Source organism: Myotis lucifugus, unplaced genomic scaffold (assembly GCF_000147115.1).
Source record: "Myotis lucifugus unplaced genomic scaffold, Myoluc2.0 scaffold_38, whole genome shotgun sequence".
Taxonomy (NCBI): Eukaryota; Metazoa; Chordata; class Mammalia; order Chiroptera; family Vespertilionidae; genus Myotis; species Myotis lucifugus.
The window spans coordinates 1,130,255-1,193,055 of record NW_005871086.1 but is presented as its reverse complement, the minus strand read 5'-3'; the positions used below and the strand labels follow the sequence as shown (position 1 = coordinate 1,193,055).

General features: G+C 42.1%; 2 protein-coding genes and 2 pseudogenes across 3 annotated transcripts; all 4 read left to right on the top strand.

Annotated features, from left to right (window-relative positions):
* Positions 1-10,805: 10,805 nt before the first annotated feature.
* Positions 10,806-59,531, top strand: LOC102417483 (ribonuclease 4-like). Of its 2 annotated transcripts, none has more exons than XM_014454714.2 (2): positions 10,806-10,897; positions 58,864-59,531. In XM_014454714.2, the coding sequence occupies exon 2, from the start codon at positions 58,881-58,883 to the stop codon at positions 59,319-59,321; it is 441 nt and encodes a 146-aa protein (XP_014310200.1). In that variant the 5' UTR covers positions 10,806-10,897; positions 58,864-58,880; the 3' UTR covers positions 59,322-59,531. The 2 variants fall into 2 exon arrangements, with proteins under 2 accessions (XP_014310200.1, XP_006087501.1); XM_006087439.3 differs by lacking the exon at positions 10,806-10,897 and adding an exon at positions 44,176-44,362.
* Positions 10,819-23,954, top strand: LOC102418126 (ribonuclease 4-like). The gene is made up of 2 exons (XM_006087440.3): positions 10,819-10,897; positions 22,876-23,954. Exon 2 carries the CDS (start codon positions 22,893-22,895, stop codon positions 23,331-23,333), a length of 441 nt encoding a protein of 146 aa, XP_006087502.1. The 5' UTR covers positions 10,819-10,897; positions 22,876-22,892; the 3' UTR covers positions 23,334-23,954.
* Positions 14,970-15,385, top strand: LOC106696953 (annotated as a pseudogene).
* Positions 31,706-34,904, top strand: LOC102417806 (annotated as a pseudogene).
* Positions 59,532-62,801: the final 3,270 nt, after the last annotated feature.

The window sequence follows — 62,801 nt, the reverse complement described above, 5'->3', positions numbered from 1 at the left end:
CCCCCCCCCCCCGGTTATTCTTGTGCTTCTGTTTTCCCTTGCCTCACTTGATATTATTGGTTGTTTGTAGTTTGCATTCATCTCCAGGGATCTGTTGCTGGAATTTGTTGGGATTAGTGGCGGTTCTATCAGAGTTTTCTCCTCATATAAATAGTCTCTTCCCTTCTTCTACTTCATTCTCTCTTTTCGCTCTTTTTTTTCCCCCTCCTTTTTCCCAATTTCATTTTTGCACTCTTTTTTTTTCTTTTTTTCTTTTCTTTTTTCTCTTTTATCTTTTTCTCTTCTTTCTTCCTTATCCCCTAATTCTCTTAACTCAGGTTGTCACCTTTATTTGGGGTTATTAATATCGTGAATACATTTGTGTTCAGTGCCTGGTGCATTGTGCCTTGTTGTGTTGTATTTTCTGCCTTTAAATCAACGCAGCAGATCCAAGCAACAGCAGCCTCCTGATCACCACACCCTCTGTCTGAAGAACAGCAGCTGTATGTGAAGTCTCCCCCCACCAGCCAGAAGAGCCACCACAGCTGTGAACAGCACCCACCAGAGGAGCTGCTACCAACTGAGGAGCAGCTGCTATCACAACCGCCAGAGGAGCAACCACAGCCTGAGGAGCCACTGCCACCCAGGGAGCAGCCACTGAACGACTCAACATCTAGATATGTCAGTGAGGATAATCTCCTTCAGTTAATTCCTTGTAGCTTAACAGAACAATAGAGTACTGATCTTGGAATGGACATAACAAATGCCCTAACCTTTGGAATAGAATGGATAGGATTAAAATCAACTGGTATAAATACAGATGTAACAGGAGAATAAAGACAGAACCTGGCTGGAGAACCTGGCTGGAGAACCTGGCTATGCTGATCATCTGAACGCTGCCTCCATGTCATTCATTCTTCGCCGACTCTGTCCACACCTTTGGGGACCCCTGGACCTGCTGGGGTTGGACCCCAACATCTGGCACCCGAACAGGGTTACCCTAGGTAAGCCCCCACACACTTGGGATGGATAGGACTGCACCGTAGGGTGCTGCAGACCCCCCTATAGAGGATAAGTAGGGAAAGAGGTTGGATAGTACAGAACTTAGATTGAGAAGATGGGTCATACTGAGTCTAAAGAAAAAAGACTCTGTATTAATCTTTTAATGCATCTGCTTGCTAGCAGAGGAGTTAAGGTTACTCCCAGTCAGATAGAAAGTTTTATAGAATATGCATGTCAATGGGTTCCTGAGGATGGAACTGTTAATTTAACAAATTGGAATAAAATAGGAGAGCAAGTTATGTATTATCACACCTTCCATCCGGAGGACGAGAAGGTCCCGGAAAATACCTTTTCCCTCTGGAATTCAATTCGTGACATCTTGGCACCAGAGGCAGAAACTATTGAACTTTCTCAAACTTTAAATAGTCCCTCGGATCCACCTAGAGAGGACACATCATTATTGTCTCCAGCTCAATCTAAGAGCAATTTAGCTATGCCTACTGATCGGAAGGTTAATAAATATCATAAACATGATCATTGTTCCTTTCCAGTCAGTAGAGAGGAGAGAGGCCCTCCCATTCAAAACAGGCTCCCTAAATTAGAAAGGAAGCCTAAACCAGGTCCTGCGGCTCCTAGGAGCTCCATGTCTAAATTTCAAAGGGCGATAAGAGAAGCTGAAGCTAATGGAGATCTTGAATTCTCACTCTGCTTCCCAGTTGCATATGAGAATGAGTTTGGTGAGGACGAAAACCCCACCTGGGAGTCTATACCTTACAAAATACTTAAAGAATTAAAATTGGCCTGTTCTGAATATGGACCTCTAGCTCCTTACACACTAACCTTGGTAGAAACCCTAGCCAATAAATGGATGACTCCTTATGATTGGTCACAGGTTTGTAAAGCCTGTCTCTCAGGAGGCGATTACTTATTATGGAAAACTGAATATGATGATCTTGCTAAGAGAGCTGTAGCCACTAGCAAAAATTCCAGAGGAGGAATAACCCTAGACATGATATTAGGAGAAGGTGATTTTATCACTGCTCAGGAGCAAATGTATATGCCCAAAGAGGCACTTATTAAAGTAACCAGTTGTGCAGTAAATGCCTGGAAATCCCTACCTTGTACAGCAGGAAAAACAGCTACCCTTACAGAGGTTAAACAGAAGATCAAGGAACCGTATCAGGATTTTCTTTCTCTCCTATTATAGGCAGTCAAACGAGTAATCACTAATGAAGAGGCAGCCTATATCCTAATCAAACAACTGGCTTTTGAAAATGCTAACAACACCTGTCAGGCTTTATTAAGGCCGATTCCCAGAACGGGAACTGTAAATGATTTTATAAAACAGTGTGCTGATGTAAGTCCAGCATTTATACAGGGTGTAGCTATAGCTGCAGCCCTCAAGGGGGAGACATACCCTCAATATGTACAGGGCATAGGACAAGCCAGCAATAATATAGGTAATAAAAGAAATATGAACTGCTACTCTTCTGGCCAATCTGGGCACTTTAGCAGAGAATGCCCAACTACAAATAATAATACTCAGGCCAGATGGCAAGCTCCTCAACAGCCTGGAAATACATCAGGGAATAATATTAATCCTCCAAAAACTGTTTGTCCCCGATGTCAGAAAGGATTCCATTGGGCAAAGGAATGTAGATCAAAATACCATAAAAATAGTGGGCCTTTAAATTCTACAAACCTCTCCCAAGGAGGTTCTATCCCATCACCTCAGTTGGGAAACGAGAGGGGGCCAGCCCCAGGCCCATGCAATAATAGGGGCATCAACCCTCAACCCCTCTACAAATTTTAATCAGTCAGTGACCTCTTCAGGGCAACCCCAGGCAGTGCAGGATTGCACCTCCATTCAACCACCCATGCAATACTAACCCCAGACTCGCCAGTAGCAGCCATTCCTACAGGTGTGTCCAGGCCACTGCCTGAGGGAACTGTAGGTTTAATATTAGATTTTACTTTCCTCACCCACCACAACTATACAGATTCAGCCCAACCAAAGAATTGCTCAATTACTCCTGTTACCAATACATAAGATAGGGACAGCTATTACCCAGGAAGCCAGAGGGGCCGGAGGCTTTGTATCTAGTGAATGCAGCATTTTGGATACAAGAAATCCATGCTGCTAGACCTACAAAAATTTTACAAATTCAGGGAAAACCAATTGAAGGTCTATTGGATACAGGAGCAGATGTTTCCTGCATAGCAGGGAAGGATTGGCCCTCTTCGTGGCCCACGCACACCACCTCCATTTCCCTAGTAGGACTAGGCAAGGCATCTAATGTAAAAAAGAGTTCTCAGATTTTACTTGGGCTGATGAAGATCAACATTCAGGAACATTCTGTCCCTATGTAATTACAACTATCCCCTTTACATTATGGGGAAGAGATATCTTGTCTCAAATGGGAGTTCTATTATATAGGCCCAGCGGTGTTTGATTTACTCCTGTTACAAAAAAATTACAAGAAAATGAGTTTAAATATTCCTCTCCTCATCATTTTCTACAACATACTCTATTTGTAATTAATATACTAAATGTAGATTCTGAGGGAAATTCCCTGATGTACAGACATTGGAACCCTGATCTAACTAAACCTAAAGCCCTCATCAAATGGAGAGACTTACTTACAGGAGCCTGGAAGGGACCTGATGTATTTTTAACCTGGGGGAGAGGATATGCTTGTATATTTCCACAGGACACAGACTCACCTGCGTAGATTCCAGACCATCTAGTCCGATCTTATGTCACACCACCCTCCATCTTTGCCTCATGCTCCTCCTCCCTGGTATCATCCTTATAAGCCGACCGAGAGGGCACAGCTGACTCCTTCCCGGACACTGACACCACCATCAAGCATGGCCCTGATGGACCCATGATCCAGCCCTTCAATGTGCTGACGCTTCAGGAAGCCCTTCGCCAATGATGCCACCCGCTAGCTAGATCAACAAGGACAACCAAACCACCAACTTGAGGACAGCTGAAACCCCTTGACTGAAGAGGCCAGCAACCTTCTACAGGAACAAGGCTCTGTGTGCACTCCATCCACTATGTTTATAGCTATGCTTGCTAACATTGCTTCTCAGTCTTCTTTCAAGTCTTAAACAAACCAATCCGAGAGGTGGCCGCTGATTTACACGTGCAATCATTTAAAAAACAAAAAAGGGGGAATTTGCCAGAAGCTGGTCCATCCTTGCTGCTTGACACAGTCGCTGCAGGGAAGAAACATCTGCACAGCATATGTTTCAAGGGACCTGGCGTATATGGCATACTGTTCTTCATATGTTTGCTCCCCTTCTTAGCACTATGTGTTTTAACCAAGGTCACCTCTCCGAGAAAGGTTGTTTCCTCAGGTGGGGATTTTTCCCTCGACAGGGATTAACAGGACTAAGGAAGGGAATAAATCAGTAAAACCCCTTAACTAAATGCCAGGCCGGTAGTTAATCATTTTAACTATGAAAAATCACGCTTAAGCTACATAATCTTTACTTAGGATAATCTCCTTCAGTTACTTCCTTGTAGCTTAACAGAACAAGAGAGTAGTGATCTTGGAATGGAGATAACAAATGCCCTAACCTTTGGAATAGAATGGATAGGATTAAAATCAACTGGTATAAATACAGATGTAACAGGACAATAAAGACAGAACCTTGCTGGAGAACCTGGCTAGAGAACCTGGCTATGCTGATCATCTGAACGCTGCCTCCGTGTTATTCATTCTTTGCCAACTCCGTCCACACCTTTGGGAACCCCTGGACCTGCTGGGGCTGGACCCCAACATTGAAATATTTGGGAAAGAGAGAATGAGCATAAAGCCCAGAGTTTGTTGAAAAGTGAGTGATTACTGATTGTCTGTTTGGAAATAGAGCCATGTCAGCAGGCATGTGCCCCATTCTCCCTCTATCAGAACTGTCTCCCCTTCCTGGAAGTGGAGGCATGATCCTTCTTTTCACATGAGCTTCATCTGCTTTTAACCATTACTTTTCTTCTTAAGTAAGTTTCATGCCTATAGACCAAAACTATGTAGGAATTATAAAGAAATGTGGAGATTAACCTCTTCCCTCCATCACACAATTTTACTATTAGTCTTAACAATAGAATTAAACATATGTACTCTGTATAAAGGGGGAAAATACACCAGCGCTAGAGTCCTTAGAATGAGAACCCAAACTTACTCTATTTTGCAGGGAAATTATTGGCTTGAAGAAGAGACATAGAAAAACATTTTAGTAAAAGAATAATTTTCAAGTTCAAGCTGTCAGAACATTTTTTAAATATATGAATATATTTTCAATTGGCAATTGTTTCACATCTATTGCAATCACTGGCAAAGATATTGTGCTTGAGGAGAACCAAGATGGCTGCATAAGTAAATACTTGTACTTGCTACCTCTCATAACTACATTAAAATTACAACCAAAAGACAGAAAAGCTTTCATCCAGAACCATGGGAAAGCTGGCTGAGTGGAAGTTCTACAACTAGAAGTAAAAAAAGAAAGCACATTGAGATTAGTAGGAGGTGTGGAGGCACGCGCAGAACGGGGTGGCAACCAGGTGTGCTGCTTTTTTTAATAGGGAGGGAGATACAAGCTCCTGATTACTCTAAACTCCAGTTCCGGGCGAGACTCTGGGGACCCAGACTCATACAGGGAGAATCTGGACTGTCTGGCATCAGGCCAGAACGTGAGGGTGGCTTTCTTTCAGATGGAGGTGCTGGCAGTGGTCATTGTTCCTGCACCAGGACCTCTCCAGTGCAGGACTGACTGGCAGCCATTGCTCTGCCTTGGTGATTCCCTGAGATTCTACCCCACCCAATTTACAACCCCACCCAAGCTGTGCACAGCAGTTTTTGCATATGAATGGCCTATCCTTTCTCAGCCTGAAACCTGTCAAACAGGCAGCAGCTGTGTCAGAGAGCCCCAAAGCTACCAAAGGAAGGCCCAAGGCTCAGCTGCAGCAGCCTTCCTTGCCTTACAGCTAGGCCTCATCTGAGCACTTCCAAACCCTATACAAAGAGGAGGAATATGCAGATCTCTCTGTAGCTCCTGCTAGGTGGGCCCAGGCAGGGGCTGACTTTACACCTCTTTGGAGATCCAAGAGCCAGTGTACCCAGTGGTCAGTGTGAGACCATACCAGACTACAACTCTTCACATCCATAAACGACACGCTCAAGGGGGAAGACTCAGTGAGCACCAAAGCCCCACTGAAGTGAGTCCTGCCCCATAAGGGTGTCTCCTGGACAGCAGCTCTTTCATTGTAGACACAGCTGGTCCTCACAGCCAATTGGCCTATAGGTCAATTCCTTCCAGTGATGCCAACAGCAATCAAGGCTTAACCTACAACAAGACTGTGTACAGAGCCCACAAAGGGGTGCACCAAGAGTGTCCACCACAGGTTATTGGGGAGGCTGAGCCACTGGGCCCTCTAGGACACATACCACACAAGGCCACTCTATCAACACAGGGAAGCAGCCAAAATGTGGAGACAAAGAAACATGTCACAAATAAAAGAAATGGAAGAGAGCAAAATACTGGATATAGAGTTCAAAACCACAGTTATAAGGTTAATCAAGAATATTCTAGAAACCTCTGAGGAGCTTAGTGAGACCTTCAGGGATCTTAGTGAGAATGTCAAAAAAATGGAAAAGGCACAGTCAGAAATTAAGCATACACTGACTTAAATAAAGAATAATATACAGAGATTCAGCAGTAGACTAGCACATCCCAAGAATGAAGTCAAAGATTTGAAATAAGAGAAAACAAAAAACACCCAACTGGAAGAGCAAAAAGAAAAAAAAATCCAAAAAATTAAGATAGTGTAAGGAGCCTCTGGGACAACTTCAACCATACCAACATCCGAATTATGGGGGTGCCAGAAGAAGAGAAAGAGAGAGCAAGATATTAAAAACTTATTTGAAGAAATAATGGCAGAAAACTTCCCCTACCTGATGAAAGAAATAGACTTACAAGTCCAGGAAGAGCAGAGAACCCCAAACAAGAAGAATCCAAAGAGGACCACACCAAGACACAACATAATTAAAATGCCAAGGGCAAAAGACAAAGAGAATTATAAAAGCAGCAACAGAAAAACAGTTAGATACCTACAAGGGAATACCCATACGACTGTCAGGTAATTTCTCAACAGAAACTATGCAAGCCTGAAGGGAATGGCAAGAAATATTCAAAGTGATGAATAGCAAGAACCTACAACTAAGATTATTCTACCCAGAAAAGCTATCATTCAGAATTAAAGGTCAGATAAAGAGCTTCACAGATAAGAAAAAGCTAAAGGAGTTCATCACCACCAAACCAGTATTATATGAAATGCTGAAGAGTATTCTTTAAGAAGAGGAAGAAGAAGAAAAATGTAAAGTTAAAAAATTATGAACAACAAAGTGACAACAAATACATATCTATCAACAAGTGAATCTAAAAATCAAATGAATAAAAAATCTGATGAACAGAATAAACTGGTGAATGTAATAAAATCAGGAGCATGGAAAGGAAGCAGCCTGACAATTCTAGGGAGGGAGGGGGATTTGGGGTGTCCGGGAAGAGATTGGACAAAAATCTTACACCTATGGATGTGGACATGGGGTGTGGTGGGAACCGGGTGGAGGGGAGCTATGGGAGGGGGCGGGGAAGAGGAACATATGTAATAATCTGAACAATAAAGATTTTTTAAAAGATATAGTGTTTATTAATCATAGACTATAATTTCCTGTTATATTTTGAAACACAAATGGATAAGACTTAGATGCACTTTAATAAAATTGTACAGCTTTTTTCTCAAAAAACATAATTTTCTGTTTTCTCATAACCTCATTCTGCCAAGCTGAAAATAAAAACAATTAGAATGAAAGCAACCATTCACCATTCACCTGACTCTGCATTGTCAATTGTGTAGGCAGGTTGTGGATTTCCCCAAGGTTGCTCAGTGAAATCCTAGAGTCAGAGAAGGGATGTGACTGTGTTCAGAGGCTGGAAGCTGCTCCCGCCATCACTGCCAAACTAATCCCACAGGCTGATCTGTTTGTGTGAGCTGGGCTGGAACTGGTGTTTCAGGCCATGGGACAATTTGTGTATGAATGTGATATTGGAGTGGAGTACCTTGTCTCTGTTGTTAGGCGAACAATCAGAGAAGGGTTGTGTTGATCAAGTCATCTTGTCCCCAAAGGATGTGGGAGGTGGCTGCTGCCTCAGTCTCCTGGGACTGCTGAGGTAATCAGGGTGTTGGAATGGGCCCGGCAGCCATCTTCCCTAACAAGTGACTGGTTGATAACTTTTGGAACTCACTTCTCAGTGTCTCTTGAAAAAGTGATATGTGATTAATATAAAGTAGGTCCCACTCCCAAATAGCTTGTCTGCCCACAAAAGGACAGTGAGGATTTGGGCACTCTGCTAGGTGCCAGTAGAAGCCCCACTCTAAGGACCTCATAACCTGTTACCTCTCTTTGCTCCTAAAAGACATTGAACTTTGGTGTTTGGAAGAACAAATGTTCTGGTCAGAGACATGCCTGTCCGTTCCTCTCCAGAGGCTTCATAACCTTGAGGCACCAAGTACTGAGGGAAAGCTGTTTATGGCAGTTTACTTGGTCCTCTTCTCACTACCCCCAACTTCTTTCCTTTTAGCTCAGGATTTGGTTGGGATGCAGGGAAGCAGGGAGAGGACAGGGGGAAAGTGAAGCTCAGGCAGCACTGTGTCCCAGCACAACTGAAAAGCAGGGGACATTTGTCCCGTTTGGGTTCTCCATGCTGCCCATGTCACCAGAAAGGGACAGCACTGGGCCAGCAGGACTGGGATGTGTGGGTTTTTGACTTCTGCAGGAAAGAATTCAAGTCACAAGCCCAGCTGATTTTGAGAGTATGTTTATTAAAGATTAGGACAGTCACACAAAGGAAGAGCTTTGGATAGAAGAAGCAAGATCACAGTAACAGAAGTGACCCCTACACTGTGCTGCGTAAAATCAGAAAAGGAAGTCACAGCAACAGATGTGAGTCTATACTTGGCTGCTAGATCAATGAAAAGTAAAAGTGTGAGAGACAAAAGTGAGCCAAGTGGGGATTGCTTTTGGCTCACTGAAAAGTTAGACAAGAGGAGGACCCTCGGAACTTAGGAGAAAGAAAGTAAAATAACACACCTGAGGAAAGGGAGGCATTGGTGTGCTCAGGAGAGACCATGTCTTGAGGATTTTATCTGTTCTCTGTAGAAGAAAATTTTGGGGGAGGTCTTCATCAGAATATTCATCAGCTGTTTAGGTGTGTATTTTAACATGCTTATGTATCAAATGAGCATATAGTGGGGTTTGGGATCAGTCTCTGGTCACCTTTAGCTCTATCTTGGATTCGTCTGGCTCTAATTGGGTTTTTCGTTATTTATTTCCCAGACTTCATTCATTCTTGTGTTTGGCACTAATGGCACCACTGGGTCTCTGTTATCTATCTCCCTGACTAGGGTGATTTTAGCTACTCACTCTCTGTTTGGGGAGCAGAGGTGTAAACCACCTGCTCCTAAGTGTCCTTGTTTAATATTTTGTCTTCATTTTCCTTGGAACTTGCCATGGTACTTACCTAGTTTTTTATTAACCTGCCTCATCCACTTTTCTTCCTCCTTAACTCCTCAGGCCCTTCCAGTCACCAACACTGTAACTAAGATAGGCTCCAGAGCAGGTGCCCAAGCATGTGTAACCCACTGACAGCTGTTTAAACAGTTAATCTCTCCTAGGAGAGAGTGCTTTGGAACAGGGACCAATACCTCCAAAACAAAGGTATATCCGTGGGTTTTAAGGGTTTATCAGTAAGCTAGAAGCAGAGCTTTCCTGGGACTCTTGGAAGCCTTTCTACTCTACCTGCCTTGTTTGGTAACCACTACCAAACCCAGTTGCGCTGGTGAGCCCTGAGAGAAGCCAGAAGAGTTTGCATGGTTGGGGTCCCCAAAGTGAGATCAGAGAATGCATTTTTAGACCATGAAGATAATAAAAATACCTTGGGGCCTAGGAGTCATTCACTGTTTTAGAAACTAAGACTGTAGAGATGATAAGACAGTTATTCTTCTCTCAATGGGTTCTATCAATTGGAGAAACAATGAGATCAATTAACCATCTAAGGAGTGGTATTTATCAGTGGAGATAATCAGTTTTGCAGCTGTGCTACAAGGAACAGAATATTGGGGGCTCCTGGTTAGTCTCTTGTGAACAGCTGAGGATGAAGTAAGAAGCCCAGGAAATATGGCAAGGATAGTTCTGAGGGTTAGTAGCTGGGAGGTTGAGGTCAAGGGCAGTGGGTACTAATAGCTGTCACATGACCTTCTCTACAAGTGCTTTCCTGGTTCTGTGAAACCTATGAATAACCTACTTATTAGCATGGCATCCCTTCATGAAATCAAATTATGTGGGTACATAGAAAGTGCAGGGGAACAGTATTCTGCTGGGAGACCACATTTACTCTGTGGGGTTCTTCCAAGGCAGTTTTTGGAGTTGGCCCATAGATCAGAAGCAACGTCATCTGGGTCCTGATCATATATGTGAACAATGAAACCTTGGTCCTGTCATGGGCAAGAGTGAGAACCATCAACATCAGAAAAAGGGCAGCTTTGGGACAAAGGGCCATGCTTACCAATATAAAAAAAATGCCTCCCAGAACAAATCTTTAAACCACTCTAGTGGGTAAATATTTGATCTAGTCATTTTCAAGAAAATGTGAATTTCCTTGTTTTTCAAGGGGATTGGCCTTTGTTTGCAAAAATCTGCCAGGATTAGGGTTCTTTGGAACTAGTTTCCCCACCCAGTTCATTTTATCGCTATATAATCAGAACCAGAGGGATCCAGTGCACACAGCTGGAACCCATCTCCAGGAACAAAGAGCTGGAAACCATCTTCAGTTGGAGGGACTCTTCCAGATTTTAGTAAGATTCTTACCCCTGAATAACCTATTTCTCTGTTTGTTTACTTGTACCTATTATTTCTAGCCATTTAGCTATTTCAATGAAACATTTTTCCCCTTTTAAAACCTCTGGGGCCAACTTATGAATTAAGAAGAAAGTGAACCAGATTCTAAAGTTTAAAATGAAAGCAGATTTCTTTTGGGATTGTCTATATGTGTGTGGATGCAGGGAGATTTCTGAGACTGGGAGCAAGTGGAGGTTTCTGAGGGATTCCTGAATTGTGATAAAATCCCCTAAGTCCTGGGGAAGCTATTTGCTGAAGGGCATCTGGATGCCCCCAGGGAACAGGCATTAAATGTAGCAGAGCAAGGAAAGGAAAAAAAAGTATGTTTTTAGCTCTATATTCTCCTAAGTTTACCTACTAATTTTTTTACTTAAAAAAGTTTTGATTGCTCTTTATGAGCCAAGTGGAACACATCCAAGATCAAAAGGAGGTTCATTGGCAGGTGGAAGGGAAGAAAGAAGGAAAAGAGGTAAAGGGAGGAATATGCATTGGGTGTTATGCTTTCCACTTTTAGGGATACTGCCCTAGAATATATATATATATAAGTGTGAAGCTACATGTATGGAAATTAAAACCATAGTTACTTATCATGAACTGTTAATTAATTCCCTGATGTGTAAAGTTGGATGGATCTCTTGAATGCAAAACATTGCCTGTGGAGTGAGGAAGAGAATATTAATTCTTTTGAGGATTAAAGAATGGGTTTGAGACAGATGATAAAGTTAGTCTGAAGAACAGTGGGGACATATTTCACTGACAAAAAGCTGACTGACACTTATGTGCTTGAATAAGGAAGGTTATGTGTCAGTGAGTTTGATGACCAGATGTGAAGCTCTAACCCTTGGCCTAGGCATATTCACTTCAGCACCACAATAATCTATCTCAGACTTGTTTTCTCCCAAATTCATTTTACCTCTTTTGGGGAAATTTAGGATTGAATATATGAGTGTGCAAGTAGTGAGTAGGGGAGTAGATATTAGATACTGGTGGCCATGGTGTGTACCAACTGGGCTTTGGTTTCTGGATGTCTTAGGGATTCAAAATTACAATAAGCCTGAGCAAAATTTAGCTAAGTTTTTACAGAATTAATGTGCAAATTCTGCAACTTAGAAGCAAAGATTTCCCTTTATCTCTCCAGACTGGGGTGGGAGGCCTTCAGTCTCCAACCTAGCAAGTGGCTTTGTAGCATATGAAGCCCCTGTGTGGCATCAGTCCAGGGCCTTATTTAGAGGTGGTCTATGGGGTTGGCTTATACACTAAGCCTTAACAAATGATACATCGCAGGGAGTTGGGTCTCAAGTCTTCTTATCATCTATTTCTTTCACAAGGTGCCTTCTGCTATCAACTAAACTTAAACAAACTTGTCTCTGTAATTCCACTACATTTTTGCTAGTAAAACAGGAAAAGATTCTCTTATGCTTAAAGAGAACCATGGAATTTCAGATTTTAGAGTTAGCAACTCTCTCATTCTATAGATGAACAAACTTAAGCCTGGAGAGGAAAATGAAGTAAGTCACTAAAAAATAAAATAAATATTGAGGGTCTACTGTGAGGCAGGCACTGTGATTCAAGGTGAATAATATGGGCTCTGCCCTCCTGTAGAGTGTACACCAGTAGGAAACACTGACAAGAAGACAGGTGATTGGATAACAGGTTGGAAATGGCACCCGTGGATATTGGCAATAGGTATATCTTTATTTGTGATATCCTTGTGAGCAGATCCTGAGCTTTATGACTTTTGCTTTCACACTGTATCTAATGGGGTGTCCTTGGTCTCAATATCTAAGCAACGAGTGTTCGGACAGACACTAGACAGGCCCAGCAGCTCAGATCCCATTCTTTGAACAACAATATCTCCACAGCCTATACAATACTGGCACATCTTACAAGGAAACCTGGTTTTCACTACAGCTTGGAAGACATTGGCAACATTTCTATCCACCACTGCCACCTAAGGACTCTTTCGGTTACTACAGCTCTGGTTCTATTTCCTGATTTTGAACTCTGGGATTCTGGCCCCAGGCAGAGAGGTGTTGACTTGGTGACCCTGAGGTCCTGTTCCATCTTGGGAGCCTGAGATTCTGTAACTGCCTTTGATGTTAGAAGGCAATATTTGTCTATTGAAGAGCAAGAGACCTAAATAAATCCAAATCAATAAACCTTTGATGAGGTCTTCCACAAAACTAGAAAAAGAAAACACCCAGAAGACTAAAAAGCACAATGTAAAAGTACTATAGTAATGAGCTTGGCAAATGGGGAGCATGGCAGGAGAGAAGCTGTGCTGAAGCAGTGGCCATGTATGAATACTTGTTATTCTTTTAGGGCTGGCTCTTCTCTCTTCAGTCATGAACCACATTTTTGCTCAAGTCCCTAGAACAGGCTTTCACTTGATTGTATTATAAATTATAATTGATGATGGAAATGTTTTCAGCTGTTATTTATTTCAATATTGTGGAATGACCAAAATTTTTCTTAGTGTATAATTTGGTATTCTTCAACAGTGTGCCAAATTTGTGTATTGCTATTATGAATCAGACAAGGTGTATCAATGCCAAATGATGATGAGAAAGAGTGTTCACTTTGCTCTCTCTCTCACCTGCCTTCCCATGAAACCATCAAAACCCTGGATTTGCTGGTCTTTCTAGAATCACAGACATACATCAAGGGCTGTTAAGTAATACTACAGGCTTAGTGCTAGAATCTGTGGCATCTCTAAGGGTATAAAAATGTTTGACATGAAAATAATTTTTATTGAGTTAGAAAAGTACAAAGTAATGATTACTAATTAATGCCTATAAAAATATACCATTTGTTTTCTTTTAAATGTTCATAAGAAATTTGTTTTCTATTTTGTTATAATCTATAGTTGTTTAATTGTATTTTTAATCACCTATCATTGAGATAAAATCATACTCCAGGAAGAAGCATTATACTTATTTTACGGGTTTATTTGAGTGTCTATGACACATTGCCCCTGGGAAGTGTGAGTTCTACAGTTTAGACTGAAAACTATTGAGAGATGATGGTAGCAATTCTCTTCTCTTCATTATTCTTTTTTGTTAAATACTTTATTTATTTAACTTTTTAATCCTCAACTGAGGATATTTTCCCATTGATTTTTAGAGAGAGTAGAAGAGAGAGGGAAAGACACAGGGAAATATAGATGTGAGAGAAACACATTCATTGATTGGCTGCTGTAGGAGCCCCAACCAGGGCCCTGGCCAGGAAGGATTCACCCTTTCCTGGGGTTAGGGTTCATTAGAAGTCCCTCTTTGACCTCTTTGGTAAGTATAGCTCAGTTGGTTGAGCATCATCCCATGCACCAAAAGGTTGCCGGTTTGATTCCTGGTCCGATCAAACCCCTGGTATTTGTTTGATCTTTGGTCTGGGTGCCAATAGGAGGCAATCAATAGATCTTTCTCACATCAATGTTTCCCTCTCCTTCTTGCTCTCTCTCTCTCTCTCTCGCTCTCTCTTCCACTCTCCCTTCCTTTCTGTCTAAAATAAATTAAACATATTTTTTAAAGTCCATCTTTTTGATAGTTCCCTTATCTTACTGTTTTATTTCAATGAACTGGAGCTCCTATTCTTTCTCCATGGATGCTATATCTCCTTTTAGGGAGGAGTTGGGTATATAGTAATGGTCTCTGTGTGCCAGGACCTAGCAAAGTGCCTTGTACCAAGAGGAGCTTATGTAATGTTTGTTATTCAGTTAATTAACAAATGAATTAGAGTGTGAATGGATATTGCAATGCTATGACTGATAGAAAGGTAAGTACTCAGTGAGTCTTAAGGGTTGGGAAAGAATGTTTGGGGCTGGAAGTTGTGTTCAGGAAACTTATATTGATTTTCCAAAGGAATGGACTGGCAAGAAATGTGAGATTAATGAGGAAAATAAAATAAAATATGTAATTTAGGTGATTAAGGATACCTGACTCATGATGACCTGTCCTTTTAGCCTAATTTCCTTTTTAGCCTAATTTGCCCCGCCATACCTTTTGCCCTTGGCAGGAGCTTTTGTTAGTAGAGATGATGATGGGCGTGGGTCTCCTGTAGCTGGTTTTCATGCTGGGTCTGGGTCTGACCCCGGTGACCCTGGCTCAAATGACAACAGGTACAGACACTTCCTGGCCCAGCACTATGATGCCAATCCAAGTAGCCACAATGGCAGATACTGTGAAACCATGATGAGGAGATGAGGGCTGACTTCACTCTGCAAAGACACCAATAACAACTCAAGGTGGTCTGTGAAGATGAGAATGGAATGCCTTACAGAAAAAATTTCAGAATAAGGAGGTCTCCTTTCCAGGTCACTACTTGCAGGCATAAAGAGGGTCCCCCTGGCCTCCCTGCCAGTACAGAGCCACATCAGGGTCCACAGACATAGTTGTTGCCTATGAATATGACCTGCCTATCCCTTTGATGAGTCCTTTTACCGTCCATAACCAACAGGCCAGTGGCCCAGAGTTGTCTCTGCTCTCCATTCCTGGCTCTTCCCCTACACACTCCAAAACAGGGGTGACTACATTCATTGCCAGGGGCCTAGAAAATGAGCTGCCTGGATCTTTTGTTTTCTGTTTCACAATATGTTAATAAAAAAATGTCTCTGAAATCAGTAAGAATCAATGTCTTCTCATCAATTCTTGGCCTATTGATTTTCCCCATTTTCTCTATTCAGCTGCTCCCAGAGAGGATGGCATGGAATACAAATGCCCTTTTGCCTATCAGTTAGTGCCTTCTTAGTCAATAGGGAGGCAGACTTTCCCTTCCTGTGAGTGTAAGGATGTTAAATTAATCTTATAGAGAGAGCTGGGAAATTCCAGGGCTCATGGCTGTGAAGCAAAATTTTCAGGAGGGGCAAATTGTTCTTGCTATTAAGTAAGCCCATATTACTTTTAGAAGTGATGTTTAGAACTAAATACCAACAGATTAATTAAACTTTCTATCTACCTCCTTCTTAAACTTTCTCTCTCTCTCTCTTTCTCTCTCTCTAGCACATAAACACATACACCAACACACCAACACACACACACACACACTCCTGCATGAACACCAAAATTAACTCCTAGTATGCACCTCTTGTCTTAGGCAGGAGATAATTTTAAGTTGCTTTGACTAGACTGCTCCCAGGGTATTCTCCTGGTAATTTCATATAAAGATTAAAAATTTAATTACTTCACATTATTTTCTCTTTAAATTTTTACTTTATCAATGGATGTCAGGCAACTGTGAGGTCGTTGGGAATTTATAGAAGGATTCCAAGCTTATCCCTTATTCTTCTTCATCTAGATTTGTTTTCATGTAAACACATACTTAGGTGAATAGACACTTTCTTTATAAAATATTTTAATCAATTCACAGATTTAATGGTTGACTTCCTTTTACATTATTTCTATCAACAGGTGCCTGAATATTTTATTTATAAAGTGGTTGTTAATAAATTAAAATTATGAATCACTAGTTTTGCTGTCTTGTGACTATATGACTGTAGTGGTCCCAGTATTCACAACGGTGCCCTCTCCTGCTGCCTACATTGCCCTGAAATGGGCCAAAAGCCTTGCTTCTTCAATACCAAGTTTATAGATCAGTTTCCTGGTGCCACCTGGAGAGCCCAGACTCACTGAAAGTATTTAAACTTATGCAGGAAGAAATGGAGAAGTAAATTACTGGTGCACACTCAGCACATGAATCTTTCTTCCTTGAGTGAACCTATTTCAAACTTGATATCACTGTCATTTCTGAAGAAAGTAGGAAGAAGAGTTTTCCAAACTTCTCTTAATAGAAAATTTGCCTTATTGTAAAATCCAAAAAAAACACACAAACCCTTAGGATGTGAGAAAGGTTCAGATTTTGATAGAATATGTGGACCCTTACCCTTTCCTCAGGTTCTCCAACCAGTACCTTTACCCTGATATGATGCAAGATGACTTCCATAGGGATCATTGACCTACTCAATGCCTTGATAGGGAAGGCCAAAAGTATGGACCATTATTATACTGAGTGTGCAAACACATATCTTCTTCAAACATCTACGTAGAGTATTATCATCGAATTCTCTGCTCTGGTGTTAAGGCAAATGACTGTTTCCTAAGGAATCACATGGCAATGGGATGGGGCTGCTTGCTGACCTGCTGATGGAACTAGCAGCTGGGTAGCCAAGCCTAGCACTTTTTGCTCTGGGTCTCTTGTTCTCTCACAACCTAGAGCTGCTTAAAATGAAATGTCATGTGACAGAAAAGTCGGTCTTTATCTCAAATGAAACATTTTAGGAATTGAAGTCCTGGTCAACTTTTTAAGAAAAAGAAAACAAAAACCTCAAAATGCCCAAGCCCTTTGAAGATGGTGATATGCAAGGAAGAAAATTTCATTCAATGTGAAGAGGAAAATTTTCTGTAGGCACACAGCTGAGTTGTTTCAACTTAAAAACAACCTCTAATTTGGAAGGAATATAAGTACTCCACACAATAAGGGATAGAGGAATAATAATATACACAACTTGGTGTAGTCATTCATTATTTTATCCAGATTGAAGGACGCAAAGGAAAACAAGAAAAATGGAAATTGCAAAGGTAATCATTGCCAACACTTACTGAGCACTTACCATGTACCTGGCATTATGATATGCACTTAACATTGATTTTTCTCATTTATTCCTCATAACATCCTTAAGAGGTAGATATTAATTACTCACTTACTTATGAGGAATAATGCTGAGAGAGGTTAAGTAATTTCCCCAAGATCATATAGTTAAAGTGGCAGAGCTAGTTCTTTGGGATCACAGTATCAAAACAAGTTCTTATTGAGAATCAGTGTGGTAGAGTGGAGAAAGCCTTTGAGGCAAGCTCTATCCAAAAAGTATGTGTTGGGATGGTTTGGGGATCATTTCATTTTCTGTTGTAGCTAGAGTCTTGAGATATACCCATTGATGCCTACATTGGACTTCTGTTGGCAAATATTTGTTGATGTCTTATTAAATCATTTGGTTATTGTGGCTGAGGCTGTGGGTTTGCTCTTGCATGAATAGTTTAGGTCTTCTCTGTAACCAGTTATCTTTCTAAATCATATCTTGGACACAAAGAAGCAGGATGAGAAAAAGTTAGACAAAACCATGCAAAATCAGAGGTGCAAGATTACCCATGCAAGATCAGATTTGGAGAAAATAACCCAAAGTACATTGTTATGATGAAGCTATTACCCAAATTCTAAGTGTGCCTTCAGAAATTCTATCCATTAGTCTAAGGATGAGGAGTTAATCAAGCATCATGTCTCCCTGTTACTCTTCTTCCCACAACTTTTCCCTTCTCTCTCTTCCTAAGTCCATATCTCATATCTATAGCTGTAGGCACTGAAATGTGACCTAGAGCTTTCTAGCTTTTTGTATACAAGACAAAGGTGGCTGTGAATATAGGAGGTAGCATTTTAAAGAATGAAGTTATGTTGGAAACTGGTATGCATGTCCCTCATCAGCCATTTTAGGAACTGATGGCAGTGTGAACTGCCATCATGAAACAGCATCTTTGAAAACAAAGAACAGTAGTACCCATATACATCAAACCAGGACTTCAGCTATGATCAAGCCTTGGACTGCATATGTAGAAATGGGCCTGTATGACCTTCAAAAAACTGTCCTTTTGGTTTTGGGTTGCTCACTTCCTGTTGAGTCAGAGATTAATTTTATTTGCTCTAGTACAGCGATTTCCAATGGGTATGCTGCAAGAATTTTTAAAATCTGCAATACCTGACTATTTAGTTATGAGCACTGACCTTTTTCCCTTAAATTGTCAAATTAAAAAATGACAAACAACACAATAGCTGCCTGTTGTGAATGAATCAAAATTATACCTATTTATTTTGTCAGATTGACAAATAATATATTTTTTGGTGTGCTGCAGAATTTTAGTATTTAGTTTATGTGTGCCATGAGATGAAAAAGGTTGAAAATCGCTGCTCTAGTGAGTCAGCCCTGCCTCATTGCCATGGTCAAGGAGATTCACAGTTCATGATTCATGCCAATCCCAGGAGTGACCCTCAGATGGCAGCATCTAGCTAGTTGGTGTTAGTGAGTGATTCCCACTTACACTCTTACACTATTCTACCCCTAAATTAAACTGTTGCTAAAGAGAAGCAACTCTGAACATAAATGTCTTGAATATCCTGAAACAGAATAGAAACAGAGAGGGAGTAGAAGATGTGGAAAAAACACTAATTTTAGAGCCACATAGGTCTGGGTTCCTTTTTTTCCTCCTTCAACAGAAGCAATGTTCTGACACTAAGCAGTGGTACTCAACTTCTGGCCCTTTAAATACAGTTCCTCATGTTGTGACCCCCAACCATAAAATTATTTTCGTTGCTACTTCATAACTGTAATGTTGCTACTGTTATGAATCGTAATGTAAATATCTGATATGCAGGATGGTCTTAGGTGACCCCTATAAAAGGGTCATTCGACCCCCAAAGGGGTCACGACCCACAGGTTGAGAACTGCTGCTAGATAGTAATGCTTTCTTTGTTGTGGCTCTGAAGGTTTTTGTTCAGTTTTTGTCTTGTGTTTTTTTTTAAATTAATAAATCTTTATTGTTCAGATTATTACAGATGTTCCTTTTTTTTCCCCCATAGCTCCCCTCCACCTGGTTCCCACCCCATCCCATGCCCTTACCCTCTGCCACTGTCCTCATCCATAGGTGTAAGATTTTTGTCCAATCTCTTCCCACACCCCCCACACCCCCTTCCTCCAAGAATTGTCAGTCCACTCCCTTTCTATGCCCTTGCTTCTATTATACTCACCAGTTTATTCTGACTTAATTTTTAGGTTCACTTGTTGATAGGTATTTATTTGTCACTTTGTTGTTCATAATTTTTATCTTTACCTTTTTCTTCTTCTTCCTCTTCTTAAAGAATATCCTTCAGCATTTCATATAATCCTGGTTTGGTGGTGATGAACTCCTTTAGCTTTTTCTTGTCTGTGAGCTCTTTATCTGACCTTCAATTCTGAATGATAGCTTTGCTGGGTAGAGTAATCTTGGTTGTAGGTTCTTGCTATTCATCACTTTGAATATTTCTTGCCACTCCCTTCTGGCCTGAATGGTTTCTGTTGAGAAATCAGCTGGCAGTCCTATGGGTACTCCCTTGTAGGTAACTAACTGTTTTTCTCTTGCTGCTTTTAAGATTCTCTCTTTGTCTTTTGCCCTTGGCATTTTAATTATGATGTGTCTTGGTGTGGTCCTCTTTGGATTCCTCTTGTTTGGGGCTCTCTTCGCTTCCTGGACTTGTAAGTCTATTTCTTTCATCAGGTAGGGGAAGTTTTCTGTCATGATTTCTTCTAATAGGCTTTCAGTATCTTGCTCTCTCTCTTCTTCTGTCACCCCGATAATTCAGATGTTGGTACGTTTGAAGTTGTCCCAGAGGCTCCTTACACTATCTTCATATTTTTGGATTCTTTTTTCGTTTTGCTTTTCCAGATGGGTGTTTTTTGCTTCTTCATATTTCAAATCGTTGACTGGGATCCTCTGGTCTGCTGTTGGATCTCTGTATATTATTCTTTATTTAAGTCAGTGTATGTTTAATTTCTGACTGGTCCTTTTCCATTTTTTTGGCATTCTCATTAAGATCCTTGAAGGTCTCACTAAGTTCCTCGGATGTTCGTAGAAGATTCTTGAGTAGCCTTATAACTGTGGTTTTGAACTCTATGTCCTCCATTAGTTTGCTTTCCTCCATTTCTTTCATTTGTGACATGTTTCTTTGTCTTCGCATTTTTGGCTGACTTCGAGGACCCGCTGTGTCTACAGTGGAAGAACTGCTGTGCTGGTGACACCCTTATGGGGTAGGACTTGCTTCAGTGGGGCTTTGGTGCTCACTGAGTCTGCTTCTTGAGTGTGTCCCTTTTGAATGTGAGGAGTTGAAATCTGGTATCTGACCAGGGGTACCCTGGCTCCTGGATCTCCAAGTCATTCACTGTGTGAGTCCACCCAGCAGGAGCTACAGTGATACCAGCAGATTTCTTTTTGTTTGGGGTTTGGAAGTTTTGGAGCTCTCTGACCCAGCTGCAGTTTGTTAGGTTAGGCTGCAAAGGCGCAGGTGATTCCTTTGCACTGCTGCAAACAGTTTGGGTGGAGATGTAAATTGAGTGGGCGGGGTCTCAGAGAATCACCAGGGTGGTGCAAACAGCAATGGCTGTCATCAGCATCTCAGCGACTCCCGACCAACTCCGGACTTCGCGTCCCTGGGTCCCCGAGTCCCGCGCCCCCACAGCAACAATGATCCCTGCAAGCAGCTCTGTGAGAAAGCCACCCTCACTTTCCGACCAGATGCAAGACAGTCCAGTTTCTCCGCATAGGAGTCTGGGACCTCAGAATCTTGCCTTAAACGAGCTCAGTGCATTCAAGAGCTTGTATCTTCTTCCAATTGAAAAAAACCAGGAATCCAGGTGCAGCCCGCCTCATGCACACCTTTGTACCTCTTTTCTTGGCGCCTCTGCACCTCCTACCCAGTTTCAATGCGCTTCTTTCTTTCCTTCTAGTTGTAGAACTTCCACTCGGCCAGCTTTCATGTGGTTCTGGATGATAGCTATTTTTTCTTATAGTTGTAGTTTCAATGTTGTTGTGGGGGGCAGCACGCACAGGTTTATACCTTATGCCACCATCTTGGTTCTTCTTTTGTCTTGTTTTTAAAATCTATTAAACATATGTTTATTTTCCACTCCCAAAAGTGCCAACAACATGATTCTGCAACTAGAAGCAACAGAAAACAAGCAATAGCTATTGACAAGATAGACACAGCATAAAGGATACATGCATGATAATGAAATACATCACCAAGGCCTAGTTTTTGGTTGTGCATAGAAACAGCAAGGAAAAAAGTCACAGTCCAATTCCTCTTTTGTGGAGATTGTGCTTTTGAGATTATTTTTTAAATTTCTTTTATCAGTCAATTCCACAAGCCTGGGAAACACCTTCATTCCCTATACCCATATCATTTCATTTGTTCATTAGTTCCCTGGTTTTGTTTACTAGTTCACTCAACCAATATTTACTATCTTCAGAGTACTTTGGCTGGATACTCAATTTTTTACTTTGTTTTTTTATAGGATTAGCAAGATTTCAAAAAAGACTTGATTTTTATACCATTAAAAGAATGCCAACAGGTGAAAAGGGTGAAGGAATTAAGAAGTACAAATGGCCAGTTTTAAAAATAGCCACAGGGATGCCAAGTCAGCATAGAGAATATAGTCAATAGCATTATAATAATGATGTATGGCGTCAGATGGGTTCTAGACTTTTGGGGTGATCACTTCGTAAGGTATATAAATATGTAATCACTGTGTGGTACACCTGAAACTAATATAATATTAAATGTCAACTGTAATTGAAGCTTTTTTTTAATTTTAAAAAGGAATAGACACATCAGAGGCCAGGCTAACCCTAAATATTACTCTATTCTTTTTTCCAAACCTTCTTCAATTCCCAGATGTAAAGATTTAAAATCAGTTCATAAACTTTCATTGGCATATCCTGTCTATCCAAACTTTTGGGAATCAGAGTCTCCAGGGAACCTAACACTCTCCAAAGATCACATGACTAGAGAATTTCCTCAAGAGACAGACAACTCCAGTTTCATTTAGATCTGCCTTTTCTCCCTTTTCACACCCTGACCATACAGGACACATACACCTGGACATCCAGCCCGTCAGTCTCTGCCCTGAGTCACTGTACTGGCTACAGCACCGTCTCTCTATAAGAGAAAAGCTCTTGCTTTCAGAGAAATCATGTTTGAAAACTTTTTACTTTTTGGGAAGCAGCGATGAGAAAAGTTGTGAGCAGAAAAGTAGGGAGGAAGGGTAGACTATAGAGTGGAGGAAATATCAACTTGCCATTCTCAACTCCTCTCTCTGGTGCCCATTTGTTACCTTCCTTTCTCCTACCCCTTGGTTTCTCTCCAGGGACCTCCAAGGCAGTGATGGCTCTCCAGAAGACCCTTTCATTGCTTCTGCTCTTGCTGCTGACCCTGCTGGGGTTGGGGCTGGTGCAGCCCTCCTATAGCGAGACCATGTATGAACGATTCCTGCGGCAACACGTGGACTTTCCAGCGACAGGTGGCACCAACTTGTACTGCAACACGATGATGCAAAGACGGGGGATGACTACCCCTAGTTGCAAGCAATTCAACACCTTCATCCATGAAGACAACAGCACCATTGATACCATCTGCATCACCCGCAATATCCTGTGCAAGAATGGCATGATGAACTGCCATGCGGGTGTAGTGAATGTTACAGATTGCAGAGATACAGGAAGAACCCGGCCCCCCAACTGTTCATATCAGGGCAGGGCCAGCACTAGGCGTGTTGTCATTGCCTGTAATGGTAACCCCCCGCTGCCTGTGCACCTTGACAGATAGATACTACCCTGCAGGGGTTATGGTCCCGTGGTTGACCTTTAACTTACTCCTTGAATAGCAATGAGTAATGCATTTGAGCTATCTCAGGCTCTGCCTCCTCTACTTATGCCTACTTCTTTTTCTCTATATGATCCATTCCGTTAAATGAATAAAAGGGAATGGAGACATAAACGTATAATGGGACTGGGCTTTCTGTAATAGAAATTTTCTATAGACTCTTCTGCTTCCTTTTATAATACTGGTCAGCTTAGCTCTCTCAAATCCTATCCTCTGCAATGTAGTCATTACATGTATGATATAGCATTACAAGTATTTTAAGGTGCTTCCATCTCAGTTATCTCATTTTAATACCACCACACCCCTGTGATGCTCATGTTGCTACAAAAAGAGACCAAAGTTAACGGATTTGCTGAAGACCATGAAGATAGTGGAAAAGCTGACACAAAAAATCCATTTCAAAAAAAATCCACTTCAACTGGCTACTAATCCAGGACTTTTCCTACCTCATCACAGGGAGTGCTTTAAAAGTAACTGCTTTTTTTGCCCTGACCAGTTTGGCTCAGTGGCTAGGGCATCGGCCTGTGAACTGAAGGGTCCCAGGTTTGATTCTGGTCAAGGGCATGTACCTTGGTTGCTGGCACATGCCCAGTAGGGGGTGTGCTGATGGATGTTTCTCTCTCATGGGTGTTTCTAACTCTCTATCCCTCTTCCTTCCTCTCTGTAAAAAATCAATAGAATATATTTTTTAAAAAAGTAACTGCTTTTTGATATTCTCAAAAATCAGCTGTTGGGGGAACGATTAAAAATTTAGAAATATGAACTGGCAAAATGAGAGCTCTGTCTGTATAATTTGACAACCTTGTTATGTTTGTAACTAGAAGATTAAGAAATTATATAGGACTTGCTTTTTCTCTTCACCAACTTTTGAATCATTGTAGTAAGTAGGAGTATTAACAATGTACTAGATCATTAAGACTCATTCACTCTTCCTGACTGGAAAGATTTTTCATGTTTTCTTTGCAATAAAGAACTCAAACCACTGATACCTGTGAAGATGGTGCTATGGTTCTTGTGTGGAATTTTTTTCTTTTATCCTCTTTTAATTCTTTTTTAGTTTATAAACATGCACCAACTTAATAACCTCATAAACTGGTCCATGATTAAAACTATTGGATCAATGACCACAACACAGAAACATTTGTGTCATTTATTAAAGACAATTCTCACACCCCTCCCTTTCCCCTTTGATTATTTTGAAACAAATTGGGGAACAGAGATGTATGAAGACACTAGCAGCTAAAAATGAAAGTATGTATGTGAGAGTGTGTGCATATATGCATTTGCGTGTGTGTGTGTGTGTGTGTGTGCGCACATGAAAGGACTAAACTGAATTACAGCAGATACAAACTGTTTATATTTAAAGTGTGCAACCTGATGCAGTATACATATGCATTGTGAAAGAATCACTACAATCAAGCTAATTAATGTATCTATTACCTCACATGGTTACCAAAAGTGACCCCATTTTGGATTGTTTTCAACCATTCTTTTCAACACTACTGACCATCATAGCTTAGCCCATCAGTTTCTTCTGACTATGTATTGCTTTCACACGATTGTAAAGTCAAAAAATCAGAAGTATGAAAAATCATGAGTAAAATTGTGAATCATGTTTGCTAATCCATGTCACCAAACTAAAACATGACAACTAATCAAATGTCAGTCTCTTCCAGAGGTGAAATTTTAAACCGGTCAATTTAGAATTACCTGATCAGCACTGGTGAGGTAATCTGGCTGATAAGACCCTCTGCCTTCTCCTGTGAAGGTGCCCTCGCCTAAAATGATCCAGTCTTCTAACTACGTAGTCTCACCTTCTTTCTGCCTGTAAAAACCCTCCATTTTGTAAAACTCACCAAAGCACCTTTTTAGTTGCTAGATGGCATGCTACCCAATTCCTGAATTGCTTAATAAAGCCAATTAGATCTTCAAACTTACTTGGTTAAATTTTGTTCTTAACTCCTGCCTCCAGGGCCTTGCCATTCCTGTGTACCCAGAATACTGTCTTTGATGTATGACCCCCAGTGTTCTAGATGAGGAGATAAACAGGTGCACATAGTAAGGCTTTCCCCTCTTCCCCCTACACCACTGCCAATCAGTTGGAACACTGCACCTCCCACATCTATTCCTTTCTTCACTGCCTCAGACTTCTTAGCTCTAAGAAAAGGGAAAGAACACTGATTCTGCTCTTTAGATTCACACACTAATCCCCACAAACCTGTGAAGGTGAGTATGGAATCTGAATAGGACAAGTTGGAGTTAGAAGGGTTGGTACTGAGCATGGCTGGGGGGAAGGCCCAGGAACATTGGAAGTGGTTTGCTTGACCTTCTAGGTGGTAGAGTTGAGAATGCAGTGATCCAACTTATAAGAAGCAAAGACCTGAATTTAATTCAGCATTAATCTCACGAATTCCACTTCCTTCCCTCCCCAATATTTTCAAGCATAATACATTGAAGTAGCTTGAATGGTGGTCTTCTCATCCTGTTTAGGCTATTTGAGCTAGGGATAGGGTTCCACAAATGAGACCTGCCTATCCCTTGTTCTGTGCCTGATAGAGCACTGGAGACCCTCAAAAGTGCTCTCTTGCAAATCCCATTAGACTTTCACAGGTCAGTAAAAGGAAGCTATTATTAGGCTCATTTGAGGACACCAATTCTGAGATATTGAGAATTAGGTTAGAGTTTCTGTAGGGTCAGGTTAACTTCTCATGGTAACTGAGGACGAAGATCCGGTTTAAAGGGGAGACTTTTTCAAATATCTCTAGGCCTTGATTTTGACCAGAGTAGTTCCTTTGAGGGCAGTTTCAATCTTGGTACATGGTTGCTTAGAATCCTATTTCAAACTTTATGATGGTATTCTTACTGGAAAATCAAGATCATTCAGCATGATGATAATTAGGAAAATGGCCTCTGAGAAGGCAAGTGGGCAGTCAAACGTACTACCATGTTTCAGGCAGGCATTGGGGAAGTGCTATGAGGAAGTCAAAATGAGATAAGCAACACTTGCAGAATCAGTTTTATTACAGCCTGGGATTTCAGGGAGCCAAGTCCTTCCTGCTTGGAAAATGTTTCCCAAGTCTACTCATCTTCTACATTCCCTTAAACCTTTTCTACTTCACAGATATAAAATTTAAAATACCATTCTCTTTCAGACACACTCTTTTATGAGAACACATCTGGACTTTAAAACAGAACTAGCTAGAATGCTCCTTGTTTTGGGTGAAGAGAAGGTGTTTAGAATTCTCAAAATAAAATTTATCTATTTTCTACAATTTTGTGCTTGTCTCACTCAGTCTCTAGCATATTTTCAGTTCTTGTAAATTTTGTTATCTAATGAGATTTATCATCTTCTAGTCTGGATCCCAATAGTAAAATTGAGCCTAAGTATCTACATTAGCAGGGAACAGAATTTTAAGGTAGAGCTCATTTGAAGACACAAATTGAGGGCAGTGTGGCAGTTATTTTCCTCTCTCTTCCACAGGTAATCCTGGTGACAGAAGACATTCTCTCTAAAGCTTCAAGGTGCTCTCTTGTCCTGCTGTTCCCCTTATGTGGGCTCCATGTACACAGCCAGGACCTTTCCGGGAGGGAATTCATGAAACAGCACCACCTGAGCACAAGCTGGGAATTCAATGAGTACAGATGCAATGATCTCATGAGAGAAAGAGAAGCTCCAAAAGACAGGAACTATCACCTCTTCATCTATACTTTCTGGCACAAAATCGAGCACATATGCATCAGGAACTGGAGAGATCGCTACAGAAATGTATATATATATGGGCCCAGTATCCCTTCAAAATAATCAAGTGTTACTTGGTGAAAAACAAAAAGGGCTACAAAGAGCACAGGAGTTACAGCTACATTGAATTCCATTGTGGCATGAATGGGTTTGTTGATAGCATAGAGGACATCCGATTGTTAGAGGTCATAATAACCTCTAACCACACCCTCTGGTTTTAGTAGAGTGATGAGTGCTCCCAAGTGATGGGCCCTGCCCACATCAATAACTCTTCCTAATCACTACTTTACATTTATGGGCAATGTTTTCCAGCTACTTAGAATTATGTTTCACATGGATTCTTTATATCATAACTTTACCTATGTTGGTTCTCTATCTGGAATACCCTTCTGTTGTCATTTACCTGTTCTACTCCTATTTTTTATTTAAAAATCTTTAAAGATTCAACACACATGGAATCTCTTTCAACTATCCCAAGAATTTTCCTGATATTGATTTCTTACACCTACCCAAACTGAATGATCCTCCCTTCACAATAAATTATATCATTCCAATGTGTGTGACATTTATATACGTTATTTGTGCAGAGTATGTGTGGTAATTGCTATAAATATTAGAGGTGTGTGTGATATGGATTATATTTGAATGTGATTTCTGCTGTGTGTAGTTTAAGGTGAGGGTTATATGTATGTAATATGCTTATGTGTGTGATGAGAATGTAAATGTTTAAATACTAAGTTGGGGAAAAGTTGTGACCTAAGCATTGATTGTATGGACATGCTGAATTTCACTCAGATTGGGAGTGTGGGAGTGGGCTGGCCTGATTTAGTATAACATGTAGGATGGTCCTACCTTATAGTATGTGCTCAGTCTACATTGGTCTTCTTCCTTTCCCATCTTTGGCTTGGTACTTTCATTTGGACTTTGATAAAATCAACATCACTAGTGCCTATCAATAATCTCCTCTCCCTGGCTTCAGAAGATAAAGGGTTCAAATACAAAAACAGTAGGTTGTTATCTGTATGAGAGCTATAAGTTCCCAGGATTATGAAGAGCCTTCTCCATAAGCTATAGAAAAACAAAGGTTCATACTGGATTCATTTATTAAGACTATCTCTAAGGTCTGGCATGTGTTGCTCTGCTGCAGACCAAGATCAACAGTAATTGATATAAATGTGAGGAGTCTGGCAGAAGGCTGACCAGGACTCCTTTTGATATTCACAGGGTGAATATCTACATTTTATTACCTGCTGCTGACTCAATGGCCTAAAGCAAACTCCCCCAAGACCTGGCAATCTTACTGTTTGCTAAACATTACCATTGATATGTCTGTTTGCATTCCTAAAGGCAATTGTGTATTCTAGCTAATAAAAGCGGCTGGGAAAAGAGCAACAGGGAGAACTCGACTTCTTTAGTTGGGTTTTTCTCTGGTTCCCCCAGTATAAAAATTAATATTCCGTCTTGTGTATCATTTGTGCGTCAGCCCTCCCTCCAAGTTTTTGAACCCGCGAAAGCCACGCTGGCCGTGGACTCTCACAATTGGCGTCCGAAGCAAGGAACTTGAAGGGAAAGGATTCGCCAGAGCGGAAACACATCACCAGACCTGGTGGTGGAAGTTTAACTGCTTGCAAAACTCATGTCAGCTGCGGAAGCCCGCGGATCCGTAAGTGCTCTAGTGATTTCTTTTGTTTCAACCAGATCAAAATGGGGCAGAATTTGTCGAGAGAGGAGAAACTTTCCTATAGACTTCTGACTTGCTTATTAAAGGATAAGGGAGTTGCAGTTTCAGAAGATCTTTTACAGTTTCTAAAGTTTATTATAGAATATAATCCATGGTTTTCTGATTAGGATACATTGGATATTGAATGTTGGGAATGGGTAGGTCAGAACTTGAAAGAAGCTCAACAGCAGGTAAAAATTTGCCTCCAAATTGTTTCTCTTTGTAGGAAACGGTATTGCATTTGTTAGAGCCTTTCAAAGAAGAAAGACCTCCTCCCCTTGCACCCTCAGCTCCTAAAGAGAAGCAGAAAGATAAATTGGAGGAGTGGCCTTCATGTCCTGATTCTGAAACATTTAAATTGCCCCTAACAGAATCACCTATGCAAAAAGCCATCAGAAAAAGATGAAAGGACATGACAGAAGTTAGACTTGCTTTTCCTATTATACAGGTAGCTAATTCACAGTTCCCAAATCAAATAATAAGACAGCATGAAAGATTTGACTTTAAAATGATATGGCCTTGCGTGATAGTGTAGTACAGAATGGTGCAAATGCTCCATTTACTGGAGAAATTATAACTAATATTTCTGAAGCGTTCCTAGCTCCTTATGATCAGTATTCTCTAGCCCGTGAAACTCTGGATGGAGGAGATTATTTGCTCTGGAAAGGAGAATTTTTAGAGAAATGTCAAGAGCAAGCTTCTTCAAATCTCAGGCAGAATGTTCCCATAACTTTTGAGATGCTTGCGGGACAGGGACAATTTAGTGATGTTCAAAATCAGCTCCAATACGTCTAGCAGGCGTATGAGCAAATTAGACTTTGTGGACGAAAAGCCTGGTGGACTTTACCAGCAAAAGGGGAACCTGAAAAAGCCTTTAGTAAGTGCACTGAGTCATTCTCTGACTTTGTAGCTCGCCTCACTCAAGCAGTGAGAAGGCAGATTCAACATGAGACAGCAGGAGATATTTTGACTCAGCAATTAGCTTATGAAAATGCAAATGCTGATTGTAAGAAATGTTGAATGCCTCTAAGAAAAAATAGTACCATTACAGAAATGATTCGAGCATGTCAGAATGTAGGGTCAGGCATTTTTCAGGCAAGCTTACTAGGTGCCACAATTACAACAAGAAACAAATTATGTTTCAATTGTGGACAACAAGGACATTTTAAAAAGGAATGTAAGCAACTAAAAGGTGGCGCTCAGGGAGAAGGCATAAACATTCTGCCTCCCAACTCGGGTAATGCAGGTCTATGTCCCAGATGTAAAAAGGGGAGTCATTGGGCCAATCCATGTAGATCTAAATTTCATAGAAAGGGCCAGCCATTAAATCAAGACATAGGAAATGGCCAGCCGCAGGGAAACGGCCTGAAGGGCTCTCCCCAGCCCCCTTATTAAATAAGGGGAAGTTCCACCCTGCCAGAACCACAATAGATTCCCTCCTTCAAGTCACTCCAGAAAGAAATGCTAACTTTGATCTTAATAGCACAATAACAATCACCCTGATCCCCGATATGGCTAGACAAGTTATTCCTATAGGAATTTGGGGGCCTGTGCCACCAGGAATGTCAGGTTTAGTCCTAGGAAAAAGTGAAAATACACTAAAAGGACTAACTGTTTTTCCTGGAGTCATAGATTCAGAATATAAGGGAGAAATCAAAGTAATTATAGAATGCAAACATATTCAGCTTTTGCTTTTACCTTATATTCAGCAAGGTGAAGTTATAAATAGGAAGAGAAGGACACAAGGATTTGGAAGCTCAGATATATATTGGATACAGGAAATTAGCAAGACCTGTCCTATGATTAATCTAAAAATAGAAGGAAAAATGTTTAAAGGTCTAGTAGACACTGGAGCAGATATTAGTGTCATCAGTCAAGAATTCTGGCCTCCAAGTTGGTCCATGGTAGAAGCTATATAGGCTCTGTCACGGGTGTTGGAATTCCTGATAACACTCAACACAGCGCTGCAGTGTTAAAGTGGAAAGATGAGGAAAGACAAACAGGATGGTTTCAGCCTTATATCGTCTCTGGAATTGCAGTCAACTTATGGGGACAAGACATTTTAGAAGGTTTACAAGCTTGTATTATTACTGGCAAAAGACAACAGTTAGTAACTCAAATAGGATATCAAGCTGATCAAGGTGTAGGAAAAGATTTTTCCCTGAAGTTAGGGAGGGAATAAAACCCGTTAACTAAGTGCCAGGCGGGTAATCACTTTAACTATGAAAAATCATGCTTAAGCTACATAATCTTTACTCCCTGGAATGGAGATAAGAAACGCCCTAACCTTTGGAATAGAAATTGATAGGATTAAAATCAACTGGTATAAATACAGATGTAACAAGACAATAAAACACAGAACCTGGCTGGAGAACCTAGCGAGAGAACGTGTCAAGAGAACCTGGACAGAACTTGGCTGGAGATCCTGGACAGAACCTGGCTACTGAACCTGGCTAGGCTGTTGATCAACAGAACGCTACCTCCGTGTCCTTCATTCTTCGCCGACTCCGTCCACACCTTTGAAAACCCCTGGACCTGCTGGGGCTGGACCCCAACACAGCTGCAGAACTGATTATCTCCACTGGTAACCACCACTCCTTTAAAGGCTAATTGATCTCATTGTCTCTTTATTAGATAGAACACCCTGAGAGAAGAATAATTGTCTTTTTCATCTCTGCAGTCTTCGTTTCTAAAACAGTGACAGACACCTAGGCCAAAGTTCTTTGCATTATTCCTCATGGTCTAAAAATGCATTCTCCAATATCACTTTGGAGACACTAACCATGCAAACTCTCCTGGCTTCTCTCAGGGCTCATCAGCACAACTGGGTTTGGTAGTGGTTACCAAACAAGGCAGGTAGAGTAGAAAGGTTTCCAAGGGAGTGGGCGAGCGCTGCCAGCGCCCCCATGCTCACACCATGACGAGGTGCAAGCAAGCGAAGCCCCAGCACATCCACACAGAGGAGGACCGCGGCGCACAGCCGCAGCCCCAGCCGGGCCCGTGGTTTGTGGCCGCAGCAGCGCCGGAGGCGGGAGAGCCGGGTGCTTCAGTGAACTACCCGGGGACTGGCGATGACATGAATGGGGACCCAGCGACAGTAAAGAGGCCTCGTCAGGAGGAGACTCACATCTGTGAGAAATGCTGCGGAGAGTTCTTCAACGTCTCTTGAGTTCTTAGAACATAAGAAAAATTGCACTAAACACCCACCTGTCCTCATCATGAACGACATCGAGGGGCTGATGCCTTCCAGAGACTTCTCAGGGGCTGGGCTGAGCCACCAGCCACGCAGTCCAAGCATTAAGGACAGTCACAGGGAGAATGGTAGCAGCTCAGGGGACATGAAGGAGAAGCCAGGGACGGAGTCTGTCCTGTACTTAAAGACGGAACCCGCCCTGCCACCCACAGCCCAGGACTTAAGCTATTTACCCAAAGGCAAAGTGGCCAACACTAACGACACTCTTCAAGCACCACGGGGCACCAAGGTGGCAGTGAATCAGCAGAGCGCGGACACGCTGCCCACCCCCCTACCAGGTGCCAACAGCATCCGGTGGGTCCTGGAGCAGATCCTGTGTCTGCAGCAGCAGCAGCTACAGCAGATCCAACTCACCGAGCAGATCCGAGTCCAGGTGAACATGTGGGCCGCCCATGCCCTCCACTCCGGTGCAGCGGGAGCTGACACCCTGAAGACCTTAGGCAGCCACGCATCCCAGCAGGTCTCTGCAGCTGTGGCTTTGCTCAGCCAGAAAACTGGAAGCCAAGGTCTGTCCCTGGGCACCTTGAAACAAGCCAAGCTACCTCACACAAGCATCCCTTCCACCACCAGCTCGGTGTCCCCAGGGCTGCTGTCTTTTTCCCTGAGGCCAGATGGGACAAGGGTGCTCCCAAACCGCATCCCTGGTGCTTTGCTACCCCTGACCCCAAGCTCTGTGCTCTTCCAGAGCCCTTCCTCCACAGTGGCGTTAGACCCGTCTAAGAAAGGGAAAGGGAAGCCACCCAATGTGTGCCCGGTGGATGTCAAACCCAAAGACAAGGCCACCCTCTACAGGCACAAGTGTAAGTACTGTAGCAAGGTTTTTGGGACTAATAGCTCCTTGCAGATCCACCTCCGATCCCATACTGGAGAGAGACCCTTCGTGTGCTCTGTCTGTGGCCACCGGTTCACCACCAAGGGCAACCTCAAGGTACACTTTCATCGACACCCCCAGGTGAAGGCGAATCCCCAGCTGTTTACCGAGTTCCATGACAAAATGGCAGCAGGCAATGGCGTTCCTTATACACTCTCTGTACCTGTCCCCAGAGATGAATTGAGTCTCTCTCTAGACAGAAAACCTGTCCTGGTCACAGGGACCACCAATGTAGGTCTACCTCAACCTCTCTTTGGGGACTAACCCCAAGGACCTAATGGGTGGCCCACTGGTCCCCAACCTGCAGCCTGGGCCATCTCCAGAAAGTGAGGATGGATCCCTACTCTCTGGGGTGGGGCCAAACCATAATTCCCCAAGGATTGGTGGCTTCCAAGGGAGAGGGACACCCAAGCCAGGGTCAGAGACCATGAAGTTGCAGCAGCTGGTTGAGAACATTGACAAGGCCACCACTGACCCCAACGAATGTCTCATTTGCCACCGGGTCTTAAGCTGCCAAAGCTCCCTCAAAATGCATTACCGAACCCACACTGGGGAGAGGCCCTTCCGCTGTAAGATCTGTGACCGAGCTTTCTCCACCAAAGGCAACCTGAAGACACACTTCAGGGTTCACCGAACCAACACATCCATAAAGACGCAGCATTCATGTCCCATCTGTCAGAAGAAGTTTACCAACGCAGTCATGTTGCAGCAACATATTCGGATGCACATGGGTGGTCAGATTCCCAACACACCCCTGCTGCAGAGTCCCTGTGACTTGATGGATCCTGAGCTGATGATAGTGGGTGAGAATGGCCACACAGGTGCTGTCTGTCAAGATGACATTGTCAGAAGCATTGATGCTGATGAAGTTGGCTCCCAAGATGCTCCCAGCAGCTCCTTGAAGGTCCCCATGCCTCTTTCTGGCATCCACTTGGCATCGCCCACAACAGGGTTCACCTTGATGGCCCCCCTGGAGGCCTCGGGGAAGGTGGGTCCTGCTCCTCTGGTCCTAGCTGCAGAGCAGCCGAGAGAATGGTTCAGTGGAGAGTGATGGCTTGACCAACTCCTCGTCCTCAGTGATGGGAGGCGAGGAGTATCAGCCGAAGTCCAGAAATCCTGTAGGCGACCTCCTTTCAAGCCCTCCCCCCGGCCAATAGCCAAGCAGAAAGCATCAAGTCCAAGTCTCGTGATGCTGGTGGCAAAGCAGACAGCTAGGACAGCAGCCGCACTGAGATGGAAGGTCGGAGCAGTCTCCCATCAGCATTTGTCCGAGCCCAGCCAACCTATGTCAAAGTGGAAGTTCTTGGTGCATTTGAACCTGCGACCATGTCCCCAGGCTTGGCACCTTTGCTAGCGGCCCAGCCACGCCGCCAGGGCAAGCAGCACGCCTGCATGCAGTGCGGGAAGAACTTCTCATCAGCCAGTGCCCTCCAGATTCATGAGCGGACTCACACTGGGGAGAAGCCTTTCGTGGTAACATATGTGGATGAGCTTTCACCACCAAAGGCAACTTGAAGGTTCACTATATGACTCATGGTGCCAACAACAGCTCCGCGCGCCGCAGGAGGAAGCTGATCGAGAACACCATGGCTTTTCTAGGAACAGACACAAAGAGGGTCCCAGAGGTGTTTCCCAAGGAAATCATGGCCCCTTCAGTGAACGTGGACCCTGTTGTGTGGAACCAGTACACCACCATGCTCAACGATGGTCTGGCCATGAAGACCAACAAGATCTCAGTGATCCAGAGGGGAGGCATCCCGACTCTCCTGCTGTCCCTAGGTGCCAGCTCCGTTGTCAGCAACACCACCATCTCCAAGATCGATGGCTCCCAGTCAGTTAGCAGCGACGTGGAAAAGCCGGGTGCTGCTGACAGTGTCCCCAAACACCAGTCCCCTCACTTCCTGGAGGAAAACAAGATTGCGGTCAGCTAAGCGATGGGAGAGCCCGTGTGAAGGAGAAATGCAGAGTGACTGCTTGAACTGGATCTTTTGTTTTTCTCGTTGTTTAAAAACCCATCTCCTCCTGTTTGTTTTTTTACTGATGTGCAAATGTTTACAGTTGTGACTGTGCTGGGCTGCATATCTGGCGCTTTGGCCAGATGGGTCACGCTGTGCTGTCTGTTCCTAAAACACATAGATAGGAAGGTAGTTACTGTAATGATGCTGTACTGTGTTGGGAACTAAGGTTTTGTAACTTTGTGGTTTTTGCAAATAAAAATGCTGTAATTCCTGTAGTCTGGGCTGCAGTTCAGCCTCTGCTTCAGCAGGGTGCTGTAACTGTAGTCAGCTGGCCAGCTTAATAAAGGCTCTTAAATTTAAATTCTGAGTCGGTGGTCTATCTTGCTGAGTGAACCCATAACAGTGACCACAACCTCATGCACTTCCAACAATCACGATGTTGCTATGCTGCTTTGTTAAAAAACAAAACAAAAACCACACACATACTAAAATAAATACAGACTAGTATTTTTTTTTTTAATTTTGGAAGAAGCAGGTCTTGCAAAGTGGCTTTGTTACTTGAGATAAACTGTACATATGAAGACTTTGTAAAAGCGAGAGGAACTATTTCCAAAGATTGTCCCCTGTTTCAAGTTGGAACTTATTAAACCATGATGGGAAAGAAACTGCTTAGCCTAACTGGGAAGGGGGAGCTGCATACTTCCGGGACTGTGTGCAGGTAAATGGACTAGGTCTGTCATCCTTGGTGACCTGCTTTGTATGTCCCTCAACCTACAACCATCTTTTGTTTTGTTTCCTTTTTGAATGTACTTTCCTTTTTATTTTTAACTAAGGTGTGGAATTACAAAATTCCTTCCACCTTGGGACCGTGAGTTAGGATACCCTCCAATGAACGATCTTAGTCCCTCAGGAGTCAATGTGTGTGTTGCTATTTGTTGAAATACAGTTCAGTTGGAGCCCTAAGAGTGCCAGTGTCTTCCCTGCTTCCAGATGCCACCTTCCTGAACACCAGGACAGGTGGGCACCTGAGCAGGGGACCTCAGGTGACATGATTTAGTTCACTAGTGCCTACTCTAGAGAAGAAATGAGTCTTTCATTATTGAAGAAACTCATGGAGGGCATGTTTCTGATAAGAGGTTCACATACTAATTTTTATAAAAATTTTGATGTGACTTATGCCAAGTAATTGTGAAGATTCTTTTCCCCCGTTAGTACTGCATGAACGTTATGAAGTTGGAACAGGCGAGTCCTGGATATGAAAGCTTTAATTTATCTACCTCATTTATTTTTTATTTTTGTAGCTTTAGTCTCTTTTTTCCTATTTTATGACTGCTGAAAATAATCCCAGTCCCTGTCTTAAACCTAAGAGTTGATATATTGGTGGGAGCAGCTGGACCTTCAAGATGTTTTCTGATTTTTTTTAATCCCTTTCTTGCATATATTATAAGCAAATGCTGAAACATTGCTCTGATGGTTTAACAAGGAAGAAGAAGGAAAGACCCTGGTTTCCAAGTTGTGCCTTTCCTTCTGAAATTGTAAATGAACACAATACTAGAACCTGTTTGAGATTAAATAGCATGCTATTAAACAATGACTGGGTTACCAGAGAGATCAAAGAAGAAATAAAAAACATCATGGCAACAAACAACAATGAAAATACAACAATCCCAAACCTATGGGACACAGCGAAAGCAGTCTTGAGAGGGAAGTTCATAGCTCCACAAGCCTACTGCAAGAAACAAGAAACAATGATAATAAATTACATAACACTAAAACTCAAAGAGTTAGGAAGAGAGCAACAAGAAAAACCCAGTGTATGCAGAAGGAAGAAAATACTAAAGATCAAAGCAGAGATAAATGACATAGAGACCAAAAAAACAATACAAAAGATCAACAAAACCAAGAGCTGGTTCTTTGAAAGGATAAACAAGATTGATGAACCTCTAGCCAGGCTCACCAAGAAGCAAAGAGAGAGGACCCAAATAAACAAAATCAGAACTGAAAGAGGAGAAATAACAACAGACCCCACAGAAATACAAATGATTGTTAAAAAATACTATGAACAACACTACTCCAACAAACTAGACAACCTGGAGGAAATGGACAAATTCCTAGAAAAATACAACATTCCAAAACTCAATCAGGAAGAATCTAAAAATCTCAATAGGCCAATAACTATGGAAGAAATTGAAGCAATCATCAAAAAGCTTCCAGCAAACAAAAGCCCGGGGCCAAATGGCTTCACAGGGGAGTTTTACCAAACATTCAAGGAAGACCTAAAACCTATCCTCCTCAGACTATTCCAAAAAATTCAAGAGGAAGGAACACTTCCAAGCTCATTCTATGAAGCCAGCATTACCCCAATACCAAAACCAGATAAAGACAACACAATGAAAGAGAATTACAGGCCAATATCCCTCATGAACATAGATGCCAAAATCCTCAACAAAATCTTAGCAAATCCAGCAGTACATCAGAAAGATCATACACCATAACCAAGTAGGATTTATCCCAGGGATGCAAGGATAGTACAATTTCCGCAAATGAATAAACGTAATGCATCACATAAACAAATCAAGAGTTAAAAACCACAGTCATATCAATTGATGCAGAAAAAGCATTTGACAAAATCCAACACCCATTTTTTTATAAAAACTCTCAACAAAGTGGGAATAGAAGGATCATATCTCAACATAATAAAAGCCATATATGACAAACCCACAGCCAACATCATATTCAATGGGCAAAAACTAAAACCATTTCCCCTAAGAACAGGAACAAGACAGGGATGCCCACTCTCACCACTCCTGTTTGACATAGTACTGGAAGTACTAGCCATTTCGATTAAACAAGAAGAAGAAATAAAAGGCATCAAAATTGGAAATGATGAAGTAAAACTGTCCTTATTCACAGATGACATGATATTGTACATAAAAAACCCTAAAGACTCCATCAAAAAACTATTAGACTTAATAAATGAATTCAGCAATGTAGCAGGATACAAAATTAATGCCAAGAAATCTATGGCTTTTCTATACACCAATAATGAACTTACAGAAAGAGAGACTAAAAATCAATCCCATTTACTGTCACACCAAAAAAATTAAAATACCTAGGAATCAACTTAACTAAAGAGGTAAAAGACCTCTATTCAGAAAACTATAGGATGTTGAATAAAGAGAGAGGAAGACATAAACAGATGGAAGAACATACCATGTTCATGGATTAGTAGAATCAATATCATTAAAATGTCCATACTACCCAAAGCAATCTATAAATTCAACTCACTCACCATTAAAATACCAATGACATATTTCACAGACCTAGAACGAACTCTCCAAAAATTCATCTGGAATAAAAAAAGACCCTGAATAGCTGCAGCGATCCTGAGAAAGAAGAACAAAGTAGGTAGGATCTCAATGCCAGATATCAAGCTGTATTACAAAGCCACTGTTCTCAAAACTGCCTGGTACTGGCACAAGAACAGACATATAGATCAATGGAATAGAATAGAGAGCCCAGAAATCAACCCGAACCAATATGCTCAATTAATATTTGACAAAGGAGGCAAGAACATACAATGGAGTCAAGACAGTCTCTTCAATAAATGGTGTTGGGAAAATTGGACAGATACATGCAAAAAAAAAAAAAAAAGAAACTAAACCACCAACTTACACCATACACAAACATAAACTCAAAATGGATAAAGGACTTAAATATAAGATGGGAAACTGTAAAAATACTAGAGGAATCCAAAGGCAACAAAATCTCAGACATATGCCGAAGCAATTTCTTCACTGATACAGCTCCTAGGGCAGTTGAAACTAAAGAGAAAATGAACAAATGGGACTACATCAAAATAAAAAGCTTTTGCACAACAAAAGAAATCATCAACAAAACAACAAGAAAGCCTACTGCGTGGGAAAACGTATTTGCCAATGTCATATCTGATAAGAGCCTAATCTCCAAAATTTATAGGGAACTCATACAACTCAACAAAAGGAAGATAAACAATACAATAAAAAAAATGAGCAAAGGACCTAAATAGACACTTTTCAAAAGAAGATATTCAGAAAGCCAAGAAACATATGAAATCACGCTCCAAGTCACTAATCATCCGAGAGATGCAAATCAAAACAACAATGAGGTACCATCTCACAACTGCCAGAATGGCTATCATCAACAAATCAACAAACAACAAGTGCTGAAGAGGATGTGTAGAAAAAGGAATACTCGTGCTCTGCTGGTGGGAATGCAGACTGGTGCAGCCACTGTGGACAACAGTATGGCGTTTCCTCAAAAAGTTAAAAATGGAACTCTTATTTGACCCATTGATCCCACTGCTAAGAATATATCCCAAGAAACCAAAAACACCAATCAGAAAGGATATATGCATCCCTATGTTCATAGCAGCACAATTTACCATAGCTAAGATTTGGAAACAACCTATGTGCCCATCAACGGATGAATGAATTAGAAAACAGTGGTACATCTACACAATGGAATACTAAGCTGCTGTAAAAAAGAAGGAATTCTTACCATTTGCAACAGCATGGATGGAACTGGAGAGCATTATGCTAAGTGAAATAAGCGAGTCAGTGAAAGAAAATACCACGTGATCTCACTCATTTATGGATAATAAAGACCATTATAAACTGATGAACAAAAATAGATACAGAGGCAGAGTAGCATTAAACAGACTGTCAAACTACAGTAGGAAGGCTGGAGAGGGTTGGGGGGTAAGAGATCAACCAAAGGACTTGTATGCATGCCTATAAGCATAACCAATGGACACAAGACACTGGTGGGTAGCGGAGGCTGGGGGAAGGTCGGGGGTGGGGGGGAGGAGACAAACGTACTACTTGTTATAATATTTTAAGCAATAAAAAAAAAAGAAAGAAAGGTTTCCAAGAGTCCCAGGAAAGCTCTGCTTCTAGCTTACTGATAAATCCTTAAAACCCACGGATATGCCTTCACTTTGGAGGTATTTGTCCCCCTTCCAAAGCACTTTCTCCTAGGAGAGATGAACTATTTAAAGAGCTGTCAGCGGGTTACACATGCTTGGGCAGGTGCTATAGAACCTATCTTTGCAACAGTTTTGGTAACTGGAAGGGCCTGAGGATTTCAGGGGGAAGAAAAGTGGATGAGGCAGGTTAATAAAAACTAAGGAAATTCTCTGGCAAGTGAAATGAGAAAAAAGGAGACAAAATATTTAAACAAAGGACCAAGCAATCAACAGCCAGCCAATAAATCATAAGACCCTATCTACAATAATAAAAGGGTAATATGCTAATTAGACCGGACTTCCTTCCTGATGAAGCTGGGCCAAAGCGAAGCTGCCCGGGTCCCGGTGCCTGCCAGCGGCCAGAGGGAAGGAGCCCGGTCGCAGGTGCCAGAGGGAAGCCGGTGCCTACAGCTGGGGGAAAGAAGGCCTACTCTTTATTTTTATTTTTATTTTAATATATTTTATTGATTTTTTACAGAGAGGAAGGGAGAGGGATAGAGAGTTAGAAACATCGATGAGAGAGAAACATCGATCAGCTGCCTCCTGCACACTCCCTACTGGGAATGTACTCACAACCAAGGTACATACCCTTGACTGGAATCGAACCTGGGACCCTTGAGTCCACAGGATGATGCTCTATCCACTGAGCCAAACTGGTTAGGGCGGAAGGCCTACTCTTGCACAAATTTTCGTGCTCTGGGGCCTCTAGTCTTCCATAATGGAGGACACTTAGGAACAAGTGGTTTACAGCTCTACTCCCCAACCAGAGAGTGAGTAGCTTAAATCACCCTAGTCAGGTAGACAAATTAACAGAGACCCTGCAGTGCCATTAGTGCCAACTAAATCCAAGAACCAATGAAGTCGGGGAATAAATAACAAACAAAAAATTAGTTGGAGCCAGACAAATCCAAGATAGAGATAAAGATAATCAGAGAATGATCCCAAACCCCACTATATTCTTATTTGATACCTAAGCATGTTAAAGTACACACCTAAAAAGGTAATGAATAATCTGATTGAGGCCTCCCCAAAATTCCCGTCTACAGAAAACACATAAAATCCTCAAGAAAAAGGACGAAGTGCATGTTCTCTCCTGAGCCCACCCTTTCCTCCCTTTCCTCCGGTGTGTAATAATACTTTCTTCTAAGCCATGAGGACCCTTCTTTTGCCTAATTCTTCCATCAGACAAAAGCAGTTCCCACATGGCTCACTTTTGTCACTCAGACTTTTACTTCTCGGTGATCTAGCAGCCCAGCCCAGGCTCACTTCTGTTACTATTACTTCCTTTTTTGAGTCTAGGCAGCCCAATCTAGAGTCACTTCTTTTACTGTCATCTTGCTTCTTCTATCCTAAGTTCTTCTTTATTTTTACTGTACCAACCTTTATTAAACATAGTTGCAAAATCAGATGGGCTTGTGTCTTCAATTATTTCCTGCATGAAGTAAAAAACCCACAAATCCCAGACCTTGCCTGGGCAAGCCTGCATAGGCCCAGTCCTATCCCTTACTGGTGACATGGGCAGCATGGAGAACCCAAAAAGACAAACTTCACCTTATTTTCAGTTGTTTTGGGATACAGTCCTGCCTGAGCTTCACTTCTGCCCCCACCCCTGTTCTCTCCCTGCTTGCCTGCTTCCCCAACCAAATCCTGGGCTAAACAGAGAAAAGTTGAAGGTAATGAGAAGAGGACAAAGGAAACTGCTACAAACAGCTTTCCCTCAGTACTTGGTGCCTCAGAGTTATGAAGGCTCTGGAGAGGAAGGGACAGGCATGTCTCTGCCCAGAACATTTGTTCTGCCAAACACCAAAGTTCAATGTCTTTTAGGGGCAAAGAGAGGAACAGAATATGGGGTCCATAGAGTGGGGCCTCTACTGGCATCTAGCGGAGTGCCCAAATCCTCACTGTCCTTTGTGGGCAGACAAGCTATTTGAGAGTGGAACTTATTTTAAATCAATCACATATCACTTTTTTAACCAGTTAACTGCCACATGTCCAAATGGGAAACCATCCTCATATGCCATGATATTTTAATTTAATTTAAAAATAAATTTGCAACAAATATTATAAAAATAAATATATTACAATTTTGGTGTACTTGAATATTTTCAGTTGAAAATTCTCATGAAAAATGATTTTTAAAGTGTCTGTAGATTCTTATAGCATATAAAGGGTTAAAGAGACACTGAATAAGTGAGTTCTGAAAAATTATCAAGGAACACCAAAAGTGGAGATTGGGTAGAGACTGGTAAGAGGGGCAAAGTCACCAAAGGGCTGGCTGGGAAGCAACTGAAGTTTTGGAGCGATATCTCAGCTGTGGGCAGTTCCCAGTGAGAACTCTGGGGTCTAATCCCCAAGCTGGCCTTCCAGCAGAGAGCACTGGAACTGAGAAGGGTACCACATAACATCTGGCTGTAAAAATCAGTGGGGTTGCTGTCTGCCAGGGAGAAATGGCTGGAAATTCAGGCACCCTCTCAAAAGACCAAGGCACAAAATTCCCTATGGAGCCACTCACCTTGTAGTCTGACAGAGGGAGGGCAGAGTGGACTAGAGTGTGTGAGCAGAAGCTAGGATTGGGGGCTCTGAGGTTAGTGCTCAGAAGGCAGACACCCCAGTTTCCTGCACTGAGTCATTTCTTAATGCTGCAGAGGTCATCTCTCTCATGCAGACATTTGCTATAAAGGCAGCCTTGCCTGGAGGGAAGACAGTTGACCCACCCTATTGGAAAACACCTTGCCTCTCTGTTGGTGAGATAATGAGGCTAATTAAGACACTTAGAATCCCAGTTAGCCTCCAGGCCAGTGGTTCTCAACCTTGGCAAACACATTTATTCCAAGTCAAAAAATATCAATATTACTCTGAATGGCTCTGTAGTATTTCTTGTTAGGGATGTAGCATAATCCATCAAATAAATTCCCTTTTGTTGGATATTCATAACATTTACAACTTTTTACATGTATGCATTCTAAAATAAAAACCCATCTAGCCCTGCCGGTGTGGCTCAGAGGTTGAATGTGGACACATGAACCAAGAGGTCGTGGTTTGATCCTGTTCAGGGCACATGCCTGTGTTGCAGGCTGGATTCCTGTGGGGGACATGCAGGAGGCAGCCAAGAGATGTTTCTATCTCTCTGTCCCTCCACTCTCTCTAAAAACAATAAAAACATATTGAAAAAACAAACAAACAAAAAACATCCAGCCCTGACCAGGTAGCTGTTGGTTGGAGCGTCGTCCCACACACCAAAAGGTCATGGGTTGGATTCCCAGTCAGGGCACATACCTAGGTTGAGGGTTCCACTCCTCAGGTGGGACAAGTACAGGAGTCAGCCAATGGATGTTTCTCGTTCACATCGATGTTTCTCTCTCTCTTTAAAAATCAATAAAACCTGTCCTCAGGTGAGAATTAAAACAACAAAACATTTGCATTTATATTCTTTTTAAAAATACATTTTTATTGATTTCAGAAAGGAAGGGAGAGGGAGAGAGAGAAACATCAATGATGAGAGAATCATTGATGGGCTGCCTCCTGCGTGCCCCCTATTAGGGATCGAAACTGCAACCCCGGAATGTGCCCTTGACCAGAATCAAACCCGGGACCCTTCAGTCCACAGCTGACACTCTATCCACTGAGGCAAACCAGCTAGGTCTGCATCTATATTCTTGTGTCATAAGTCAGGTTCCCTGGCAAACAGTCACTGAGACAAACATTTGCATTCAGGAAGTTTACTGGGAAGTGGGCTTGGGATCAATACCTATAGATGGGTCCATCGAGAACCTAAGTGTAGACAGATGCTTATTTGGGTACTTTAATTCTTGCTTTGGGTTCAAATCCCAGACTAACCCCAGCTTTTCAAATTTGATTTTCCCCCTTTAGGAGCTTCTGTGAAAAGTTCTGTTTCCTGCCAAAGTTCTGTGCCAAACTGTTCTGCAAAAGAGACTAGCACTGAACTAACGCGAAGCGGAAGCAGGCTGATGACTTGAATTGGAGACGAAATTGCCTGGCTTCCTGGGTTCTGGAGGCCTCCTTGCTCCTGGGAGCAGCAGCCCCTGACCCTTCGGGCTTCTGCAGGCAGGGCGGGTGTCCCGAATCCTGCAGTCCAAGCTGGCCACTTCTTCACTGACCCTGATTCTCCAGTGCAGATCTCCAGGGTCGCTAGAGGGCTGGGCAGGGACTCTTCCACTGCGCCTGGGGCGGGGGTTGCTGTGGCGCCACCTCCAGAGGCGGGGCCGGAGGCTTGTTTTCTCAGAGAAACTGGGAGTGGTACCAACTACCCAAGACCTCCACGGCCTGGACTCCCCTACACTCAGCACCCCAATCCCTTAATGTACACACACGCACGCGGACCCCGCGCAGATCCAAAGCAGGAGTCAAACAGCATCTTCGCGTTTTCTACCAGCTCCCCCTTTTCTTACAAAGGAGGAAGAAGCGGGTGAGAAAAAAAAAACTTCTCTTTCTAAGCCCTGCCCTTTTCTGCAACTTTGTTCCCAGGCCAAGATGGGTTCACATTTCTGTTCCTCCTCCTGCTTCGTGTCCTAACTTTACCAGGGGCACTTTGGCCAGGGTAGTCCCTTCTTAGAGGAGGTAATTCGGGAGTTTGTGGGACCAGACTGGGAGCTGAGGAATGGGAAGGAGGCAAAAATGCAGTTTTGTAAAGTTAGCGGTGCTACATTCCCGCCCCATGTTTACTTTCCGCAGCGGGACAGAGATGGCAGTGCGAATGCCTGTAGCCTAGAAGGTACAATTCCAAGGGACCACTGCCTGGACGGCCCAGAAAGGGCCCTGCTTGCTCAAACCAAGGATTCTTTACTTGCTACTAGGTTGATCGCCAGATTTATGACGCAGAACTTGTTCAGTTCTTGCAAGTGGAAATGCCATTTGATGCTTTCATTTTCTGTTTGCTCACCTCTGTCTCCTCACCCTTAACCCACCCACAGTCAGTGCCTGAAATTCTTGGAGGCACTGCCAGCAGCCTCCTCTTTAAGCTTTCTTACTGCAACATCAGGATCCTCAGCCTTCTTACTCAGACACAGCACACCCACAGACAACAGCACGTGGGCATGACATGACATCTTTGTGTCTAAAGGACAGTAAAAGCAGTCTCAGCACCATTGTGGGGGCTAGGGAAATCTTAACTTAGCCAAGACCCTCCCTTTGCGTCATTAAGAACCTTATAGTCAAGTCATAAATGTAATCACTAGAAACCCAAGTGATTAATTATCTGAATAGCAGGTAGCCAACTTCCCAGAAGCAGCCTCAGGTATTCATAGAGATACTTAAACTACAAGGCTACTAACTAGTTAGTTAGTGCAGAATGATAATTGTGTTACACTTATTTCAAGCAACTTTATTTTTTTACAGATAAAGTAATATATTTTTTGAATTCAGGGAAATACTCAAAGTAGTTTTCCCTTAAACAGCCACTTTCACAGGCACCTTTAAACAACATCTTGATTTTCTAGAAATTACTAGTTAGAAACTGAAAGCTGTGTTGTGCATTGGAAAGCTTCTACTTAGGAACCCTAGATGTTCCTTGGGCCACACATGTTGACTTTCTCTGTCCCTCAGCTTCCTCATCTGTAAAATGAGGATTTAACACAATGGTCTCTGAGGTCCCTCTCTCTCTTATTCTATGACTGCACGGAGTGGCCAGGTATTGTAACAGGACTCATAGAAAATAAAGGTATTCCAGTAATGAGGAGAAAACTATCATTTGGCAAAGAGGATAGGAAAAGCCACTCCAGGAAAAGAGGAAGGGCTCTGGCTTTTGTCAGAAGTGCAGATGTCAGGTTATAAACAGGCAGAGGTAAGAGGCTGGTCAAGGTATTGCTTGAAGCATTTACCAGTGTGATTCACAAATGAAAGTAGATGGCTAAGAAAGTGGACCAAAGCAGGCTGGAAAAACCCCTCTTTAGGAGTGTCCATTATACTATATTTGAGCAAAAAGCAAACTCTGTAAATAGTTATTCTCAGAAGAATGCCTTAAAATATTTGGGAATGAGAGAATGGGCATAAAGCCCAGAGTTTGTTGAAAAGTGAGTATTTACTGTTTGTCTGTTTGGAAATAGAGCCATGTCAGCAGGCCTGTGCCCCATTCTCCCTCTATCAGAATTATCTCCCCTTCCTGGAAGTGGAGGCATGATCCTTCTTTTCACATGAGCTTCATCTGCTTTTAACTATTACTTCTCTTCTTAAGTAAGTTTCATGCATATAGACCAAAACTATGTAAGAGTTATAAAGAAATGTGGAGATTAACCTCCTTCCTCCATCAAAAAAATTTTACAATTAGTTTTTAGGACAGAATTAAACATGTGTACTCTGTATAAAGGGGGAAAGTGCACCTGCACTAGAGTCCTTAGGACAACCCAAGCTTCCCCTGTCTGTGCAGGGAAACTATTGGCTTGAAGAAGAGACATAGAAAAACATTTAAGAAAAAGGAGAATAGCTTTCAAGTTCAAGCTGTCAGAACATTTTTAAATATATGAGTGTATTTTTCTATTGGCAATTGTTTCACATTTATTACAATCACTGGCAAAGATATAGTTTTTATTAATTATAGACTATAATTTCTTGTTATATTTTGAAATGCAAATGGATAAGCACTTAGATGCACTTTAATAAAATTGTAAAACGTTTTTGTCAAAAAATCTAATTTTCTGTTTCCTCATAACCTCATTGTGCCAAGCTGAAAATAAAACAATTAGAATGAAAGCAACCATTCACCATTCACTTGACTGCACTGTCAACTGTGTAGGCAGGTTGTGAATTTCCCCAAGGTTATTCAGTGAAATCCTAGAGCAGGGGAGGGCAACCTTTTTGTAAGTGCGTGCCAAAACCAGCAAAATCTCTGACTCAAAATTCTTCTGCATGCCAACCCTAATTTTTTGAGAACATGTTATGCCTACTTGGTATCTCTTAAGGTGTACGTATGTGAAGAACCTTGAAGAAATAATATAATTCATTCGAGCGACAAAAACACAGTATATGATGATGAAAAATACATTTATTTTTAATGTATACATGAACACTGATAGTCCGACAGAAAACTTTATGACTCCGTTTGATATTATCAGTGGGACTTTTGCTGCTACATCACTGATGACAGAGATTTTACATCAGGTTTATATTTTGTGACCTTCAGAGATATGTACGAGCTACTACTTTCATCTGTCAGGCTACTCCTATTAGGAGACTTAACAAAATTCATCACTGAGAACAAAGATTCACAATTGTAAATAGAAGATTATAAGAGAGGGTTTCACGTGCCAGCAAAAGTTTCTGGCGTGCCATGTTTGGCACGCGTGCCAGGGGTTGCCCACCCCTTTCCTAGAGGCAGAGAAGGGATGTGGTTGTGTTCAGAGGCTAGAGGCTGCTCCCCGCCATCACTGCCAAACTAAACCCAGAGGCTGATCTGTCTGTGTGAGCTGGGCTGGAACTGGTGTTTCAGGCCATGGGACTGTTTGTGTGTGAACACATTCACATTGGAGTGGAGTCCCTTGTCTCTGTTGTTAGGCGATTCATCAGAGAAGGGTTGTGTTGGTCAAGTCGTCTTGTCCCCAAAGGCTGTGGGAAGTGGCTGCTGCCTCAGTCTCCTGGGACTGCTGAGGCAATCAGGGTGTTGGAATGGGCCTGGCAGCCATCTTCCCTAACAAGTGACTGGTTGATAACTTTTTACAACTCACTTCTCAGTGTCTCTTTAAAAAGTGATATGTGATTAATTTAAAGTAGGTCCCACTCCCAAATAGCTTGTCTGCCCACAAAAGGAATGTAAGGATTTGGGCACTCTGCTAGGTGCCAGTAGAGGCCCCACTCTAAGGACCCCATATCCTGTTATCTCTCTTTGCTGCTAAAAGACATTGAACTTTGGTGTTTGGCAGAACAAATATGTTCTGGTCAGAGGCCTTGCCTGCCCCTTCCTCTCCAGAGGTTTCAGTAACCCTGAGGAACCAAGTACTGAGGGAAAGCTGTTTATGGCAGCTGGCTTGGTCCTCTTCTCACTATCCCCAACTTCTTTCCTTTTAGCTCAGGATATGGTTGGGGAAGCAGGCAAGCAGGGAGAGGACTGAGGAGGTGGGGGATGAATTGGGGGAGGGGGGCAGTGGGAGTGAAGCTCAGGCAGGACTGTGTCCCAACACAACTGAAAGGCAGGGATAGTTTGTCCTTTTTGGGTTCTCCATGCTGCCCATGTCACCAGAAAGGGACAGGACTGGGCCAGCAGGTCTGGGATGTGTAGGTTTTGACTTCATGCAGGAAAGAATTCAAGTCACAAGCCCAGCTGATTTTGAGAGTATGTTTATTAAAGGTTAGGACAGTGACACAAAGGAAGAGCCTTGGGTAGAAGAAGCAAGGTCACAGTAACAGAAGTGACCCTAGACTGGGTTGTGTAAACTCAGAAAAGGAAGTCACAGCAACAGATGTGAGCCTAGGCTGGGCTGCTAAACTCAGGAAAGGAAGTCACAGCAACAAAGTGAGCCTAAAATAAAACAAAACAAAACAAATTGAGCCTAAAAAAAGAAGAAGAAGAAAAGGAAAGAAGTGAGCCTAGGCTGGGCTGCCAGAACACTGAGAAGGAAAAATCTTGTTATGGCAGATATCAGGCTGGTGGGAAGCGACAAACCATAGGCACTTGGAGGTTCAGAAAAGAACTGTTTTATTCGCACTGACGCTGGCTCAGCAGAGTCCCCTCCAGAGGCTGAGCCCCGCATCTGGGTTCTGACCTTCTTTTATACACTATAAGCTTATGTACTCAGGGGTCTTTCCACACACGTGGCAGTTTGGGAGGTTGGCTGATGCAAGAAGCAAGCCAGATTACAGAAGCCAAGGGTGTGGTTATGGTGGAGCAAGTAAGGGGAGGGTTATCTGCTATTGGCTTGCCTTCTCAGTGACAGAAGCTAGCCAAGCAGGGACTGTTTTGGCTCTCTGAAAAGTTAAAGAAGAGGAGGGCCCTGGGAGTATAGGAGGAAGAAAGTAAAATTATGTGCCTGAGGAAAGGGAGGCAAGGGTGTGCTCAAGGGAGAGCATTCACTGGGTTCTTCATCTTGAGGATTTTATGTGTTTTCTGTAGACAGGAATTTTAGTGAAGGTCAATCAGAATACCATATTTTTTCATGTATAAGCCACTATTTTTTCCCCCCTAAAATTGTTAGACTGGAAATCGCTGGGCGTCTTATACACGGAAGTCAGACAATGAGGGAACCAGGTGGGTGGGTAGCTGCCCATTCCTTGTCAAACAGGCTTCCTCCAATCACAGCCTTATTGTTACTGACATCAGCTGATGCCGTGATTGGAGGTGAATGTGCAGAGTGTGCAGATGCAACAGGGACCAGAGCGTTCTGAGCCCATGAAGATGTCAAAAAATAAAAAGATAAATAAATAAAAATGTGTTCTGTTTTATATTTAAAATATTGATTTCTTAATTTGGGTTTGGAAAAGTGGGGCATCTTACACAAGAGGGTGTCTTATACATGGAAAAATACAGTAGTCATCAGCTTTTTAGTCATGTCTTTTAACATGCTTATGTATCAAAAGAGCTTATAGCAGGGTTTGAGATCATTCTCTCAAAGAGTGACATCTGATTAATTCAAAAGTAGGTCCCACTCTCAAATAGCTTGTCTGCCCACAAGAGGAAAGTGAGGATTTGGGCATGCTGCTAGGTGTCAGTAGAGGCCCCACTCTATAGACCCCATATCCTGTTACCTCTCTTTGCTCCTAAAAGACATCAACTTTGGAGAAGAGACATAGACAAATATTTTAGAAAAAGGAAAATAACTTTCAAGTTCAAGCTGGCAGAACATTTTAAATATATATGAATATATTTTTCATATATTTTATCTCTATCTTGGATTTGTCTGGCTCTATTGGGTTTTTTGTTATTTATTCCCCAGACCTCATTCGTTCTTGGGTTTGGCACTAATGGCACCACTGGGTCTCTGTTATCTGTCTCCCTGACTAGGGTGATTTTAACTACTCACTTGCTGGTTGGTTAGGTGTCCTTCCCTAACCAAGGACACCTGCTCCTACGTGTCCTTGGTTAGGGAAGATAGAGTCTTATGATTTATTAGCTAGCTGCTGATTGCTTGGCCCCTTGTTTAAATATTTTGTGTCTGTTTTCCTCATTCTGCTTGCTAGGGAATTGCCCTAGTTTTCTTTATTAAACTACCTCATCCACTTTTCTTCCTCCTTAAGTCCTCAGGCCCTTCCAGTTTCCAAAACTGTTCTTAAGATAGGCTTTAGAGTACCTGCCCAAGCATGTGTAACCCACTGAGAGCTGTTTAAAGAGTTAATCTCTCCTAGGAGAGAGAGCTTTGGAACAGGGACCAATACCTCCAAAGTGAAGGCATATCCGTGAGTTTTAAGGGTTTATCAGTAAGCTAGAAGCAGAGCTCCCTAGGACTCTTGGAAGCCTTTCTACTCTACCTGCCTTGTTTGGTAACCACTACCAAATCCAACTGTGCTGGTGAGCCTTGAGAGAAACCAGGAGAATTTGCATGGTTGGGGTTCTTAAAGTGAGATCAGAGAATTCATTTTTACACCAGGAAAATGATAAAAAGCCCTTGGGGCCTAGGTGTCAGCCACTGTTTTAGAAACTAAGACTGTAAAGATGATAAGACAGTTATTCTTCTCTCAAGGGGCTCTATCAAATGGAGAGACAATGAGATCAATTAACCATTAAAGAAGTGTTGGTTATCAGTGTAGATAATCATTTTTGCAGCGGTGCTACAAGGAATAGAATATTGGGGGCTCCTGATTAGTCTCTTGTGAACAGTTGAGGATGAAAGTAAGGAGAAGCCCAGGAAATATGGCTAGAATATTTCTGAGGGTTAGTAGCTGGGAGGTTGAGGTCAAGGGCAGTGGGTACTAACAGCTGTCACATATCCTTCTCTTTATATATATATATATTTTATTGATTTTTTACAGAGAGGAAGGGAGAGAGATAGAGAGTTAGAAACATTGATGGGAGAAAAACATCGATCAGCTGCCTCCTGCACATCTTCTATTGGGGATGTGCCTGCAACCCAGGTACATGCCCTTGACCGGAATCAAACCTGAGACCTTTCAGTCCTCAGGCCGACGCTCTATCCACTGAGCCAAACCAGTTTCGGCACATATTCTTCTCTTGAATTGCTTTCCTGGTTCTGTGAAATCTATGAATAACCTACTTATTAGCATGGCAGCTTTTCATGAAACCGAATTATGTGGGTAAATAGGGCAGGGGAACAGCATTCTGCTGGGAGACCACATTTACTCTGTGGGGTTTTTCCAAAGCAGTTCTTGGAGTTGGCCCATAGATCAGAAACAATGTCTTCTGGATCCAGATCATGTATGTGAACACTGAAACCTTTGTTTTGTCATGGGTAAGAGTAAGAACCAGGAACATCAGAAAAAGGGCAGCTTTGGGACAAAGGGCCATGCTTATCAATATAAAAATTGCCTCCCACAATAAATCTTTAATCTACTCCAATTGGTAAATAGTGGATCTAGTCATTCCCAGGAAAAAAGGTGAATTTCTCTCCTGGGAAGCGGGCCTAAGCCAGCAGTCAGACATCCCCCAAGGTCTCCCAGGCTGTGAGAGGGTGCAGACCTGGCTGAGGGAACCCCCCGCACGAGTGCATGATTTTTGTGCACTAGGCCTCTAGTCCTATCTAATAATAGACAAACATGGTAATTAACCGTACCTCCGACATGCTTCCCATTGGCTAATCAGGGCGATATGCAAATTAACTGCCAACCAAGATGGCGGCTGGCAGCCAGGCAGCTGAAGCGAACAGGAGGCTTGCTTGCTCTAGTGATGGAGGAAGACATGGTTCCCCACCTGGCGCCGCCCAGCTCTGAGCTGCAGTCTAAGAAACAATGTTGCAATTATAGAAGCTAAACAAACCCCAGAAACCTGCTTTCAGCCAGCTGGGCCTCAGAGCTGGAGTTGCAACAGTGTTTCAATTATAGAAGCTAAACAAAGCCCAGATACCTGCTTTCAGCAGCCGAGGTCTCAGAGCTGGAGCCGACCCTCAGAGCTAAAGCTGGCTCTCAGCTCTATAGAAGGTAAATAAATCCCAGAATAAAAAAAGAAAAAGAAAAAAAGGAGAGGTTGGGAGCTTTAGTCACCCGCCAGCCTGCAGAAGGCCCTCAGCCCCTCACCCAGACTGGCCAGGCACCCCAGTGGGGACCCCCACCCTGAAGGGGGTGTGACCAGCTGCAAACAGCCATCATCCCCTCATCCAGGCTGGCCAGGCACCCAAGCAGGACCCCCACCCTGATCCAAGACACCCTTCAGGGCAAACCAGCCGGCCCCCACCCGTGCACTAGGCCTCTATCCTATATAGGAACAGGTTAATGTGCAAACTGACCCTAACAGCAGAAGGACTGGGAGTGACTGGTCACTATTACACACACTGACCACCAGGGGCAGACGCTCAATCCAGAAACTGCCCTCTCATGGTCAGGGCGCTCTCACAGGGAGGAGCTCTGCTCAGCCACAAGCCAGGCTGATGGCTGCCAGTACAGCGGTGGTGGTGGGAGCCTCTCCTGCCTCCTCAGCAGCGCTAAGGATGTCCGACTGCAGTTTAGGCTTGCTCCCCGCTGGCAAGTGGACATCCCCCGAGGGCTGCCAGGTTGCCAGAGGGATGTCTGATTGCCATCTTAGGCCCAATCCCCCCGGGAAGTGGGCCTAAGCCAGCAGGTGGTCATCCCCTGAGGGGTCCCAGACTGCGAGAGGGCACAGGCCGGGCTGAGGGACCCCCCTCTCCCCTCTGAGTGCACCAATTTTTGTGCACCGGGCCTCTAGTATGTTAATAAATAAAAATGTCTCTGAAATCAGTAAGAATCAAACTCTTTACATCAATTCTAGGCCTATTGATTTTTTCCCATTTTCTCTACTCAGCTCCCCCAGAGAGGATGGCATGGAATACAAATGTCCTTTTCCCTATCAGTTAGTGCCTTCTCAGTCATTAGGGAGGTAGACTTTCCCTTCCCGTGAGTGGGAGGATGGATGTAAATTCATCTTACAGAGAGAGCTGGGAAATTCCAGGGCTCATGGCTGCTAAGCAAAATTTTCATGAGAGGCAAATTGTTCTTGCTTTCAAATAAGCCAATATTACTTTTACAAAAGTTAAACTAAAAGGAGTAGTGTTTAGAACTAAATACCAACAGATTAATTAAACTTTCTATCTACCTCTCTCTTAAACTTTCTCTTTCCCCTCTGTTTCTCTCTCTCTCTTTCTCTTTCCAACACATACAACACACACACACACACACACACACACACACACACTCCTGCATGAATACCAAAATTCACTCCTGGTATCCACCTCTTGTCTTAGGCAGGAGGTAATTTTGAGTTGCTTTGACTAGACTGCTCCCATGGTATTCTCATGGTTATCTATACTAATAAAAGGGTAATATGCTAATTAGACTGGGAGACTGGACATCTTCCTACCGTCCGACTTCTGGACAAAGCCACGATGGTGGGTGCCAAGGCAAAGGCGGTTAGGGGTGATTAGGCCAGCAGGGGAGGGCAGTTGGGGGCTGTCAGGCCAGCAGTTAGGCAGTAATCAAGCTGGTAGGCAGGCAAGTGGTTAGGAGCCAGCAGTCCCGGATTGCAAGAGGGATGTCCGACTGCTGGTTTAGGCCCTATCCCACAGGGACATTGGCAGTCGGACATCCCCTGAGGGGTCCCAGATTGGAGAGGGTGCAGGCCAGGCTGAGACACACACACCCTGTGCACGAATTTCGTCCACCAGGCCTCTAGTTTCATATAAAGTTAACTTTCCATGATTTTCTCTTGAATCTTTTACTTTATTAACAGATGTCAGGAAACAGTGAGATCTTTGGGAATTTATAGAAAATTCCAAGCTTATCACTTATTCTTCATCTAGATTTGTTTTCAAGTAAACACATCTTAGGTAAACAGACACTCTCTTTATAAAATACCAGAGGCCTGATTCTTGAATGTATGCAAGTGTAGGCCCTCATAGCCCTGGCTGCCTCACAGCCCCACTCCCCACCCACTGGTCATTCCGGTAGGTCTAATTAGCATATTAGCTCTTTATTACATAATATACTAATCAATTCACAGATTTAATGGTTAACTTCCCCTTACCTAATTTCTATCAACAGGTGCCTGAATATTTTATTTATAATTTATAAAGTAGTTGTTAATAAATTAAAGTTATGAATCACTAGTTTTGCTGTCTTGTGAATATATGAATGTAGTGGTTACAGTATTCACAATGGTGCCCTCTCCTGCTGCCTACATGCCCTGAAATGGGCCAAAAGCCTTGCTTCTTCAATACCCAGGTTATAGATCAGTGTCCAGTGCCACCAGGGAGAGCCCAGTCTCACTGAAAGTATTTAAAGTTATGCAGGAAGAAATGGAGAAGTAAATTACTGGTGCACACTCAGCACATTAATCTTTCTTCTTTGAGTTAACCTATTTCAAACTTGATATCACTATCATTTCCTAAGAACTTAGGAAGAAGAGTTTTCCAAATCTCTTAATAGAAAATTTGCTTTATTGTAAAATCTCAGAAATCCCTTAGGAAGTGAGAAAGGTTCAGATTTTGGCAGAATATTTGGACCCTTTTCTCAGGTTCTCCAACCAGTACTTTCACCCTGATATGATGCAAGATTACTTCCATAGAGATCATTGACCTACTCAAGGCCTTGATAGGGCAGGCCACAAATATGCACCATTATTATATTGAGTGTGCCATAGCTGTGAAAACTCATATCTTCTCCAAAAATCTGCTTAGAGTATTATCATTGCATTCTCTGTTCTGGTGTTAGGGCAAATGACTGCTTCCTAGGAAATCACATGGCAATGGGATGGGGCTGCTTGCTGACCTGCTGATGGAACTAGCAGCTGGGTAGCCAATCCTAGGAGGTTTTGCTCTCAGTCTCTTGTGCTCTCACAACCTAAAGCTGCTTAAAATGAATTGTCATGTGACAGGCAAGTCAGTCTGTATCTCAAGTGAATCATTTGAGGAATTGAAGTCCTGGTCATCTGTGTTTTGTTAACTTTGCAGGGAAAAGAAACCAAAACCTCAAAATGCCCAAGCCCTTTGAAGATGGTGATATTCAAGGGAGAAAATTCCACTCAATGTGCCAAGGAAATTTTTCTGTAGGACACAGTATAAAATGTAGTAGTTGAGATACTTCAACATAAAAACAGCCTTCTAATTTGGAAGGAATACATGTACTCTACAAAATAATGGAGAGGGGAGCAATAATATATACAAATTGGTGTAGTCATTCATTATTTTATCCAGATTGAAGGAAGCAAAGGAAACCAAGAAAAATGGAAATTGCAAAAGTGATCATTGCCAACACTTACTGAGCACTTACCATGTACCTGGAATTATGATAATCATTTAACATTGATTTTATCATTTATTCCTCATAACATCCCTAAGATGTAGGAATTATTATACTCACTTACTAATGAGGAATAATGCTGAGAGAAGTTAAGTAATTTTCCCCAGATCATATAGTTAAAGTGGCAGGGCTAGTTCTTTGGGATGACAGTATCAAAAGAAGTTCTTCTTGAGAATCAATGTGGTAGAGTGGAGAAAGCCTTTGGGACAAGTTTTGACATAAAGTATGTGTTGGGATGGTTTGGGGATCATTTCATTTTCTGTTGTAGCTAGAATCTTGAGATACACCCATTGATGGCTACATTGGACTTCTGTTGCCAAATATTTGTTGATGTCTTATTAAATCAGTTGGCTATTGTGGCTGAGACTGTGGGTTTGCTCTTGCATGAATAGTTTAGGTCTTCTCTGTAGCCAGTTATCTTCTAAATCATATCTTGGACACAAAGAGGCAGGATGAGAAAAAGTTAGACCGTACCAGACAAAATCAGAAGTGCAAGATTAACCTTGCAAGATTAGATTTGGGGAAAATAACCCAAAGTACATTGTTGTGATGAAGCTATTACCCATGTGCTAAGTGTACCTTCAGAAGTTCTATCCATTAATCTAAGGATGAGGAGTTAATCCACATCATTTCTCCCTGTTACTCTTGTTTCCACAACTGTTCACTTCTCTCTTTTCCTAAGTTCATATCTCATATCTATTGATGTGGTACCCATAAACATCAAACCAGGACTTCAGCTACTATCAGCCCTTGCACTGCATATGTAGAAATGGGCCTGTATGACCCTCAAAAAAACTGTTCTTTCTGTTTTGGGTTGCTCACTTCCTGTTGAGTCAGAGATTAATTTTATTTGCTCTAGTACAGTGATTTTCAACTGGTATGCCCCAAGAATTTTTAAAAAATGCAATACCTGACTATTTAGTCAGGAGCACTGACCTCTTTTCCCTTAGATTGTCAAATTAAAAAATGATAACCAACATAATAGCTGCCTGGTGTGAATGAATCAAAATTATACCTCTTTATTTTGTCAGATTGACAAATAATATATTTTTTGGTGTACCTCAGAATTTTTGTATTTAGTTTATGTGTGCCATGAGATGAAAAAGGTTGAAAATCACTGCTCCAGTGAGTCAGCCCTGCCTCATTGCCATGGTCAAGGAGATTCACAGTTCATGAGTTCATGCTAATCCCAGGAGTGACCATCAGGTGGCAACATCTAGTTCAGTGATTCCCAAAGTGAGCGCTACCGCCCCCTGGTGGGCGCTGCAGGGATCCAGGGGGGCGGTGATGGCCACAGGTGCATTTGGGGGTGATGAATAACTGTAAGGGGGTGGTGAAAGCATAAAAGAAAGAAGAGAAGATTTAGAAAAATTGATTTATGTATTCTGCTCATAACGCTTAATTTTTCTTTGAACAACGTACTGGACATTGGCTCGGTTCCCAAATACTCCCTCACTTGCATTGAGGTACGTGCAATCGCGCACTGCTGCTGTTCACGTGGTGCCACTGAATTGCCGTTCCAAAACACGTGAGCACTACCAGCATTGCTGCGGGCAACTGCCACTCGTGCGATTGGTTGACCGCAAGGCCAAAGCCTGGAACGGCAGCGGCCGTACTGGCTACTGGCGTAATATAACTCTAAGTTAGATTGTTGTGATATTGTGGCAAGTTAAAGCTAACTAACAAATAGTGCGACTATAATTGTTGAGTATTATTTATTTATTTTGTAATAATTATATGCGCTTTACAACTAATAATATCATGTCTATAATGTATTACCTTTCTATTCTGAGTTCAATAAATAGTTTCATAATTTCAAACTTCAGTGTTTCTAATTTACACCTTTCTTTACTATATTTTACGAAAAAGGTAGAAACATTAATACATATATCTTTCTGTTAATTGCTATTAAAATTTTTAAAAAATTAATTTCCAGGGGGCACTGAGTAATATTTTTTCTGGAAAGGGGGCGGTAGGCCAAATAAGTTTGGGAACCACTGATCTAGTTAGTTAGTGTTGGTGAGGAATACCCTTTCACTCTTACCTTATTCAACCCTTAAATTAAACTGTTGCTAAAGAGAAGCAACTCTGAACATAAATGTCTTGAATATCCTGAATATTTGGGGAGTGGAAAGAGAGAGGCAGTAGAAGATGCTCATAAAGCACTGATTTTAGAGTCAGATAGGTCTGGGTCCCTTCCTTTCCTCGGTCAACAGAAGCAATGTTCTGACACAATATGGCAATGCTTTCTTTGTTGTGGCTCTGACGGTTTTTGTTCAGTTTTTGTCTTGTTTTAAAAATCTATTAAGCATATGTTTATTTTCCACTGCCAAAAGTGCCAACAACATAATTCTGCAACTAGAGGCGACAGAAAACAAGCAATAGCTATTGACAAGATAGACACAGCATAAAGAATACATGCATGGTAATGAAATACATCACCAAGGCCTAGTTTTTGTTTGTGCATAGAAACAGCAAGGGAAAAAGTCACAGTCCAAGTCCTCTCTTGTGAAGATTGCTGTTGACATTTATTTTTTAAATTTCTTTTATCAGCCAATTCCACAAGCCTGGGAAACACCTTCATTCCCTATAAACATATCATTTCATTTGTTCATTAGTTCCCTGGTTTTGTTTATTAGTTCACTCAACCAATATTTACTATCTTCAGAGCACTTTGGCTGGATACTCCATTTTTTACTTTGTTTTTTTATAGGATTAGCAAGATTTCAAAAAGACATGATTTTCATACCATTAAAAGAATGCCAGCAGGTGAAAAAAGTGAAGGAATTAAGAAGTACAAATGGCCAATTTTAAAAATAGCCACAGGGATGCCAAGTCAGCATAGAGAATATAGTCAATAGCATTGTAATAATGATGTATGGCGTCAGATGGGTGCTAACCTTATGGGGTGATCACTTCGTAAGATATATAAATCTGTAATCACTGTGTGGTACACCTGAAACTAATATAGTATTAAATGTCAACTGTAATTGAAGCTTTTTTTAATTTAAAAAAGGAATAGGCACATCAGAGGACAGGCTAACACTAAACATTTCTCTATTCTTTTTTCCACACCTTCCTCAATTCCCAGATTTCAGGATTTAAAATAAGTTCATAAACTCTCATTGGCATATCCTGTCTATCCAAACTTTTGGGAATCAGAGTCTCCAGGGAACCAAACACTCTCCAAAGATCACATAACTAGAGAATTTCCTCAAGAGACAGACAACTCTAGTTTCATTTAGATCTGTCATTTCTCCCTTTTCACACCCTGACTATACAGGACACATACACCTGGACATCCAGCCCATCAGTCTGTACCCTGAGTCATTGTACTGACTACAGCACCGTCTCTCTATAAGAGAAAAGCTCTTGCTTTCAGAGAAATCATGTTTGAAAACTTTTTACTCTTTGAGAAGCAGTGATGAGAAAAGTTGTGAGCAGAGAAGTGAGGAGGAAAGAGTAGACTGTAGAGTTGAGGAAATATCAACTTGCCATTCTCAACTCCTCTCTCTGGTGCCCATTTCTTACCTTCCTTTCTCCTTCCCCTTGGTTTCTCTACAGGCACCTCCAAGGCAGTGATGGCTCTCCAGAAGACCCTTTCATTGCTTCTGCTCTCGCTGCTGACCCTGCTGGGGCTATGGCTGGTGCAGCCCTCCTATGACCAGGGCAACTATGAAAAATTCCAGCGGCAACATGTGGACTCTAGAGGGCCAGGTGGCACCGACTTGTACTGCAACACGATGATGCAAAAAAGAGGGATGACTTTGGATGGTTGCAAGAAATTCAACACCTTCATCCATGAAGACATCGGGACCATTAATAACATCTGCAACGCCCCCAATATCCGGTGCAAGAAAGGCAGGATGAACTGTCATGCGGGTGTAGTGAGAGTCACAGACTGCAGTCTTACAGGAGGTCACTCGCCCTACGACTGCAGATATGGGGCCAGGGCCAGCACTAGGCGTGTTGTCATTGCCTGTGAGGGTAACCCCCTGGTGCCTGTGCACTTTGACAGCTAGATGCTACCCTGCAGGGGTTATGGCCCTGTGGTTGACCTTTTACTTGTTCCTTGAATAGCAATGAATAATGCATTTGAGCTCTCTCAGGCTCTGCCTCCTCTGCTTATGACTCCCTTTTCTCTATATAATTCATTTTGTTAAATGCATCAAAGGGAAATAGAGACATATAATGGGACTGAACTTTCTTGTAATAAAATTTTCTACAAACTCTTCTGTTTCCTTTTTTAGTACTGGTCAGCTTAACCCTCTCAGATCCTATTCTCTGGAATTAAGTCATTATATGGATGATATACCATTGCAAGTAATTTAAGGTGCTTCCATCTCAGTTATCTCATTTTAATACCATGCACCCTTGTGATGCTGATGTTGCTACATATAGGGCCCAAAGTTAAAAGATTTGCTAACAACCTTGCAGTTAGTGGAAAAGCTGAAGCAAAAAATCCATTTCAACTGGCTACTAATCCAGGACTTTTTCTACTTCAACACAAAGGAGTGTTTTGAAAGTATCTGCTTTTTGGTATTCCCAGCAGTCAGCTGTTGGGGGAAGCATTAAAAAATTGGAAATGTAAACTGGGAAAATGAGAGCTCTGTCTGTGTAATTTGGCAACTTTGTTATGTTTGGGTCTAATAAGATTAAGATACAGAACTTTCTTTTTCTCTTCCCAAACTTCTGAATCACAGTAGCAAGTAGGAGTATTAACAATGCACTAGATCAGGGGTCCTCAAACTACAGCCCCGCGGGCCACATGCAAATACAAATATTGTATTTGCTCCCGTTTTGTTTTTTTACTTCAAAATAAGATATGTGCAGTGTGCATAGGAATTTGTTCATAGTTTTTTTTTAAAACTATAGTCCGGCCCTCCAACGGTCTGAGGGACAGTGAACTGGCCCCCTGTTTAAAAAGTTTGAGGACGCTTGCACTAGATCATTAAGACTCACTCACTCTTCCTGACTGGAAAACTTTTTCATGTTTTCTGTGTAATAAAGAACTCAAATGCAGATCTGTGAAGATGGTGCTATGGTTCGTATGTGGAGATTTTTTTCTTCTTTTAATTCTTTTCTAGTTTATAAACATGCACCAACACTTTAATACCGTCATAAACTGGTCCATGACAAAAGCCTTTTGGATCAATGATTATGACACAGAAACATTTGTATCAGTTACTAAAGACAATTCTCACACCCCTCCCTTCTCCCTTTGAATATTTTGAAACAAATTTGGGATCAGAGATGTATGAAGAAGCTAAAGAAGGGAAGTATGTATGTGAGACTGTGTGTGAGTGTGGGCATCTCTGTGTGTGTGCCTGTGTGTGAAAGGACTAACCTGAAAATATTTGAATTACAGCGTATATACATTGTTTATATTTAAGGTGTGCAACCTGATTCAGTATAATATGCATTGTGAAAGAATCACTACAATCAAGGTAATTAACATATCTGTGACCTCACATGCTTACCAAAAGTGACTCCATTTAGGACTGTTTTCAACCTTTCTTTTCTTTCTTTTTTTATTGTTTAAGGTATTACAATAGTAGTACAAATGTTGTCTCCTTTTTGCCCCATTGACCTCCCCCCAGCCTCCCCTCCTCCGCCCCCGCACATGCCCTCCCCACCCCACCAGCATCTGTGTCCATTGGTTAACCTTTATGCATGCATACAAGACATTCAGTTGATCTCTTACCGCCCTCCAAACCTCCCCTGCTTTCCTGCTGTAGTTTGACAGTCTGTTTGATGCTTCCATGTCTCTGAATCTATTTTTTTAAATATGTTTTATTGATCTTTTACAGAGAGGAAGGGAGAGGGATAGAGTGTTAGAAACATCAATGAGAGGAAACATCAATCAGCTGCCTCCTGCACACCCCCTGCTGGGGATGTACCCACATCCAAGGTACAGGCCCTTGACTGGAATCAAACCTGGGACCCTTCAGTCCCTAGGCCGACACTCTATCCACTGAGCCAAACCAGTTAGGGCATGGATCTATTTTTGTTCATCAGTTCATGAAATTCTTTTTTATTCTTTTTAAAAAAAAATATTATAATAAGTATTACAAAGGGTATTACATATGTGTCCTTCCCCCACCCCCCGCCCTTGAAAATCCCTGCCCTCCCTTACCCCCCAGTGTCTTATGTCCATTAGTTATGCTTATATGTATGCATACAAGTCCTTCGGTTGATCTCTTACTCCCCTCCCTTCTGCCCCCCAGCCCTCTCTGGCCTTCCCACTGCAGTTTGACAATCAGTTTGAGGCAGCTCTGCCTCTGTATCTATTATTGTTCAAAAGTTTGTAATGGTCTTTATTATCCATGAATGAGTGAGATCATGTGGTATTTTTCCTTCATTGACTGGCTTATTTCACTTAGCATAATGCTCTCCAGATCCATCCATGCTGTTGCAAATGGTAAGAGTTCCTTCTTTTTTACAGCAGCATAGTATTCCATCGTGTAGATGTACCACCGTTTTCTAATCCATTCATCTACTGATGGACACTTAGGCTGTTTCCAGATCTTAGCTATGGTGAATTGTGCTGCTATGAACATATGGGTGCATATATCCTTTCTGATTGGTGTTTCTGGTTTCTTGGGATATATTCCTAGAAGTGGGATCACAGGGTCAAATGGGAGTTCCATTTCCAGCTTTTTGAGGAAACTCCATACTGTCTTCCATAGTGGCTGCACCAGTCTGCATTCCCACCAGCAGTGCACAAGTGTTCCTTTTTCTCCACATCCTCTCCAGCACTTGTCGTTTGTTGATTTGTTGATGATGGCCATTCTGACAGGTGTAAGATGGTACCTCATTGTTGTTTTGATTTGCATCTCTCGTATGATTAGTGACTTTGAGCATGTTTTCAAATGTCTCTTGGCTTTCTGAATGTCCTCTTTTGAAAGGTTTCTATTTAGATCCTTTGCCCATTTTTTGATTGGATTGTTTATCTTCTTTTTGTTAAGTTGTATGAGTTCCCTATAAATGTTGGAGATTAGGCCCTTATCAGATATGACGTTGGCAAATATGTTTTCCCACGCAGTGGGTTTTCTTGTTGTTTTGTTGATGGTTTCTTTTGCTGTGCAGAAGCTTTTTATTTTGATGTAGTCCCATTTGTTCATTTTCTCTTTAGTTTCAAGTGCCCTAGGAGCTTTATCAGTGAAGAAATTGCTTTGGCATATGTCTGAGATTTTGTTGCCTTTGGATTCTTCTAGAATTTTTATGGTTTTCTGTTGTACATTTAAGCCCTTTATCCATTTTGAGTTTATTCTTGTGTATGGTGTAAGTTGGTGGTCTAGTTTCATTTTCTTGCATATATCTGTCCAATTTTCCCAACACCATTTATTGAAGAGACTATCTTGGCTCCATTGTATGTTCTTGCCTCCTTTGTCAAATATTAATTGAGCATATTGGGTTGGGCTAATTTCTGGACTCTCTATTCTATTCCACTGATCTATATGTCTGTTCTTGTGCCAGTACCAGGCAGTTTTGAGAACAGT

What these genes read in the sequence shown, in the direction of transcription:
- LOC102418126 (XM_006087440.3), top strand. Translation starts at nt 22,893, where the DNA reads ATGGCTCTCCAGAAGACCCTTTCATTGCTTCTGCTCTTGCTGCTGACC.
- LOC102417483 (XM_014454714.2), top strand. Translation starts at nt 58,881, where the DNA reads ATGGCTCTCCAGAAGACCCTTTCATTGCTTCTGCTCTCGCTGCTGACC.